General features: G+C 38.5%; 1 protein-coding gene across 2 annotated transcripts; it reads left to right on the forward strand.

Annotated features, from left to right (window-relative positions):
- The first annotated feature begins 6,413 nt into the window (after nucleotides 1-6,413).
- Nucleotides 6,414-33,093, forward strand: NUCKS1 (nuclear casein kinase and cyclin dependent kinase substrate 1). 2 transcript variants are annotated; one of them, XM_015817786.1, is made up of 8 exons: nucleotides 6,414-6,691; nucleotides 20,044-20,093; nucleotides 21,439-21,544; nucleotides 24,697-24,749; nucleotides 25,068-25,217; nucleotides 26,060-26,212; nucleotides 27,319-27,468; nucleotides 28,442-33,093. In XM_015817786.1, exons 1-8 carry the CDS (start codon nucleotides 6,675-6,677, stop codon nucleotides 28,639-28,641), a joined length of 879 nt encoding a protein of 292 aa, XP_015673272.1. In that variant the 5' UTR covers nucleotides 6,414-6,674; the 3' UTR covers nucleotides 28,642-33,093. The 2 variants fall into 2 exon arrangements, with proteins under 2 accessions (XP_015673272.1, XP_015673273.1); XM_015817787.1 differs by lacking the exon at nucleotides 27,319-27,468 and having other exon boundaries at nucleotides 6,416-6,691.
- Nucleotides 33,094-67,270: the final 34,177 nt, after the last annotated feature.

The following is a 67,270-nucleotide window of genomic DNA, read 5'->3' on the forward strand; positions in this document are numbered from 1 at the left end:
AAAAAGAAAAAAATAACCTCCCATTTCATCCCAACAAGCCCACACAATTTAAGTAAATGTATTGCCATCTCTTCAGTTACAACATATTGTCTCTTCACCCCATATCTCATCTCTTAGCTAAAAACATAATACCATATCCTTTTCATTTATTCCTTAACAACCAAAGTCCAATAAATGTCAGATATATCTATCTTAACCTTGATCAAATACGCCAACCTTGTATTCGTTTCCTATATTTTTAATGATGTTAATTAACCATTCCAACTTGATTTTTGTCATCGGTCTTTATACTTCACCAAAAATTATTTCAGGATTTTAGCAAGTCTTTTTTGTACATCCAGTAAAAAGAATTCTTCAAATTATTTCACAGTTATTTTTGTACATCCAGTAAAAAAAAAAAATCCATCTCTTATTTGGTTTGTTAGTTGTGTATCTCTTTTAGACATCTTCCAGTTTCACTTGAAAGTCCAGCACATCCTTTTCTACATCCTTCTCATTACTTGCCATATTTATTTCCACATTCAAGTTAATTTCAAACATATCCAGAGGATCTTGTTCTTCTTCCATTGAGTTTTAACTGTCCATGTATTATTGTTTCCCACACTATTTGTCATAAATTGTCATATTTTTTTTCATAGTTTCCCATGAAAAAAGGTAATTGTTAGAATAGTTCCTTCAATTCTTTTGTTATCCTCTAGTTCCCCCTGGCGTCCATCATTTAAAGTCTCATTATCTTGTTTTGACTGCTGAGAGGGTAAACTACTGGTATGACATTTTCTCATGGAAAGAATTCTTCCAAAAGTTTAAAATTATAATTCCAGGACCATTTGAGCCCTTAATCCATTGTTAAATTTTCTAAAATTCATATTCTAAGCCCCCTTTTGCTGTTTAATCCAGAAAATATTTTTCAAAATCTTTTAAAATCATATTTAAAATTTTTTCTCTATGAAGACAATTCACCTAGCAAATGAAGATTAACTTGCTGTTCCAAAAGGTCTTAATCCTTCTAAAGCAGCAACAAAACACAAATCCAAAGTAATTAAGAAGTGAAGCTCAGTCAAGCGTGATGTCTTTTTAAAAGGCTGCATTGATGACAGTGAGCAAAGGTGGTCCCCTCCCTCAACTCCCATCCACTTAACCCATAAGCCAGGCATGCTGGCTAAGGAATTCTGGGAGATGAAGTCCACAATTCATAAAAGGGCCAAGTTTGAAGATCCCTGCCATAAGCAACCTGTGAAACAGCAATTCTTGGGGTTTAGTCACAAGGAGCAGCTGTGTAAAGTCATGTGGGCTCTCTCAAGATCTCCCTTTACTCTAGGGCAGGGGTAGGCAACCTCGGCTCTTTTATGACTCATGGACTTCAACTCCCAGAATTCCAGAGTCAGCTATGCTGACTCAGGAATTCTGGGAGTTGAAGTCCATGAGTCATAAAAGAGCCGAGGTTGCCTACCCCTGCTCTAGGGAGATATCAATAGTCCAGATCGTGCATTCAGGTGCTGACTCTGTCATAATGTCATCCTGTTACTAAAAAGGGATGTTTAGCTCATCATGCTCTCAACCATAAGTCCAGTATATTGGGGAAAAATTCACTAAGCAGAAAGTTTTCTTAATGTGAGATTCCACATTCCATTTATTGGAAATCATACCTTAGCTTCAGAATTCATCTTAGTACTAAACAGGAAGAATGAAGGGCACAATGTATTGATATGGTAATTTACCCAAATTTTGTGACATATTCTACTGTACAGTCTTAGTAATTAATCCAGAAATTATTCTTTTTGGCAGGAGAGATTATTGGGCTTTGGAGAAGTTGGATTTAAAAGTACAATGTGTTTTTTTTTAATGCTGCACAAAATAAGTCTGCCCAACTGAAAAGCCCTTTTCTACAAAAATAAATATCAGCAGATGAAAACAAAGAAAAAGAAAAGACAACTCTATACATACTCAACATTTCCTTCACATAGGCATATTTTAGCAAGGTAGGCTACAATGAAATATAGAACAGTAAAAGAAATTTGGATGCCTGAAATACTTTTTTTTTCTTTTGTCTATTTCCCATTACCACCGAGGCAAATTCTTACAAAGAAATAGAAAGGTGCAACTCAGAATTCTAAACTTTATTCATTTTTTCTTTCACTGTTCTCTTAGCTCATGTTGTTAAGGTAAAGCAAGGGAAAGAGTGGGCAAGACATAGGTAATAGAATAAGATATAAAGTGAGCCAGTTTGGCCTAGTGGTTAAGGCACCAGGATAGAAACAAGAACCTGTGAGTTCTAATCCCACCTTAGGCATGAAAGCTGGCTAGGTGACTTTGGGTCACTCACTGGGTCTCAACTGACCTCACCAAGTTGTTGTTATGGGGAAAAGAGGAGGGAGAGGAATATTGGTACATTTGCCGCCTTGAGATATTTATATAAAAAAAAGTGGAATAAAAATAAATAATTAAAAACTACTCTCTATTGCACCTTTTCCCATATTGATTTATAAAGAAAATAGCTACAAACTAAATGAAAAGATTAAAGTTGGAATTTTAAAAACAACGTACATCCACTTCCCCCAAAGGTTCAGTCATACTTTGGGGAAGGAAAGGTAAATCTCATTCTTAAGTACTATTTCTTTCTAAGGAAGCTAGTAATCTGTGCATTTTTAATTGAAATGAAAGTTCTGTGATGCTTAGAATGATTTTTGAATTATCTGCATGTAGGAGTGGGCTGTATGTGTTTTAAGTTATGATCGATTATGATCAAGGCTTCAATTTGCTAGATATGAATCTAGTAAGGCTGTATGATTTGCAGATGTTGCAAGGGTTAACAACCCAGTAGTTAGGTTTCTACAATTAAAGGCAGCCTGCTTGGGAAGCTTTGCAGTTGGGAAACTCTGCTTTGTAATCCTAGGATTTGCTTAATGATTTCCAGGTGGTTACTCAAGAATGTGGGAAAACTTTTTGCACATAGTCAAGATGTGAGACTGGATTGTATTTTTCATATGTTTGATATTTTTAAATATCAACACTATCCTTTATAAATTGCTGGGGGCTCACAATTAAATGGTAATATATTTATTGACAACAAATATATGAAACTCAAATCACCAGTAGAAGCACAATGCAAAGTATGTTCTTTATTTTCTTAGAGATAACAAACTAAAATTGTGTGTATGTGTGTTTCTGCTGTCTTCTCACATTGCATCTATATTTGTGCATACACACGGGGAAGCGCTGAGTGGGATGCATAAGCTCTATGCTGCATTTACAACAAGGAGGGAAGCTTAGACCAGAGGAATCAACAACAGTTCAAGTTGCTACCCAACTGCATCTCCCATAGAGATGCATTGTGGCATTTTCCTCCCTGGAGTGTCTTTCCTATAACTCATGGCTAGATCTGACTAATTTTTAACGTTTTATTTTGTTTACCATACCATATTTAGTCCAGTTTTGATCTGCTTGTGTAGAATTATCCCTCTAATTAGCAGATGGACAGAATCCAACATTCTGTTGAACTGGAAGGAATAACAAATTAGGAAGGCATGGAGAGCATAGCTTCTGAACTCTTTGCAACTTCTTAATAGTCCCTGTGGGTCACTTGATTGGAAAGAGAAAAGGGGGCTTAGAATGGTGGAGCCAGTATTCTTCTAAGCTGCTGCCCAAGTGCTATAGCAGTGATGGCGAACCTTTTAGAGACCGAGTGCCCAAACTTCAACCCAAAACCCACTTATGTATTGCCGGGTGCCGGGTGGGTGTGGCCCGCTGGGTGGCCGTGGCTACAGTGGTCATGGTAGACAGGTGGGCATGGCCATCTTGATGTTGCTCCTGGGGAGGGACGCCTGTGGAGCCGGGCAGGGTTGGGGGAGATCCAGGGGTCTCTGGCAGGTGGGGCGGTGGGCACGAGGCTGGTTCTGCGGGGTGAGGCGAGGCAGGGTGGGGGTGCCATGTCGCAGGGCAAGGCGAGGCAGGGGCCAGGGCAGCTGCTGCCTGACACCATCGGCCTCCGCACACAAAGGCCAGCAAGCACATAGGTGATGGGATGCATCCGGCCATGTGGGACCTCGGCAAGTTAGCAGGCGGCTGGTTGAAGAGGACGGTTGCCATCTCCGGGACATGGCGCACGTGCCCATAGAGAGGGCTCCGAGTGCCGCCTCTGGCACGCGTGCCATAGGTTCGTCACCACTGTCCTATAGGCTCCCTTGAAGTTCCAGAAAAATCTGACCTATTTTGAAACACACTATTTCTTTTGCTGGCCTTTCTCAGTCCATCAAATTTGTTCTGTGCCATTTTCAGAGAATTAAGAATGCTGTCATCCAGATGAACAGAGTTACAGGTCTCCTGACATAATTTTTTCCATCATCTAAGGATTTGAAAGAATACGTTACTTCATCTACATATATTTACAGCCTGAGAAATATGCCACTGGATATTTCTATCTTGGGTGCCATACTAACTTGGCTGGCTTTAGATAGTTGGCTTGTGGGGGGATAATTTGTTGCTTTACCTTAGGCAATAAATCAATCTATTGATAATCTGGTCAGAGAAGGTAAAAGTGTATGAGCAAAGTTGGAGACTGCTCCTCCAAGGAGCAACTGTCTTGCCCTTGCTACCTTTGGATGCCCAGATAGAATATGTAAGCAAGTATACTTCTGCAAAGAGAGAATCTAGGTGAGAATTTGGAAGAGGCAGTAATGTCCATCTAATTCTTATTGCCAAGAAAATAAAAGACAACTAAAATTTCCATTTCACTTGAATTCATCTTGAATTATACCTTGCACTGTTCAACTCTATTTTTATGGCTTCCTCTTGATTTTTTCTGTCTCAGAAAAGTATCATTCTGGTAATAAGACAAGAAATATTGAAAAGAGAAAAGGTAATTCTCTTTCAGTGAAGCAGCACACTTGATTAGGCACATGGGCCTCAGTATTATAAAATATAGCAACAAGCACCTCATTCACTTACTTGTTCATTTAAATTCTGATAGTATATTTACTCAGTGAACCAAATCCTCTATTTATGCAATCCAGAGGGAGAAAGAAGGTGCTTTAGTCAGCACTGTATAGATTGGTCACTATTTGTGGTTACAACTTTGTTTTCTCCTTCTACAATGTAGTTTTCTGATTCTGATTGGGAATAAAATTAAGCCAAGTTTTATATAATAAATAATTGACCCAAATATTAAATTGGTGCCACTGTAAGTTTAGCACGATACATTAATCTAGTAGTCCCTCTTTTTGCTTAGGTGACCTAATCAAGAAACAAAAAGGCCTGTTCTCATTCATTTGGTAATGGAATAGAGGACTGTTCCCTTACAAAAACAGGTTACTTATTCCACCTCTTTCCTCAGCCGCTATTACCCTGGCTTACAGGTAGGAGAAAGAATGAGGTGGCTGCTCCTTTACCAATGCTGTACAGTTATTACTCAAAGAAGCTGGAAAAATTTCTTTCTAAGAGCCAGCCAGTTACTTTAAAGTACCATCCATCAGTCCTTCAGCCAACATAGTGCTTACTACCCAGATACCAAACCTTCTTCTGTCTCAGTAAAGAGACCAGCGAGCAGGGCAAACTAAATCCAAGCAATTGGGTTTTAGTTGTTTTACTATTGTTTGCCTACAGAAAAAGAGACATCAATTGCTCTTAGTGCGTGGTAGGGCTGATGTTTTGAACAGAGGACAAGAATGGAAGAGACAAGAATAACCCTACCCTACTGCATTTGTTAGCATATTTCCCTGTCTCTCCCCAGAACAGCAATAATCCGAGAAGATTCTGCCCTGGCACGGAGAGGTTTCCGGGGAGCTAATAGTATCTTCACTTTAATTTTACAGCCTGTTGTTTGTCATCCCCTAGTAAGTAATAAGAAGCCGAGGATGTGAAGAGGATACTTTAAAGTGGCCCTCTGGGGAATAATAATAACCTACCAAATAACCATTTAACTAATTTACCAATCAAGAAACGTAAGCATAAAGTGCGTGCCTGGTACTGCCCTAGCGTTGCATATGTCTGAGAGCTGATTGAATCTCACTTTCCTTTCCCTCCAAAATCCTTGCCCAGTTTTGCTATCGAATCTGCTGATAGGCTTCGAGATTAAGATCTCGTTTAGTAAATACCTATTAAAACAAATTATCTCGCCTGCAAAGGGGACTGAGCCTTTTGAACTCTCGGAGGGGAATTCAAGAGGGCTCTTGGCGAATCTGTCAACGTCGTAGCCCGCCAGTTTTTTTTTTTTTTTTTTTTTTGTAGCTGTTGTTGGCTTCTCAGAGCTACTCAGCTCTCATATTAGCTTTAGCGAGGGGGGGGGTACTCTCCAGCTTCTTCACTCCTCCCGCTCTCAAAAAAGGGGAGGGCCGTCGCGTCCATGATCGTTCGAATGAGCCAATAGGTCCCAGCGAGTCCGTGAAGCGACCAATGAAAAAATTAGGGAGGAGATGCAAGCGGTGTAGGTTGCGCCGTCCTCTCAGCTCGGCGCATCCCCTCTGCTGGACGAAGTGCGACCATTTTGCAGGGGGGGAGCTGCGAGTGGTGGCCATTGACGGTGCGAGAGAGGCAGGTTTGGGGCGCGGGACGGCGGCCTGAGTCGCTGGACCCGGGGATTAACGCCCCCTCCCCGGGAAGGCCAGTGCCAACGCTTCTCGGTTATTTTGTCGTCTCCGTCGCCAGTGCCCGCCTCCCGAGCTTCGATTTAACCAGCCAAGATGTCTAGGCCTGTCAGGTGAGTCCTTTGCAAATGGAGAAAGGGCCTTGAGGGCTGTTTTCGGTTTTCCCCGTCGGAGGCCATCCTTGGACCTGAAACGGAGGCACGAGCAGAGCTGGCCAGGAAGTCTCACGCGAGGGAGGGAAGGCGGCCCGGACCGAGGAGGTATGGCGGGAGAGCAGAGGGGAGGGGCGTGTGCAGGCATGCAGCGTGCTGCTGCTGCTGCTGCTCCTCGATAGTTGGGGGGACTACAGTACAGTATGGCACGCCGCTGCTGCCGCCGCCGCCGCCCTGCAGGTCCCTCCTTACCGGATGCAATGCTGCCCCTTAAGGTTAGCGCAAGCAAAGTCCATGCTTCGACTTGGGAAGCGTCGGCGGCGTCTCTCGTTCTTTCAGTGCGCATCGCCAGCGAAGAGTGAACGCAGACCAGTCCGGCATAGCTCGGTCTCGGAAGGTTTGTATGCGGTTTCACCCCGGGAAAAGCCAGGCGCCTAGATAATGCCGAAGTACACCACAGTCAACGTGTGTCTCTTGAAGCCTTTTTTGTATAGCTTTGCTCTGGTACATACGTGTCGGGGCGCAAGCTTCTTGGCAAGAGTGAGCATCTCATAGGGAAAGGATTTCCTGGGGGGGGGAGGGTGGTAGATTATTTTAACGGGCAGATTTAGAAGCAAGGATTTTTTTTTCTTTCTTCGTATCAAATGGTGCAGTTTCTTCAGACGGTGTAGCAAAGCCAGACAGTCTTACATTTCACTGTGTGTATTATATTTAAATCTTGATATTTTTTTCAAAGGAATTTGACGTGTTGGCTCTGTTTAAAATGAGATTTTTCCAACAATCCTATGGACTGAAGATGAGCTTTCTAAATCAGCCTTGTGGCTTGATTGAAAGTTTGAATTTACTTTTTCTTCGTGGTGAAAGAAGTATGGAATTTTTGTCTGCCTTTGATAATAAACCCTTTGTATATAGTATGTTAACTTGTTTCCCTGTCAGTTTTGCCAGGATGCTTTGGTCATCCTTTTCACTGTTATTCTAGGCTTATTGAGCATGTCAGGATACTCTCTTTTCAAGGGATTTTCTGACAGCTTTTCAGTTCAATCAGGCAGCTTCAATCAGGTATGCTTTCCACCTCCATTTCCTGTAGGATATATATAAAAGACTGTCTAGTAAGCAGAGGAGAAGAGAGAAATTTTCAATTTTTCTAATTTGGCTGTTAAAGTCAGTCACAAAATAGAAACCTAACATTCTATTTCTAACTCATTTGTTGTGGTAGGACTAAAAAGTGACTTGTCTCAAATTCTTCTGCTAAATCTGTGGATCAACAAAAGTTAAATACAGATTGCTCCAATCAAAATTTACTCTTTGGTACACTGTGGTAGCTTTTATGTAAACTTTAAAACACATTCACTGGGTTACAACTTACTGTAATGTAATTCTCAGCAAACTGTACCATAACCATGATGTGTGAGAATTATGGAACATATAATTAGATAAGAAAGCTGGTATATGTAATTTTGAAATTGCTGTAAGTCAGCATTTTTTGTTTTTAGTTTTATGCCCTGCTCCTACAGAAATGCATTCATGTTTAATTTCTTATGCTAGTTGTTACCTCTGCAGATTCTAAAATAGGGTTGTTTAAAATTAACTAGCAAATGTTTAGTTAAAAAGTAGAATTATCAAATCTTACAATTTTTCTATTTAAGGATAAGTAAACATTAAACATAAAGCCTTTATATTTCAAAGTAACTTCTAAAAACTATGTAACAGGAAGACTTATGTAAGAATATTTATATCAGATTTGGCACATTATCATGTATAATGATGTCCATGAGGCATCACTAACTTAAACCTTATGAGGGTGCCAAATCTCATTAATCTTTTATATAAATATATATAAACAATTCTTATAGAAAAAGTATCACCTGTTACACCATGCCAAATTAATGATGCTGATATCTTTTAAAGGATGTTGACCCCTCTTGTGCTGTACAATTTTTAAATATGAAGATAGGAATGTCTTTTTTTCCTGCAGAGGGCACTGTCATTAATTTCACAAGAGAAGAACTCTATTCTCCTTTGTTCATGGGCTTGCTTACTCTTCTTCAGTATTAATTTGGTGATCATCTGTTTTTCTCTCGATTAAAACTCAAAGCATTAAGAATGATTAAAACTTATAATAGCCACATATATGCATAGTGCTAAAAAGTAGGGCAGATGTTTTCTTTTTTTTTTTCTTTTGTTTGAAACAAAACTTGGAAAATCCTTCATTGCTTCAGCATTTCCAGAATCTTTAAATTTCTGATCACACACAACATGAGGTAATAAGCACTGTGCTAAAGTAAATTGTGAAATTTTAATCCAAAGCCAAAATGAGATTTTAGGCCCACTTTAAATGATAATAATAGGATCTGTCGGCTGCTGGAAGAAATAAACTCCATATTCCTTTACTTTCTTTTACTTATGAAATGAATTAATTCTATTGAAAATTCACACAGTTAAAAACAAGCAAGCAGAAGAGTAAACCAGTTTAAGATTTCAGTTTATGACAGTAGGATTAAAAATGTGATTGTTCAAAGATTTGTTTTCTTTAGAAAAATAATTTGGGTAGTACTGTGTAAAGACATACAGATTTCTAGTAAATTTAATCAATTTTAAGTCCATTTTATGAACGTTTACCAAATCATTCATTTTCAATTCTTTCATGTTTTTCCTACCTACAGGACTAAGATATATATATGTAACTTTAACTGTACCATTATTAATATTTGTAACTATAAGGTATTTACATTTTTAAATGTCATAGCACTACCAATAGAACAATTAGTGTTAAGTTATATACAATGTACTACTATGTTTCCCCGAAAATAAGACCTAGCTTGATTTTTGGGGTTAGGCCTAATATAAGCCCTACCCCGAAAATAAGCCCTACTTAAGGCCCCACCCACTCTGTCTCACCATAGCTTTTTGGGCAGGCCAGATCGTGTCCCCGTCCCGTCCCCCCCCCCCGCCTTGGCTGCTGCCGGTGCTGCCGCTGCAAGTTGCCTCTATTCCTGCCCTGGATTGGAGAATCCAGCAGGCAGGCAGGGGTGGGGTCTGGCCGGAGCCTCAACCATCAGCTTCTCTCACGCTCACCCCAAAGCAGCCTCCAGAGAGGACCTGCACTGCCCCGTGGGCTTTGCCGGCTTTCTCTTCCTCTGGAAGGACAGGAAAGAAAGCTGGGCATCCCGAGATGTCCCACTCTGGGAGGTGACTCAGGTTTCCCTCAGTGTGGGGAGGAAGGCTTTGGAAACTGCCTTTTCATTTACATTCATCATCAATATTGTAATCCATCCCTTTATTTTTTTAAAAAAAATATTTGTATTTACCACAATTAGCCTCCATGAACGCCAATGGGACAAGCCTCTCGTGACGGCCAAACGGACCCTGGGTAAGCCGGATTGTTTACAGGGAGAGGCTGCGCGTTGCAGGAGGACCATTGCAAACGGCGTGTGCGGATCCCTGCAGCTCCTGGAAGCTCTGAGCACTGCTTTTAGTGCCGCTATTTTTGGTGCCATGTCTGTGCGCGTCTGCCTTTCTGTTTTCGGCAACACTTCGGTGCCTAGCCACCGCGTCACATCAGCTGCAGCGCACCGTGGAGAGGATGGAAGAGGTTTGGGGGGATGGTCTATTCCCATTCATAGCGTCGCCACCATCCAATCACTGCGCTGCCTCTTGGGAGGGCAGCTTCAGCTGCCAATACAGCGGCGGTGAAGGCAGAAGGCAATCCTGCCCACCAGATGGAATGGGAAATAGAGTGGCGCCAAAACCAGCGCTCAGAGTCTCCAGGAGCTGCAGGGATCCGCATGCACCCTTTGTAGTCATCCTCCTGCAATGCGCAGCCTCTCCCTGTAAGCAATCCGGTTCACCCAGGGTCAGGTTGGCTGTCACAGGCGGTTCGTTCCGCATGTGCAGCGGAGCTGGAGGACAGGGGTGGGGCGAGTCGGATTGCTTCAGTTGTGAGGAGCTGGCCTAAGGTTTTCATCGCCTAGGCTTCACACCACACCTTCCCATTAGCTTTCAAGGAGGCTAATCATGGTAAATACAAATCATTTTTTGAAAAATAAAGGGTCGGTTTACAATATTGATGATGAATGTAAATGAAAAGGCAGTTTCCAAAGCCTTCGTCCCCCACTGAGAGAAACTTGAGTTGCTTGGGTGGGGACACCGGTCGGGCTGGGCCTTGTGATGAAAAAAATAAGACATCCCCTGAAAATAAGCCATAATGGGTCTTTTGGACCAAAAATAAATATAAGACCCAGGCTTATTTTCGGGGAAACATGGTATTCTTAAAGAATAATTAGAATGAAATATGTTTAATTATTCATTTAACCAAATGAATTCATTTCACCATAAAAATCTTTTTTCCTTCTAATCCATAATTTCTGGATATGATACAGCTCTTGAATGAATTTGGAGGGCACTTTGTCAGTGCTGAATGAATTCTTTGGGAATTAAATTTTAATGAAAAGATGAAAGAACATTCACTAAGCTTCTTTCTGTCCATCTTCAATAGAATATTTATGTGAGTTAGAAAGAAGAAATATATCTGTAAATGGTTAGATGTTTTCTAAAATAAAAATAAGGAACTTAGAAAATGCAAATCTTTTAAGATGGTGATTTATTGATGTGCTTGAGAAAAATGTGAAGTATGCTGGTAAGGATTATATGGTCATATTCTCCTAATTCAGCTAGAATTAAATATACTGTACTTTTAAATGACAAATTTGTCAATTACACAGATTCAAATTTGTTAGCAAGAAAATAAGTTCTGAGGATAAGTGAAGAATTAGTACAATTTGACTTGTTATTTAAAGATTTTTAATTTGCATTATCAGCTTAAATTGAGATAAGAAAAGATTGAGAACTTAAATTGCCTGATATATGTATTTTATATTAGATTAAATCATCATTTTAAGTCTAAATTAACTGTATTCATTGTAATGATTTTAATCACAAATGGAAGGAATAAACGCTGTTTAGCAATGTCATTACATAATGCCTGAAATATTTTTGTTAAAAAAATTAAGTATTTTGTTTAAGGTGCTGTGTAATTCAGTTGTTAAAATTTATTTGTGTATTTTTCTACACTAGACAACAACTCTATAGCTTATTTTCCAACATCTGGCATAGGTTGGATTTGTTACTGCTTTACTGTGATTTGTCAACATTAGGAAAATCTTACTGTGTTTTGGTTAATCAAATACAAAGCAAAGTTTAGAATGAAAAGAACAGTATTAAAATGTTTTCAAATTATATAAAAATTCTTTGCAGAAAAAAATAGATGTAAAAGGCTTTTTTAAGAAAGCTTTTAATACAATTTGGATGTTAAATTGCTACATCTTTTATCACGTCTTTTTTCCAAAAGATTGCAAGGCATTATAAATCATGCTAATCCAAGTAAATTTGATTAATTAAAATAAAGTAACCTGATGTATATTTTTATAATTTATAGAAGACCTTTACAGGTAATCCTCAATTTGCAATCACAGTCTGGTCATAAGTTGTTGAGATCATATGTTCAGGTACCCACATAACCAGACCCGTTTTTCTGACATTTTTCACAGTAATTGATAAACAGTGTGGTTGTTAAGCAAGCACATTTCTTCCGAAAGGGTGTCTTTTCACTTAAAATGAACAAAAAAAATATTGCAAATTGTGATTATCCTCAATCAGTTATTTTCTTTTCAGTGTTTATTTTACTTGACAGAAATCAAGTATAACAACACATAAAATGCATGTGATTGACAGAGTGAAAATAAAATAGAGAATAGTGTCCACTAATTCAATGTGTTTGGTAGGTAAATTGGATCATTTAATTTCTTCTCCAAAGCAAATGCTAGTTTTACAAGAAAGACATCCCTTTATATCTTGTGAGAAAAGAAATTATTTTAATTCCCTGCATTTTTATTAGCTTCTTTGTGCAACTTGTTTTTTCAAACAGTATTTCATGTCAAGTGCAAAAAAATGTGTACAGGTAGTCCTTGAGTTATGATAGTAATTGGGACTGGAATTTCCGTTACTTCGTAAAACATGAGTGCATTGCTTAACAATACCAATCCCATAATTTCTCATTGCCATTGTTAACTAAATCTGTCCAGTTGTTAGGTGAGGACACACACCAATCCAGCCATTCCTGGGTTGGGCCCTCCCAAGGTTTGGCAAGGTAAGGGACTGCTTCCTCTGCCTCTTTTTCAATTCCCCCCACCTATCTCCCTCCACCCTGTACTGTAGCACTCAGTCACAGCATCTTTGGGCCTTTACTTCAGCCCCACCACCACTGAGGAGTGGCCCTATGTAAGTGTGGGTGGCGTACCTAGTGCTCAAATTTTAATCATATGGTAATTGGGGTGCTGCAACAAACATCAGGGATTGGGCATAAAATGCCATTTATTCAGTGCCATGTAATTTCAAACAGTCGCTGAACAAATGATTGTTAAGTGTTACCTGTAGAGATATATCAGTAATTATTCATGAGGGTAGCATTTGATCAAATGGGTTTTTTGTTTCACAGAAGAACTAAAATAAATACTTCTAAAGCAGATGGGACACTAGCATGCTTACAATATAGGAGGCTGGGGAAGTATTATACAGGAAGTTGCTATAGAATCTGCAAAAAAATCAAAATAGCTGGGGAAAATATTAACTCTAAGCTCTAAGGCAGGGGTGTCAAACTGCCGGCCCACGGGCCGGACGCGTCATCCGGAAGCGCGTCCACCCCATTGCATGCAATGGCAAAACCGACCCAATATGTTGCGTGACGTCACGTGATGTCGCGAGTTTGACATGTCTGCTCTAAGGAGTAAAATAAACTCTAACTCTAATATTTACTCTAAGGGGTAAAGGGATTGAGTGCATTTTTTCTACCTAGATAGGTTGCAACCAAGAATTGGTCTAACTTATGGTAGAAGCATATTTCATAAATATCCACATTTCAAGATGCAGTGTTAAATGAGTTTGAATTGCAATGATAATAAAAGTTTCCAAGGAAGAGAACAAGGTGGAAGAACCTTCTAGGATTTGTTTATAGGAGGTAAACTTCAACCAAGGCCAGAGAGAAGGCATATTTGTTATTGTTCAGTTGCTAAGTTGTGTCCAACTTTTTACGACGCCATAGACCATACACACCAGGCTCACCTGTCCTCCACTGTCAGAGTTTTCCCAAATTCATGTTTATCGCATCAATGGCATATCTAACCATCTCATCCTCTGCTGTCCCCTTTTTATTTTGCCTTCAGTCTTTCCCAACATCCAGATCTTTTCTAGTGAATCCTTCTCACTAGGTGACCAAAGTATTTGAGCTTCAGTTGCAGTATCTGTTCTCCCAAAGAACAGTCAAGGTTGATTTCCTTTAGAATTGACTGATTTGATCTCCTTGCAGTCCAAGGAACTCTCAAGAATCTTCTCCAGCACCGCAATTTGAAAGCATCAATTCTTCGGCATTCTGCCTTCTTTATGGTCCAGCTCTCACAGCCATAAATTACTATTGGGAAAACCAAAGCTTTGACTATAAAGAACTTTGTCGGCAAGGTGATATCTCTGCTTTTTTGTATGCTGTCTAGGTTTGCCATAGCTTTCCCCCTCAAGGAGCAAGTGTCTTTTAATTTCATGGCTCCAGTCACCATCTGCAGTGATCTTGGCGTCAAAGAAAATAAAATCTTTCACTGCTTCCATTTAATGTTGAGTTTCAAGCCAACTTTTGTACTCTTTCACCCTCATCAAGAGACTCTTTACTTCCACTTCACTTTCGGCTATTAGAGTGGTATCATCTGCATATCTGAGATGGTTGGTATTTCTCCCAGCAGTCTTAATTTCAGCTTCTGATTCATCCAGTCCGGCATTTTGCATGATGTGCTCTGCATATAAGTTAAATAAGCATGGGGACAATATACAACCTTGTTGTATTCCTTTCCCTATTTTGAACCCATCACTTTTTCTATGTCCAGTTCTAATTGTTGCTTCTTGACCCATATAGAGGTTTCTTAGAAGACAGGGTGGTCTGGTATTCACATTTCTTTAAGAGCTTGCCATAGTTTGTTGTGAGTCACACAATCAAAGGCTTTAGCATAGTCAGTGGAACAGAAGTAGATGTTTTTCTGGAACTCTCTTGATAGAATGTTGGCAGTTTGATCTCCAGTTCCTCTACCTCTTCGAAAACCATCTTGTACTTATGGTAATATCAGGTTCACAGATTGCAGCCTGGTTTGTAGGATTTTGAGCATGACCTTGCTAGCATGTGAAATGAGTGCAGTTGTACCGTAGTTCGAATATTGTTTGACATCACCTCCGCTAGCTTTGTTGTTGGTAATGCTTCCTAAGGCCCACTTGACTTCACACTCCAGGATGTCTAGTTCAAGGTCAGCAATCACACCAACTATGGTTATCAGGGATATTAAGATCTTGTATAGTTTTTCTGAGTATTCTTGCCATCTCTTCTTAATCTCTTCTACTTTTGGTAGGTCTCTACCATTTTGGTCCTTTATCATGTCCATCTTTGAACCAAATGTTCACTTGATATCTCCAATTTTCTTCCAAAGCTAGCTGAAGAAAAGATAAAGCCCTTAGCCAGCAACAGTCAAGCTTAAATCTATGAATTTGAATAGCAGGCTAAAACTGATGGAATTAGCTACAAAGTAAATTATTTCATACTAGCTGTACCCGGCCACGCGTTGCTGTGGCTCAGTCTGGTTAAATGGAAAAGAAAAGAGAAAGCGCACGTTTGTAATATGTTTAATTTCACAATGCTAGCGTGTGTTGCTTTTACGTCCAACAGATGGCGCTGTTTTTCAAAAAAAACATGTTTTTACCTATCACAGGTGTGACATCTATACATCTATATAATAGTAGGTATATAAAAACACGCGCGTATTCGAATGCAACGTTGTGTCAAAATTTCAAAGCAATCGGTGAAGAACTTTCGGAGATTTAAGATTTTAAACAAACGAACATTTACATTTTTATTTATATAGTTTATGGACTGAGGTCTAGGCTGTATGAATTTGTTCTGGTGTGTGAGATTGGGGACTGAAGAACAACTAATCCCCATGGTGATAAGCAGTTGTTCACTCCTTATCTCTTTAACTTTCTTCTGGATATCCAAATTAATATTTAAAGTGAATCAAATAATGTTCAGTCTAGGAAAGAGATCTAACTTTTACCATATATTTCCCACCAGATGAGAGTGGCCACTGGCCTCCTCCCTACTACAGGTAGTTCTCGACTTACTACCACAATTGAGCCCAAGATTCCTGTTGCTAAGTGAGACAGTTGTTAAGTGAGTTTTGCCCCATTTTATGACTTTTCTTGCCATAGTTGTTAAGTGAATCACTGTAGTTGTTAGTAACAATGTAGTTAAGGGACTCTGGCTTTCCAGAAGACTGCTTGTCGGAAAGTTGCAAAAGTGATCACATGACTTCCAGGACATTGCAACCATCATAAATATCAAATCAATTACCAAGTGTCCGAATTTTGATCATGTCACCATGGGGCTGCTGCAACAGTCATAAGTGTGAAAAACAGTCATAAGTCACTTTTTCCAGTGCCGTTGTAAGCTTGATCACTAAGTGAACTTTTGTAAGTTGAGGACTAACTGTATCCCAGAGAAAACAGGTTTGCTTTGAAATGGTTGGTAATAACAAACTGGGCTTCTCCCAGAAGTTTTGAGAGAAAAAGGAATCAGAAGATAGCAGAGTCGTGAAAGGTGTGCACAGCTCATACATCATTTATTGGCTTCTGAAGCAGCATCGATGGAAAGTCAACATTATGTAGAAAAAAGACAAAAGAAGCTTAGAAGTAGAAATGTTATATACCCACACATTGTGCTAAATGCAGATTTTTAAAAAAGTTGATATTTGATTATTAGCTTTTCACTGTCTTATCCAAATTATACTAGATTTATGAACCATATATTGTATACATACATTTATATGTATATGAGTATGTGGTACATATTGTATTAAAACCTATTTTTAATTTGCCAGCTCTTGATGCTGGAGAAACCATGATCATGAAATTGTCATGTTCCATCATAATTTTATAGTAAGCTTATATAAAAAACCTATCAAATGATTATGATTTTTACATAACATAATTCTTAATACATTTTAAGCACATCAAAATCATAAAGATAGTTTGAACTAGAAGATGCAAATCTTCAACATGAATAATTCTAATAAAAATGTTTAAAAATTATATCTGAGGAGTCAACTACAAATTATGCTGCATTTGAAATTATTTTTATCTTTAAAATTGAGTTATTTTACTATCAGTAGACCACCAATTGCTCTTGTATTTTCCAGGTTCTTTGCTCAAAACTCCACCATGTCTATTACATATGAATAGAAATTTAGAAAGAATTGAACATTCTGACACTAAAGAATGGTGGGTGTGAAGAAGACAAACAGTATTTAGACTGAAAATCCCTTATATACACAATTCTATAAGTTCTGACTCTGTAAAATCAAGTGATTTATAATCACTCAGTGAATTGAAGAGCTTAAAATAAGCTTAATGCAGTTTAACAAAGCAAGATCATTCACAACCTCAAAAGAAAGTCATGGCTGTGAACATTTGAGTGAGATGACTCTGACCTAATTGCCTCATTCATTGTACCCAAACACTATCCTTTGAAAAATAATTCCTATCCCTAGTTTGTACCATCGTGTATAGGTAGTCCTTGATTTAAAACCATTTGTTCAACAACCATTCAAAATTACAACAGTATTGAAAATAGATTTATATCTTGTGCCCAAATTACAGTTGTTGCTACATTCCATGGTCATGTGATCAAAATTCAAATGGCAGCCAGCCTGCACTTAGACTGCAGGGGCACTGAAACGCCCCACATCCCCTATCTCCCTCCTCCCCCAGCTATGCACTTTTGGTCACCCCTGAACAGTGGCCCTTGGCGACCACCCCAGGGTTGAGACTGAAAAGGGGCTTGGGGCCTTCAGCAGTCCTAATCAGCTGCCTCCCTGCAGCCAGCCATGTCAGCCCCATTGTCCAAAGCTTATTCTCCAAATAGCCTGGGAAAGACCAAAAAGTTTCTGAAGAATTGTGAGAATAGGATTGTGCAATTTACACAAGGAAGAAGGCCTGATTCCCCTTGCTATCATGAGTATACCTCATGATAGCAAGGGGAAAAACTGGCAAAGGTCATCTGGGTGCAGGAGAATCTGGAGCACAGAGAGGCTGTGTGCAGCAACTGTGGCTTTGCACAGAGATGCTGGCGTGGCTTAAAGCAATATTTCTCAGTAGCAGTGCTGGGGCTGAAGTGAAGACTGGCGGCTGTCTGAGACTGCTGAAAGTCCAGGTTGCCAAGTGCCATAGAGGGCAGTCAAAAAGCATGGATTCTCTCCCCCCCCCAGGCATTCCATGCTCCTATTTAAGACTCACTCAGTGATTCTTAATTAACCACAACAGTCAGGAGTGCTGAGATTATAATCACTAAGTGATGTGGTCATGTGACTCCTTTATAACAGCATTATTTAGCAACAGAAATTCCAGTCACAATTGTTGTAAATTGAGAACTACTTTTATGTATCGAAAATATATATCTGGATGGACAAATGATGCTGAACCTCTTATGTTGACTAAAGTAGAAACTAGCCGGGGCTTTCATGGAAGTGGTTAGAACAGGGGTGTCAAATTCGCAATGTCGCGTGACGCGTACTGCGACTTTTTTGCCATTGCTGGCAACGGGGTGGGCACGCTTTCGTTATGATGCATCCGGCCCATAGGCCAGCAGTTTGGTACCCCTTGGTTAGAAGGTATATTCAGGAAAGAATGAAAATATTTCTGATGATAGATGAATTCTGTATCTAGCCTTTTGTATCTAGTCCAGAATCTAGTCCAGTGGTGGCGAACTTATGGCACGGGTGCCAGAGGCGGCACTCTGAGCCCTCTCTATGGGCACACATGCCGTTGCCCCAGCCTTGCTTCCCCCCATGACCCCCTCCTCACCAGCAGCCCTCCTGGAGAAGAGTTGCCCCCGAGTGTGGCCCACGTGGAGCAATGCAGCCAAGGACATGGCAGCCAGGCAGCGTAGACAAGACTGCCCTCACACCCCATCGCGCACAGTTGATGCTGCGGGGCACGGGCAGAGAGCGTGGCTGCTGGGCGATCTGCGGCGGGCCCTGGAGAAAGTGAGGCCCTGCAAGCAGGCGGGGTGGGGCGGGGCAGGAGGTAGAGCGGGGCGGGGCCAGTTTTTGGGCACTCGGTCTCTAAAAGGTTTGCCATCACAGATCTAGTCTTTTGTGGGAAATTACATGTTCTTTCATTCAAGATGCATTCATATAACTTGTACCAAAATACATTCCAGTGTTTTGCCTAAAATTGGATTGTAATTTGATTATACTTAACTTGTTTTTAATGAGAATTATGTATATAATAAGACAGTGAAATACAGTTACTTGATAAAGTGTCAGATTTGTTTTTTAAATATCACTGGAAATAATGTTACCTGAATTTTGAATATCTGAACTTTGGCCATAGTTCAGGAATATGTATAAAGTATATGAAATTATTTTTGCCACCTATTACAAATTATAATTCCTTTTACAATGGGTGCATTTATACATCAAAGCAAATCATGTTTTGTTTTGTTTTAGGTCACATTTTTTTTAGAAAAAATATTCAAGTGTTTAATATGTGATTTTCACTTCCAACCATATTTGTTTTGAAGATATAATTGTGATATGAAGTTTGTTGGAATTTTGATATGCAGTAGTTCATTCCCTAGCTATATGAAATTATATATATATATATATATATATATAATAGTATTTCTGCTTTCTTCTGTTGTTATTTGATTGTCATATTGTTAAGACTATGTATAAATATTTTCAAATATTTACTAATCCAGGAATCTTGCTTATGTAAATCGCATGTTTTTTTTAATGTTATAACAATGTTGCTAACTGGACCTATAGCATCAGTCAGAGGCAAGCCTTAGCTGCATTATAAACTGTTTCTGTTGATCAACTGCTGGAACTTTAGCCATTTCTGAATATGAAGAGTAATGATAAATGCCATATCACATATTTACTTCCTGCAGGAACTAGGGAATACTCCCTTTATGTCATCTGAATTTCCTGCAAGTCTTCTAGCTGGATGAATTTATGAAGGAAAAAAACTATTAAAATATCCCAAAATGTATGTTTATCTTTATTGACCAAAACTTTTTTTTAATTAGTCAAAATCTCAGATGATGGAATTACTGAGTCATGGCAACTGTAATTATGTTTATGTGCAAAGTTTTATTTGTATTAAAAATCAGTTCTATATGGTGAAATTTTTCAGTGTTCCAAAATCAATACTTTTTTCTTCTCTTCCAGGAACAGAAAAGTAGTAGACTACTCACAGTTTCAGGAATCAGATGATGCAGGCAAGTATAAATTCTTAAGCAAAAATGTGGAAACTTTTTTGCAATTATGAAAAATGATGGGCAACAAATGTTTGAAAAATTGTATATTTTACTAGAAGGCTGTGCTGAAGTGATTCTTTGAGTTGTTTGCCAAGATCTTTTTAGATAAAGCTTCTTAGTTTCTATGATTCTAGAAAGTTTATTCTATTTCCTCAGAAATGGCAATCCATTAACATTTCTGGAACCTATACAATTCATTTCCTTTTTTGGATAGAAAGATGGCATGCTCCACTTCATAATGACTAGAATTGTTATTGTCTTTATTAGCAAGGGCAAAACATGGTAAAATTCCATATTATTATCATCCTTTCAATTATAAATTTTATTAGATTTTTATAAAATAAATAATAAAACAATAATAAAACAAAATATATGTAGCTCAGTGTTGAACTATGGAATCCATGATGCTCTCTTATTTTAATTCTCCAATTTATTGTAAGGGTAATTACAACAGAGATTTGCATGCAAGTATTATAATTTTGGCATATATTTTAAATTATTTTCCTAATGATATTCAACATGGGATTTTTTTTCACATTTGCCCATATTGGGTCAATATTGTTATATATCATAATTTTAATACACTTTTCATTCAGTCAGTCTGCTCAATCTCAAACTGCCAATTTAAGTATGTTTAAGGTTTTGTTTTGCAGGGTTTTGTCTTGTTTTTTTTTATTGAATTTGTGGTTTTTGTGTGTATGTGGTTTTTTTCTTTGGTTTTAGTCTCAGCATTCTTCACTTTGCCTCTCCTTGCATATGTTATTTTTATCCTTATTTACTTTTGAATATCTTTGTTTAAATTTGAATTCTCTTTAAATAATATAATCTCATAAAAAACCTTGGTCACCTTATTGATGCCGCTGGGTTAAATTTGTGAGATACAATTCTCTAATAGTTCCTTCCAGTTATCTGGATTTCTTCTTCCAGAATTCACAGCAAATTGTGGCTGGAGAATTCATACATCTCAAGTGTATTTGCATTATTGAAGGCTGTTGTGAGGTTTTATCTCTCAATGCAATTGGATTGAGTTTTGTTTTCTTGAAGAATTAAGAATTTGCAGTATTCTGTCCAACTCATTCACTCACCCACCCACTTATAAATGCAAGAAAATATAGCAAATTTAAAATTACACAAAATAAATAACAGTAGAGACTACAAAATGCTATTTTAAAAAACAGCAACCCTGGATTTTCAGTACCTCTGATCACAATGTAATCATTTGTTTTTATTAGAATATTATATTTAATGGTGACAGACTTGGAAATCACTTATTTATCAATTCTGCTTAATCCTGTTTACTGTGTAGATGAAGAATATGGTAGGGATTCGGCCCCTCCAGCAAAGAAAATACGTTCATCACCAAGAGATGCAAAAAATAAGAGGAGGTCTGGAAAAAATTCTCAGGAGGACAGGTAAGCTGGAGATAGTTTTCTAATAGTTAGATTTGGTGTGTGTCATTTGTCTGTGTGCTTGCGTATCTATCTAAAGGTAATACTGTTAGCTTACCTTAAAGACAGTAATTAGAAAGTATGAATTCTATAACAATATTCACTGACCTACAAATTGTGTCCAATTAGAAAGTTTTGGTCTTTAAAGCTCTATAACATTGAACATGGAAGGATAGCATGTTCTAGTTGTTGCTAAACCACAGCTGCTAGCTTTGCTATTGACGATTCTAACAGGTTGCTGGGGGCAAAGTTTAGCAACATCTAGAGAGCATATCATTCTAACCCATGCTTTGTTTTCATGATATCAAAGACCTGCAAAACCATAATACTTTCAGCATATTTTAATATATTATATTAATCTTTTATTTTGGTCTGGATGTAGCTTTAGGGTATTTACTTCTGCACAATTGGATTATTGGATTATTTACACTGTTTTAGAATTGGTGTGTGTACACATAAAAATATAGAAAATTGATGGCAGAAAAAGACCTAGTGGTCCATTGAGTCTGTCCTTTGAAGTTCTTTGTTTTCTTTTTAATTAATTCATTAATTATTTACACACACACACACACAAACACACACACTGCTTTTTTTTGTAAGAAAAAAGGTGCCGGAACTCACATCTTGTTAATCTTTTATTTAAAAAATTATATATTCAGTTCTTTACATAAATTTAATTTATTGTATTTAAGGCAAATGTTCATAGTAAATTTTACACTAAAAAGTAAAAAAAGATTTTAAATTCACTAACGATTTTTTAAAATAAAGAAATTATTTACCTTTCGCAAGTAGTCAATCACGGTACACACACCCACACACATCAGTTGTGTAACAAAACGTAACGGTCGCTGCTTGCAGTAAGCACTCAGCATGTGACCACATGACCAATCACAAGCCAAGCAGTGCCACAAGCCGAGCAGCACTATCACAACCAGCATGGATGAAATACGCATTTTTGTTCGATGGACATGTCTTTATCTTTCTATGAAGTAAGACTTTCAAACATTATTTTTTTAACTTCCCTCCTGTCAGTTTGAGGTTATGCCCTGTGTTCTTGATGTTTGCTTATATAGAAAATGCAACCTTCTAGAAGCTTATTCAGAACCTTAACATATTTTAGAATTTCAGTTATGTCTCCACTTCTGTCCTCCAGACTGTACATATTCAATTCCTCTAATCCAGTGTTTCTCAACCTTGGCAACTTTGGCTGGGGAATTCTGGGAGTTGAAGTACACACCTCATAAAGTTGTCAAGGTTGAGAAACACTGCTCTAATCTCTCCTGATATGTTTTGTCCCTCAGACCATGCACCATTTTGTTACCTATCTCTGGAGTTACTCAATCTTATCAATACTTTTTTAAATGAGGTATCCAGAACTGGACACGGTATTCCAAATGGGGACTGACTAAAGCCCTATGTAGCATGATTAGGATCTAATATAATATACATATAATATAATTATATATTTTAATTAGATTGTGAAACTAGGCAATTAAAATTTCAATAGATGGAGTGATTGCCTAGATGTACATTCAGAGAATAAACACTAAAGAGGAAGTATAGCAGACAAGAATTTTCTATGTATTTAAGGAAGGAAATAATATTCACCTATTGAATTATAGTACCACCTAAAATAAACGTAATATTTCCACCTGGTTTACCAAGCACAACATTTTAAGAGGTATTAAAGATAACACACGTTGTTATTCTCTTGTAACTCATCCTCTTTTCCCACCACTCTTCTGCATATTGTCTTTTTGAAATAATCATTTTAAGGATGAAAATACAGTAGTTGGACAATGTATTTGGATACTTCTAGAATTATTCATTCTGTTCTATTTTTCTTACTATAAGCAGAAGAGCTGGCAGTCCAAAATCATTTGGCACCACTTAAATATGAAAATAATCCAAAAGAAAATCACTTAGCAACAGAAATTTGGGGTTCAATTGTGGTTGTAAGTCAGAAATTACCTGTACTGATAAATAGAAATATATTTAATGGGCTTACAACAATGGAAGGAACTGATGCTGTGTATTGCCAGCTTTCTCCATACTCAGTGCAAGGTTTTAAGCTTAACTTTTTCCATTCCACATCACAGTATATAAATACAAGATCTAAGAACCATAATGTATATGAAAATTTTGTATAAAGTTTATAATGCTTGCCCAAACAAAATTTTATTAAAGTATGTTCCTTCCACTTCCATCAGGGAAGATGAAGGAGGAAACACTTATAATATTCAAATGTGTAAATAGTTGAGAAAGCAGAGAAGTCATGGTGAAGTTGAGGAAGAAAAATTGACTGAAACTAGGATGATTGCAGACAGCTCAGATTTGTGGACTGACAGTTTTCCAGTCTTGGTGTAACCATGAAAGGGATGTGAAGAGTCATTGGCATGTTGGCATGGCATTTTACTGAACCATCTTAACAGAATAGTTTATACCAAGATCATGTGTTCTTTTTCTGATTTTAAGTCATGGGAAAAGTGAATGTTAAGCACTTCCTTTCTTTTGTTGTCCTAAATTTAAAAAATGTAAAACTGGTAGTGCGCCTAAGATTCACACTTGGAACTTCTTGAATAAGACAGTGAGTATAATTAACCAGTGGAACAGCTTACCCCCAGAAATTGTGGGCACTCCATCACTGGAGATTTTTAAGAAGAGACTAGACATTCACCTGGTTCTCCTGCTTGAGCAGAAGGCTGGACTAGAAGACCTCCAAGGTCCCTTCCAGTTCTATTCTATTCTAAGATCTGAATAGCTGCAGTTTAATGTTTGACTGGCATTCCTAAATTGATTTTTTCAAAAGTTATTAAAACTTTTGCTTTCTCTGTAAATCAGACTTTATTGAGAAAGCTGTGACATTGATGAACTTCAGAGAAATACATCGTTAGTACTGAGATTTCACAGTTAAGCTGCAAGTTCCCTTCATTATCCTATTTTGCATCCTAAAAGTGATAGAATTGAAAACTAGCTTACTATTGATTAATCAGTAAATTAATAAAATAATAACATTCTGTACTATGGACATTAGCCAATTTAGTTGCTTCTCTGGGATGTAATAACAGCATAGTAATCTTTCTGGAAATAATTTAAAATTGTTTTCCTTTTTATAGTGAAGATTCAGAAAAAGACATGAAGACAAAGAGAGATGATTCACACTCGGCAGGTAATTACACCATTTTTGTAAATTGATGGCAATTTGATCAATATATGTAATCAATGATTTCACTGTTACTGTTGCCTGAAACTTTTAATGCTTTCTAGTTTAAATCATCTACTCATTGCTGATATGTGGAATTAATATTTTAATAGTGCCATATGATTTGTTTCCATATAGCAGAGAGGTGCTGCATTCTTCAACGCTGAGCATAGCCATCCTATTTAGGGATGTTTGGGAATAATCACAGCTTTCCCATGGCTGCTACAGCCAATTTCTAAGAATATTTCCATTATTATTATTATTCTATCATTTTTTTTCTCTCAGATGAAGATTTTGGCAGTGAGGATGATATAGGAGCAGATGATGGTAAAGCTGACAGTGACTATGAAAGTTCTCAAAAGAACAAAAAAGGAAAAAAAGTGAAGCCTGAGAAGAACAAAAGAGCTGCTTCCAGATCTAGAAAAAGGGCTGCAGGTAATGTCTTCTGATGATGTATTTAAAAAATAAAAATCATTTAATACCTATGTAATACGTGATTGACTGACAGACAACTTCAGGTAATGTTTCATTAAATCTTAATTAAATCTTAAATAAATTGGAATTTAAATAACAAATTTGTAATATTGTAATTTAAATAACTAATTTGAAGTACAGTGACCATTTATAGGTATGAAAGCTGGTAAAATCAGAACTGAATCAAGTTGTTTCTTGGTCTGAGGCATGTTGAAGGTAAACAAAAATATTTTCATAACATACAGATAAATATAATAAAATTTAGTCTATATGTTGCCTGTTTTGTTTATTTTGAAGTCTCCCCCCCACTGTTTTGGTTCTGATTTACGTATCTTAATTCTTACTTGTTCATATTTTCCTATAAAGCTTTGTTTAGTTCAAAAAGCCAATTGAAGGAAATGAAAGTGGATCAAGAGTAACAATTATCTTCCGCTTTTGATTTATAGCAGGGGTAGTCAACCTTGGCTCTTTTATGACTCGTGGACTTCAACTCCCAGAATTCCTGAGCCAGCTAAGCTCAGGAATTCTGGGAATTGAAGTCCACAAGTCATAAAAGAGCCAAGGTTGACTACCCCTGATTTATAGTATAATGTGGATGACAATAGATGCTGTATGTTACTAGGAATATTTTGCATCAAAATCTATTCAGAATAATTATAAATTGCAAGCTATTAGATACAGGTAGCATTCAACTCTACTCCATTGTGGAAAGATGGACTTTTGTTTCTACCTATATATTTCTGCCTAAGTTGGAAATGTATACAGAACAATCAATATTTAGTGATTTTCTGATTTTATAACAGAGGATAGTGAGGATGAGAAAGAAGATCACAAAAATGTGCGTCAGCAGCGGCAAGCAGCATCCAAAGCCGCGTCCAAGCAGAGAGAAATGCTAATGGATGATGTGGGCAGTGAGGAGGAAGAACAGGAAGAGGAAGAGGCAACATTTCAGGAAAGTAAGTGACATTCAGAGGTGCATATATAGATACATGAAAAGTAGGAATGAATTGTCAGTCTGCAGCCATGTCTGATGTGTCCACATTAATTGTTCAGACAACCAAACTTGATATTTCATCTTCTTAAATATGACATTCATTTCATTGTTGATATACTCCCATGTCCACATGTTTATTGGCAGCAAAGAAGATTAAAAATATGCTATCCCTAAAATTCGGGACATAAAAACTTTTCAGACCATGGCAACTTTTTAGGTAATATTCTGCTAGAAAAATGCAAAGAATATAAAAATGCCACTCATCACTGTTTTACCTTCAGCACTGGGCAATAGTCTGAACAGTCTTAATTTTATTACAAGTACCATCTTATCTGGCTTCATGATACAGTGAAGGGCTTCAAGTCTTTTATCTTCACAGTTAGAATAAACCATAAGTTTAAAAATGAATTTGTGTTAAAATATCTGCAGTACAGCTTTCTAACTTGTCTGTTGTATAAATTGACAGACGCTTGCTCTAAATGGTGAAAGGTGGGGAGCCATGAGAAATTTGCAGTGAATGTATCAAACAGAAACCCAGTGAATCTGTGAACTGATGAACTAGAATCATGGAAACCTGGATTCAAAACCTGGAAGTCTGTTTTAGGAAGAGTAAGATGCTCTGTTTCATATATAATAAGTTACTGCTATTGACTGCAAAGGGCACTTCTACAACTTGCTACAAGATGGAAGACCGTATTGAACAAGAAAGGATTCATGACAGGCTGGGAAGGGCTTTGATGTAGGATCTACAACAGCTGGTATAAAATTGGTCAGGCTTTGAGCCTTAATTGCTTTTGAGGGAAGGAGAAATTTGCCTATGCAACTGCTGTTTTAAATAATAATTCTACTTATCACAAGCTCTAAAGCAGATTTACATGAGGAAATACTGAGGCACAGAAGTCGTGATTTCTCCAAGTTCTAGCAAGTGTGTTACAGGATATAGAAGCCAAGAATACTGACTCCTATCTCTTGATCAACCTACCAGACTCTCTCCCTCATTCTGTCTCTCTTCCAAGTGAACAAGAACAGCTCTTCTTAGAGACATTTCATTCCTCTCTCTCTGCACAGAAGATTCTGGCAGCGATGAAGACTTCCTTGTGGAAGATGATGATGATAGTGACTATGGCAGTTCTAAAAAGAAGAATAAAAAAGTGGCTAAGAAATCCAAACCAGAAAGGAAAGAAAAGAAAATGCCTAAACCAAGACTAAAGGCTACAGGTGAGCTTAGCTTGCTTCCAAAGTTCTTATTTTACATCCATTTAGAATAACAGAATGAAATGTATTGTTTGCAACTACTTATATTTTCTCAGCTCTTCCTCTTGTGTGTGCTTAGAAGGATGTGAATCAGATTCTCAATGTTAAATCCAGATTTGTGGGTGGTATAATCAAATAGGCTACTAAAAGTTCATTTGTGGATTATTCCTTTTTCAAAGAATCAGAATTCTGATTGAATTTGGATGGGATTCTTCTGATGTTATCATTGTTAGTATTATGTTCAGACCACTTGCCAGTGCTGATTAAAACAAGTGATATTAGTGTTTTTTAGACCCAACAAGTAGTAGTATTTCATTCTATTTGAAGAGAACAGTATTGTTTATTTTGACATGTACAGACACCTACAGAACTACATATATCTTCAAATATACAATACTTATTTGGTTACATGTTGCTTATTAGAAATTGCATTCCAGCTTGGGTGAAAAAATGTATAGGAGAATTGTATTTTACTTCCTACCCACATATCTATTTAACCTCAAAAATGGCTGTTGCCTTCTGTATTTACAGTAGAAAGACCTATTGTAGCAAAACTGCTTTCATTACTATCCTTTTGCTACTAATGGTTATAGAGAATTGGAAGGCAAACATTGTCAACTGATACTTAGTGTCAAAAATTTACTCACAGGCTGCCTGTACTTTACTATTAAAATATAGATAATAAGAGCTCAAATTGATTCTTTGCTAAATATGCATGTTTTCATAATAGTACTGGCTATGTTCAAGAGTTAATGTGTTTTATCGGATTAGAAAGCAGTATTTAGAGTTGCTTTGGATAGCGAGATGGGCAGCATTATAAATTTAATAAATGAATAAATTTAATAAATAAAAATCCCTTTGATTTGGGGTATGGGTCTCTTAAAACATGTGATGTAATAATAAAATATTTTACTATTGTTTTGATGCTTTTCTTCAGTTACACCTAGTCCAGTAAAGGGCAAAGGAAAGGGAGGTCGTTCCACAGCTTCAAAGACATCAAAAGAAAAAACCCCGTCCCCCAAAGATGATGATGATGAACCTGAAAGTCCTCCACAAAAGAAGAAATCAATTAGTCCACCTCCAGACAAATCTGGGGATGAAGGGTCTGAAGATGAAGTCCCGTCTGGTGAAGATTAAACAGTGGTGTGGGAGAGAAACTTTTTTGAGAGAGAGTAAGGAAAAGAGGATATACTTAGGGGTAGAACATGGTTTTGGTTGTGGCTTAACTATTGGGCTGTGAATGCCACTTTTATTTTAGTTGTTTTAATAGTACAATCCTTATGTTTTGTTTTTTAAAGAAAACCTTTATGTTTTGATGTCACAGTCTCTATTGGCCATTCCGTTCTCCCCAACAAATCTGAAAGCCATTTAGATTTAAATTAACAGCTAACTAAAGATATATTTTTGAAAGCTTACTACAGCTGTTAAGCAATAAAATTGAAGCTGACATTTGGAGATCGTTGTTAACAAATAGATTTTCCAAAGCTGAGAAGGCAATTTGCTTAATTGAATCTAAAACCAATAGATTATTGCATATAGCATTTTTGTTGGCATAAACCCATCCTTTATACCTGAATTATTTTGAATTCTATTAAGCATTGCAAGTTCTAGCATTCTGAATCTTTTAACTTCCACAGTTTAACTTAGTGGCCAAGGTTATTTTAGTAACAATTTAGTCTGATCTGTTCCAAGCTTTGAGAAGATCATACCTGTTCATACCATTTATATTCTTTATTAGGATAACATTTCCATTGGCCAAATGTATTAATATTCTTCCAGCTTATTCTGAAATTTCTGTGCTTTTTCTGCTTTCTTTCCATAAAGTTTGATTTCATTGAGAAATTCTGGAAGCTGGAATAACTGCTTTAAAATTTCTGAGCAATGCACTGAATGAGTGATTACACAGTATCCTTTTCAACCACTGGGTATTGATTTAAATATATTTCCCTTCATATTTCACAAAGTTAGAATACTCTGCTTCTACAACATAATTTGTTTTTTACCATACCCTTCACTGTTTACTTCCCTTTCTGGAGAGTGAGTGTTGGCTCACAACCAGGCCTTGTGTTTGGTTAGCAGAAGCCGGATACCCAGGCTAAAGAAGAAACAGGGTGTAAACTGGAAGACATGATTGATATAACAAAAACAATCCTGCCAGAATTAACATTTTAGTATCTCTGCTTATATACTGTAATATTTCAGCTTATATATTGTAAATTTCTAAAAAGCCAAGTGGATAGCAACCCCAAAAATATTCTCTTCGTAGACTAGGTCTACCTAATAAATATGACAAAGCCAAAGTGAAAGTGAAGCATAATTCTGGTTTTTTCTTTTTCACATGCCCATACGTACAAACCCAACAAAGTATAATTTGCCTTTCAAAAATACTTTTTTCTTTTAATTTAAAACACATAGACTTATGTCTATGATTGTTTCACATATATAACTGGGTTGTTTGGCAAAATAATACACTCATCCTGGCTTGTAGTGATAGCTTTGATCTAGATATTGGCTTAATAATTTTTGAAGAATATCTAGAAAGTGAAAAGGCTTTGAGTTTCTCCTTGGACAGAAGCTAATCCGGGTGGAGTAATTTTTGCCAATTTAATTAAGATTTAAATGTTGAATGGTTATAGCTAAGTATTATGTCTGAATTCTGGGTTCAAAACAGACTTATCCCATCCTACAAATTAAATACTTGGTGACCTAGTATTTAGCTCATCCAAATGTACAGGTATTTAGAGTTATTACCTTTTAATTATTATGGTCAGCCAGCAAGATATTTCAATCAATATATTTTCACTGCTGATTCAGATTTTTTTTATACAATATTCATTTTTTTCTTTCTGTGCTTTTGCTAACAGATACAACCATGCGTAATAAGAATTGGGTTGCCATTTGGGTTCTTCCTCTGTTTTTCTTACAGATAAATGATGGCAATTGGATTTCTTAAGCCTAAATCAAATGCCATTCTTTCACTGATCCTTGCATTTAACTCCTGGCCAAAAATATTTTCAAGATTCCTGAAATCTCTTAGACAGTAGTTGTTTGGCCTTTTTCCATTTGATAAACAATCCAGAGACTGAATATTAATTTTTCCCCTACTGTTCACATAACAGCGGCAAAGTAATATTTTAAATATTTCATTCTATTTTGCAATTTTCTGTCTCTCTGTGCATATTGCTTTTATGTGAGGTATTCTAGGGATTCAATAGCTATATCAGTTTATTACTTTGTTCCATAGAACAAGTGTTGCCAGATAAACAAATAGGTATATTCCACGATGCGCTAATCACACTATATTGGTTGCATTCTGGGAATGGCAGGTTTTTTGTCGTAGTTTAATTAAGTATTTCTTGCATTTGCTGAAAAACCAAAAGCAAATATGTTTAGTGTATCTAAGTTATTGCTTCATATATAAATGTGATTGCAACAGGGGTATAAATAAAATTTCAGTAAAGTTTTTAGAGGTGTGTGTTTACACCTTACCTTTGAAGCCTGAGCAGGTAATGGTGGCTATAATACTGAAGAAATAACTTGCACACCGTAAAAGGATAATATTTAGATACACTGTTTGTGATGACTTCTTTTCGGTATAATAATCTAGCACAGATCAAACAAAATGCAGGGGCATAATGACTGGTTTGATCTGATATTAAAAAAATCATGTTGAAATATATTGGGGGGAAAGAAAGAAATGTATATGCATTTGGGTGGTTGATGTGATATAAATGTTGATTATACTCAATTGTAATTGCCTGCACCAAATACTGAAACTGTTAATACTTTTAGACTGATTTTTAAAGTATTACCCAAGTATATGAGACAGCTTAACTAGAGCTAAGGAAGAAAAAATGCTATAACATGCTGGAAATTTATGAGCTGTAGAAATTGGTGCTTTTGCTTTATGTAATTTTTCTGTGGAGTGTTTATTTTTTATAACAAATCATAATGTTGACACATGATTTTATAAAATAAAAGGAAATCGATTCCCATGATTTTAGGTATTTGGTAAATCATGTTAGTATTTGGGGGGGAGAGATTTAACTCTTTCCCCCTTTCAATTAACTTCATTAAATGACTGCATCTGAATGGCTCGGCCTCAACCTTGGTCATCCTGTTACTGAAACTCTCCTTTCCACCATCACTACCCCCATCCCCTCAATTTCAGTTGGAATCTGGAATTAACTCCTCTTGTGTGAAATGCACAGTGTAAAAGCTAGGTATGGGTATACTTGTAATGATTTTCAGGGCCCAGGATTTATAAACAAAACTAAGCTGACATTGGCTTGAGTATCTCTTCCCACTTTCTTACTTCAGTTTACTGCTTCGCTGAAGAACTTACACTTCATTATTTTCTGTTAAAATCTCTTCTAACTTTTAAAACAAGTGCGTCTCTATTTTGAGTCTATTAAAGCATTCACTACATTTTGATTTGATGTATTAACCTTTTTAAAAAAAGATCTATTGACCCACATGTGCTGTTCAAAACAGTAGAAAATGGAATGGTTCCATCAGTTAAAGCATGTCTGGTATGATTGTGAAATACCATTGTGCATACATTTTATATACCTGGATAGGGATTTTTTAATTGAGAATACAGAACATAAACTTGCTATAGCTATAGTCTGGATAAAAACCCTTCAAGTATCTTGTATGAGTGGAAATGAAAGCGCATGTGTGTACGCATGCATGGGTGTCAGTCTGACAACTTAATGTGTGTTAGAAATTTGTGGTTTATTGCTGAAGAAGCAATTATTACAGAAATTGTATATAAGAGTTTTACATAATTTGTTTATCAGGAACATGGCACAGTCAAACTCTAACAGTTCCCACGTTTTAGAAAGAGACAAATGAGCAAGTGCTCTTTGTATCAGATAGAAATTGATGGAATTAAATACAGTGGATATTTGTCTTGGAATTAACTATTTTGATGGGTTCTAAGTCTGTCTGGATTATTGGAAAGCATACATTCAAATGCGGTACCAAGGCCACCAGTCATGATAAATAACCAATAAAGTTGTCAGTCTGTTGACAATGAAATCTGCAGCATGGTACTAAGGGTCAGTTGAATGTAACAGTAATGCTTTATATAAAAATGAATTTTAAAAGGGAGGGGGGTTTGAAGTGAACATGATATTGTTAACCATGTTCGTGAATTATAGATGCAACATGCATTGGTAGAATTGTGTGACAGTCTTTCGTGCTACTTAATTTTACATATTCCAGTCTCTGTATGTACTTGCAATTTAAAAAAAAAAAACAGTTCCTGCCTTGCTTTTTATTGAAGGGTTCCCAGGACTGCATATCAGTTATTGAGCTCTGTTTTAAATATGTGTACCCTTGGCTTGTATTTTGTATTAAAAGAGAACATGGAAAAGAACCCTTTATTGTTCAGCATGTTGGAATTGTGTCCCCCTTATTTTCTCTCTCCTCTCTCTCTCTCACTCTCTTTCCCTTTTTTGTTTTGTTTTTGTTTGTTTTGTTTTTTGAATATATTCAGCAACTTATTCTTCTGTATGTTTTTTTCTTTTGTAAACTTTTTGGTTTTGTTTAAAAATGGCTTTATAAAAGGGCTTTTATAACCCATACCAATGCCTTCTGTGTTTCTTCCGCTCTTTACTGTATATGCCAGCCTACCCCAATTTGGCACTCTCTATGCAAACTGTATTTCAGTTACTATAATTCCCAATATGTGGTCATGTCGAGTAAGGAATTATGAAACTGGTAGTCTAATACATTTGGAGGACACCATTTTGGGGAGGGCTAGTATATGCCAAGTATCAATTTGTTTCTCAAAATCAGTAACATTCTACAAGTTGTGTATTAACACTTATTTTTGTTTAAGGCTTTTTGATAATTCACTTGAACTATTGAATTCAAAACTTGGGAAACCAATTGACTATAACTATTTATAAAATTATAAATTTGCCCATGGGATCACATGATCCTAATCAGAAAAAGTGTATCAAACTGAAATTGCAGTAAAGCATTAACTGACACAGTGGCATATTGACCAGACTTGGGGATTAACACTATTAAAAATATATATTTCAATAAATATGTAGAAAATGTAAAATAATAGAATTCCCCAAATATTTTACTAGCTTTTTTTCATTGATGTTTTGAATAGATGGAATTTAAATTGTCCAAAGGGAAAACTAAATAACTATTATGGGATGCAAAGCAACCCACTGCAAATGGAAAACATTAAATTCTTGTTAAAAGTCACAAAATGGTTTTTGACATAGAAACTACAAGATTTATGATCTGAGAACACTTGCTTATAATTTATATTATTCAAATGTTTCAATTTTTTGAACTTTAAAATGAAAAGTTCTGACTCAATAACAGGTTTGGCTTTCAATAATACTCTTTTAGTTCTTTCAGTAACATTTGGATACAAGCCATTTGTTTTTAACAATTTCTTTTACAATCATACTGCTGTTTCTTAACAGAATTATCTTGAAGAGTAGATCTCAAAATGCTCTACAAGTATTTTGTATCATTTAAGCATAATCAGTCATGTCTTTGTGTGTTACATGCAAGCCATAGAGGCTAAGGGTTGTCACAACATGATGTTATCAGAATGGAAAGATGGCTATTTTATTTTTTGAAGTAACACAATTAGTTTACAGAAGCACCAGTTAAGGGAGTATTTTGCTTCTTAAAACTCTATCCCAAAACACGAAAATCTGCTCCCTTTGGAAGTACATTTTTGTGGATACAGTGGATAACCTTAACTCTGTATTTTTTGTGCATTTTTATTTTATTTTAGCACATAATTAAAAGTGCAACCAAGCAAAAAATAAAAGAATGTTAAGATTTACAAGTGGTCTAAAACAGCAAGATTTTTCAATCATTAGATTAGTAGTATATATAAGATAATATTGCTATATAATCAGTTTTAATTGTTTTTAAAGGAAGATCAATAATACTTAGCAAAGACAACTTACGTGATAAAAACCCTCAATTAGAATAAGCAATAGGAGTTTCTGTCAAGTTTAGTCTTATAATGAATCAGGCAAAATCTAATATTTTAAATCCCTACGTTAAGGAAAATCCAAATTTAGGACGTTGTACAAGTCCATTTGTGGAATTATACATAAAAGTAATTTCTAGATTAAATTCTTCATGAGGCTTGTTTGTTAAAGATGAAGTTATTTTTGTCATTGATCCATACTTCCACAGCTTACTCTGCTAATCTAAAGGAGGAATTATATGTAACTTTAAAAGCACACAGTATCCTGGCAGTTGTTGTCATATTCATAGCTAAATGTGTATACTTTGTGGAAATATAAGGCTTTGTTAAGTCTAGCAGAAAAATGGCAAGGAAGAACAATTAATATTTGCTTTATACAGAGCTGAATTGTCTTTCAAAATTGTTGAGATCTATGAGATTGCTGCCAAGTATGAAAAACTGATCCAACCTGATTTATTGCATTTTCAGATTTTTTTATATGAGTTATTTATTCTGGTAATAAATATTTGAGTAATTTATCAACCAAAGAAAGTAAATAATTTTAGCAACTATATTCATTTATGCACAGTAAATTAGATGCTTATCTTACATTTGCATTGTTGCATATCATTTGTTCTTTTTACATTGTATTTCCATAAGAACTTACAAATTAGCTGCAATAGATGTTTTGAATTTTGGGTTACAAATATAAATAGTCACAGGTTATGACAGCAATTGGGATACGATATGAATTTCTGTCTCTAAGCAATGTGGCCAAAGTACAATGTCATGTAATCACATTGTTTAGTGATGGCAATTCCATGGTCCTGATTGCTATCGTAATCCAAGGACTATGGGTCATTGAGCAGGAAGATGTGGAAGTCCCAGGCAAGCAGGCCAGTGGGTGAGAGTTGTGGGCAGGGAGAGTGCTAGGGGTGGGCATTATGGAATGTGGTTGGGTGAAAAAGCATCAAGTGTGGCTTACTGCTGGTTTTCCCATTGACTTTGTGGAAAGTTGGCAGGGAGCGTCAGCTCACAGTGACATAAACACAAGCTGCGCACTTGAGTAGGCAGATCATGATCACATGACTATAGTGAGACTGATGGCCAGTACTCTGAGGAATGGTGATAAGTCCTCCTTTAGAGACATTGCAACTGAACAGTCACTGAACCAGTGGTCATAACCCAAGAACTGCCTGTAATCAAATCTGTGAGGATTCCACAACTGTGGCAAGAAAGCTCATAAAATTAGGCAAAACTCACTTAACAAATGTCTCACTTAGCAACAGAAATTTGGAGTTCAAATGTGATTGTAAGTCAAGAACTACCTATATACAAATTATTTCTCTGGTGATCTTTTTTTTTTTAGATTAGCCTTCATGAAAATAAATACTAGTTAGCATTAAAACAAGGGCAATAAGTCTGGACTTATTCCTGTATATCTATCGCATATTTTTAGTGTAGCGGGGCTGGCTGAAAGGCTTTGCGAGAGCCTGGTCAGAGAGGGAAGTGGGAAGCTCGGACAGCTGCTGCTGGTTTGGGCACGGCGGGCATGGATCGGGCGGAAGGAAAGAAAAGGGGAAGGAGAACGGAGGTGGTGTGGTTGTTGCTGGAGGGGGGAGAGACCAGGTGAAGCTGAAGAGTTTGGGGTTTTATGTGATTCTTTTCCTCTGAAATAGAGAGAAGGAAAGAGAGAAAGCAGAGTTTAATTGCTTTCTTTCGCAGGGGGATATCCCGAGTGAAGGGAAGAGTGAGAAGAGGGAAAACTTGCTGGGGTTTTAAATTCAGGTTTTAACTAGAAAGGAAGGGGGGGATTTGGCATAGAGAGACCTGGGACTACGAGTGCCGACAGAAGAGAAGGAGAGGCTGGTCGCTACTGCTTCGGAGACCAGCAGCCATCTGAACTTTGATCACTATCACCTGTGCAAGCTGTAGACATTCTGGGGAACTGCCCTCACGGGGCGAGCTGTCACTGCAGAGCGCTGACTATTTTTGCGCTAGTGCTTTCTGTTGCTTCCTGGAGCCAGAGGGCCTCCCCCCCTATTTTTACAATGCTACAAGCCATTGACTATTGTCACGACTGCCAGGGGGTTGATAAACACTGTCACACACTACTGCTGTGACTAGGGGCTGGTCATCTTTGTTCCTGTAAACCCCTTTGACGACGAGAACCTGCCACACCTTCACTCTGCATGAGTTCACGCTAAAAAGGACATTTTATCAATGGCTTGAGAGTGCGGCTGCTAAGCGAAATTGAAGGGGAGGGCCTGGGCTTCAGCGGCCTCGGGATTACGCTACACGTGGGGACTTGTTCAGGATACCTTGCCTGGACCCTCTCAGCAAGGGAGGGTTGGTCTCACATAGAGATATGAGCCAGGTGAACAAAATGGACCCTAACGCAGTTATTAGGTGGTACGAAGAACAGAATAGTGAAGTAAGGATGAGTGTAGTAATTGATGTTCCTGGCAATGTTTGGTCAGAAGAGCGAATTTTACAGGTATTGAGGGTCCTTGTTCCGGATCAGAGGGTGTACGTGATAGATATGAGGGCGGATCAGCATTCCCTCCATTTTTATGTACTGTTGGAATGGAAGAAGAGTATTCCGGAGTGCTTTCAGGTTGAAAATCTGCAACTGACAGAAGATATTAGAGCAGGGGTGATCTTTCCGACTGTATGGGGTACACCCTCGACCAAGCCATTAGGCCAGAAGAAAGAAACGTGGTCCCTTATCCCCGGGGACAACAGAAGTAGGATTCACACAGGCTGGGAGAAGTTTGACTTCCATCCAAAACCTGACGGGCTATTGCATACGGGCTGGATATAGGAAATTATGTACTTTCTTGGGGATGCAAACAACCAGAAGGGGAAGAGGAGTATGAAGCGTGGATGGAGCAGGCAATACAAGCAGTTGAGGAATGGGATATACTGGACACCCAAAAAAGGCAACGAGTTAGAGAAAGTTTAAAGGGCCCTGCTGCAGAAGCCATTAGAAATCTAACATTGAGTCGGGGACACTTTACTGTGCGTACTGCATGATGAATTTGAATCTGCTGAGACTCTAGTTTATTGTTTTGGTTGGAACACATGTATCAGAAGAGGGGTGAGAAGCTGTCTGAATATATACAGCACCTGAATAGATTTTTATATCAGGTTGTAGAAAGGGGGGGATTAGACCCAACCGAGGTGGAACAAGCCAGGATAGAACCAAATAAAGGTCGAAGCTAGAGGGAGTGTTTGGGGGTATCACAAGCTTATAAGGAGAGTTCGGGAAACTGAGGTAGTAGAGGCGGCTAAGGAGGCGACAGCCGAGTTGCCAGTGGGATGGCCCTTAGGCCCAGGAGTGGGAAAGGTTAGGGAGGATGACGATTGGTTAACAACGATGCAAGCTAAGATACTGGACTTAACTAAGATAATGGCTTCCTGGATAGTAATGGGTGGCTCACCCCTGAACGGAGGTCGTGTTGGGCCAACTGATGGGGGGATGGGCCCATCTGCTCTAGCTAATAGTTCAATGAGACCAGTGGTTTTTTATAATTGTGGGGGTGTGGGGCATTATAGGTGTGTGTGTATGAAACTACAGAAGACCAGGGAACCCAGTTGGGAAACTGTCAAGGGCCCCAGTGAGGGAACTAGCTAGGTGCCCGTTGATATCAGTCACCCCTGACAAGAGGGGATTCCCTTGGAAACCCTCACTGAAGATGGGAGTGAGAGGAGTACTCCCGTTAGTGAGAAATCTCCATCCCTTTGAAGTGCCAGAAACTAGAGCAACAGGGCTTCAGCGACAGTCTTTGGGGAATCAGTTGCGGGTCGTTAAACCAGACACTGAGTTTCCCACTATTGGGGTTCCCTAGCAGTTGGTGGGCCCTTCTCCAATGGTGTCAGTGCAAGTGGAAGGTATTTACACTAAGGTCCTTTTGGATTCAGGTGTGCAAGTTATATTACTATATAGGGATTTTTATGATAGATAATAGTATCTGACGTATATGCCTATACAGGAATTAGGTGACCTGAAGATCTGTGGTATTGGGACTGAAAAATTCCCTTATGATGGATATTTGCCCATACTGTTGATGTTTGGGCCTTCTATTGCTGGGTATACGGAGACTTTTCATACTCTGGCTATTATGTGCGCCCGCCCCTTGGGAGCTAGTCAGGGTTCGTTGATTGTGGTGACAAAAACAAGCTTGGTTAGGAGTTTCCTCATCCCAGTTGTCCCCTTGGGGGATGACCCGATCACAAGGGATGTTCACTCTGCGCTGCAGATAGTATGTCAGCATCTGGCGCGAGAGCATCAGGCCCCAACAAAGGGGGTGGGGCGATTATGAAAGTTGGACAGAGGAAAGAGGACAATACAACCAGGGGAAGTGGTGTGTTTGAGGGCTTCTGTTAGATTAGATTGGGAACAGCCTGGCCCGTATCTTATTCTTGAACCCGGCCCCAAGGGGCGGAGTGGTGGAGTGGAATTAATTCCAGAGGTAGTCTCCACGCGGATTTTATGGCAGGCAAAAGGGCGAATCTTGGTTGGAGTCTGGAATATCACTAGCCTCCCTGTACAGCTGAGGGATCGGATGTTGTTGGGGCAAGTGAGCCCAGCTACCCCGATTGGGTCTCTGGATGATAGGGGAAAGACTGTGGGGGAGTTTTCGATAGATCAGTTGTATCCCAAGAATACACAGCTTTCTCCTGAGTGATGGGAGAGGGCGAGAGATCAGCTTTGGAAGTGGAAATGTCTATTTTCGAGAGATGAGTTTGATGTGGGCTGTGCTAGGAGTGTCCAGCATGTAATCCAACTGAAGGAGGATAAGCCCTTCAGGGAGAGATCTTGGCGGATTCCCTTAAGCGATCTGGATGATTTTAGAGAGCATCTAGCAGAACTGAAAAAGACTGGGGTTATTAGGGAATCCCGAAGTCCTTATGCTTCCCCTATAGTGGTGGTCCGGAAGAAGAATGGGTCCCTGAGAATGTGTATAGACTACCGCACTCTTAACCAGAGGACTATCCCCGATCAGTATACAACTCCTCGGATAGAGGATGCTCTGCAGTGTTTGTCAGGGGCGAAGTGGTTTAGTGTACTGGATTTAAGGAATGTCTACCACCAGATCCCCATGCACCCAGAGGATAGGGAGAAAACTGCTTTGGAGTTTTATAAGTTTAACCGAATGCCTCAAGGATTTTCAGGGCTCCGGCGATTTTTCAAAGGCTCATGGAACGGACAGTGGGGGACATGATATTATTGTCTTTAGTGACACCCTTGAACAGCATGAGGAATGTTTGAAGAAGCTATTGACAAGGCTCCACGAGGAAGGGTTGATATTGTCATTGGAGAAATGCCAATTTTACCAACTATCTGTCATTTAGGTCATGTTGTCTTGGCCGAGGGGGTGGCAACGGACCCCGCCAAGCTTGAGGCAGTTGTTTCTTGGCCCAGGCCCCAAAATGTAGCTGAGTTGCGATCGTTTTGGGGATTTTGTTCATATTATTGGAGGTTTGTGGAAGGATAGCGCACCCGCTCAATGAATTGTTAAAGAATGAAGAAGTAGAGGAAGTGGTGGGTTGTTTGAATCCGGTCCATCAAACTAAAGGATCCAGAAAGTCTCAGGAGTCTATTCAGGCAGAATAGACTGAATGGTGTGAGCAAGCTTTTGACCAGTTGAACTAGAGGCTTACGAACACTCCAGTCCTGGGTTATGCAGACCCTAATTGACTGTATGAATTACATGTGGACACTAGTCGGGATGGCCTTGAGAGGGTGTTATATCAGGAACATGATCAACAGCTGAAGCCCATTGCATACATCATCAGGGGCTTAACTCCAGCAGAAAAGAATTATCCCACTCATAAGTTGGAATTTTTGGCACTCAAGTGGGTGGTTGTGGATAAGTTGAAGGATTATCTGTATGGGGCAGAGTTTGAGGTTAAGACAGATAATAATCCACTCACGTACTTGCTCACAACCGCTAAACTTGATGCTATGGGGCATCGATGGTTGGCTGCCCTTTCTGGATTTAGGTTCAGTTTCAAATACTGCCCGGGTGTGAGGAACATGGATGCAAATGCTTTGTCAAGGAGCCCCATGATTCAGGGGCATATGTCGGAGAGTGGACACAATTGACCCTTGATGGCATCCAAGTGCTGTACTGAGGGGTTGAGCACCGAGCTAGGGGAGCAATTGGGGCTGAATCGGTGGGGGTTACTATGGCAGGTGTTCCCAAATTATATTGTAATCTTCTTTAGGTCAGAAGGGAGGGTAGATTTGTTCTGACTAAGAAAGATCTGAGGAGGGACCAGGTGGAAGATCCCCTCTGTGGCCTGGTTGAATGAGCTCTGAGAAATGGCCAGTGGGAGGTTTTACTTGCCAATTTGTCAAGAGGAGCCCGAGTGTTGTACAAGGAGTGGGATCGCTTACAGCTTCACGATGGAGAGGTTTATCGGATGGGCCTGAAGAAAGGTGGCAACTTTTGCTTCCAGAGAAACACAGAGAAGCAGTGTTGATTGCGCTACACGACAAGCATGGGCATCTGGGGCCAAAAAAAACTTTTAAGTTCGTAATGGATCAATTCTATTGGCCCTGTATGAAGACAGAAGTCAGGGATTATTGTAGATCCTGTCTGCATTGCGTTCAGAGGAAAACCCTACCTTCAAGGACTGCACCAATGGGCCATTTGCAAAGTTATGGATTTAGTTTGCATTGACTTTGTCTGGAACCAGATGTAAGTGGGTGAGGAAATGTATTTGTCATGACTTATCATTTTACCCATTATGCTCAGGCTTTCCTGACAAAAGATCAGCACGCTGTTACAGTAGCCAAAGTACTGGTGGAGACGTTCTTTGTACATTATGGCTACCTCAGCACATACACTCTGACCAAGGGAGAGACTTTGAAAGTAGGCTTGTTAAGCAACTATTGGGCTTACTGGGCATTCGGAAGTCACATACCACCCCTTATCATCCACAAGGAGATCCGCAGCCTGAGATGTTTAATCGCACTCTTTTGGATATGTTGGGGACACTCATTGAAGGAAAGAAACAACATTGGACGCAACATATTTCTACAGTCGTGTATGTGTATAATAGCATGAGGAATGATGCCACTGGGTGTTCCCTGTATCGGTTGATGTTTGGTAGGAAAGCCTGCCTGTAGACATAGTCTTTAGCACTTTGATGGATGAAACCTCAGGTCACATCATAATTATGCAGATAGATTGAGGAAGAATCTGAAGGGGGCTTATGAAAAGGCCTCAGTGGCCGCAGGGGTTCGAGAACGGCGGAATAAGAGGAACTATGATTTGAAAGTGAGAGTTCAGGATTTGCAGCCTGGTGATCGAGTGCTATTAAGGAATTTGGGTTCCTCTGGGAAGCACAAACTGGCAAATCGGTGGGGTTCCCAGTTGTATGTTTTTAATGAGAAACTGCCGGGATTACCAGTGTATCGTATACAACCAGAGGGAAGTTCAGGGCCTTTGAAAATATGGCATCGAAACCATTTATTACCCTTGAATGAGGCAATACGAGTCACCCAACCAGCCATCGCAACTGAGCCCCGCACAGCAGGAAGAAGGTTAAGAACTAGGATGAAACCCGATCTGTCTGCAGGAAGAGAAACAGAAGACTCTGAAGAAGAAGAGAGTTGTATAGGTTGGTTGTGGTCATCGGGGGATAATGGGATCAGACACCCCACTGTGGGTATTGAGGTAGAATCAGAACAGTCTGGGCCCGATATTTCTGAACCCATACTTAAAGTTTGCGAATGGGAGAGGATCCCTCAAGAACCTGAGGTAGTGAATCAGTCTAGGGGACTGTTGGGACAGGAGGGGTTGTTGATCCCAGAGATCATAGAGTTAGAGGAGCTGTTATAGATGGATATGGTCACTTTACATGACCCACGATTACCAGAATTAGAGGAGGAGCCGTCAGTCCCGGGTGCCTCTGGGGGTGGAGAGTTACGAGAGGATGGCTCCCGCGATATTGCCAAGCCTAAAGTACAGAGGCCAAGGTGGGTGATACATCCAGTGAAGAGATTAACATACGATGCCCCGGGTCATAGCACAGAGAGAGTAATGCCTACTGTGAAATGAAGGTTGATTTGCTCCCGGATAATATAGATGCTTAGCAGAAAATTTGCTATTCTTTGGGGGACCAAAGAAACTTCTTAGATGGGGGAGTGTGTAGCGGGGCTGGCTGAAAGGCTTTGCGGGAGCCTGGCCAGAGAGAGAAGTGGGATGCTTGGACAGCTGCTGCCGGTTTGGGCACGGCGATTGTGGATTGGGCGAAGGAAAGAAAAGGGGAAAGAGAAAGGGGGGTGGTGTGGTTGTCAGGGGGAGAGACCAGGTGAAGCCGAAGAGAGAAGGAGAGAGAGCGGAGTTATATTGCTTTCTTTCGCAGGGGGATATCCCGAGCGAAGGGGAGAGTGAGAAGAGGGAAAGCTTGCTGGGGTTTTAAATTCAGGTTTTAACTAGAAAGGAAGGGGGGGATTTGGCATAGAAAGGCCTGGGACTACGAGTGCCGACAGAGAGGAGAGACTGGTCACTACTGCTTCGGAGACCAGCGGCCATCCGAATTTTGATCATTATCACCTGTGCAAGCTGTAGACATTGTAGGAAGCTGCCCTCGCGAGATGAGCTGTCGCTGCAGAATGCTGACTATCTTCGCTCGTGCTTTCTGTTGCTTCCTGGAGCCAGAGGGCCTCCCCCCCCCGTTTTTACAAGCGGCTGCTACAAGCCAAGCCATTGACTATTATTGTCACGACTACCAGGGGGTTGATAAATACTGTCACACACTGACTGCCGTGGCTAGGGCTTGGTCATCTTTGTCCCTGTAAACCCCTTTGACAACGAGAACCTGCCACCCCTTCACTCCGCGTGAGTTCCTGCTAAAAAGGACATTCTTATCAACGCCTTGAGACCGTGGCTGCTGAGCGAAACTGAAAGGGGCTAGGAGGGCCTGGGCTTCGGTGGTCTCTGAGGGGGTTATGCTACATTAGTATACTGTTTATGATCAAGTAATAGTTGATAAACAGGACACTTCTGCTTGCATCTGACAAAAGATATTTTTGCAAGCTTCTAGGGAGCCCCATTCCTCTGTGGAGGTAACCCAGTAGTATGGGGATATGATTAAGTCTGTAATTCAAGTGAAAAAACTGGCTTAATAAAATAGTTTGAGATTTGATGTAGCTAATATACCACATTTGTTTGTGTCTTCAAAGTTCTAAATTTAATGGAGAGGACAGTTAAAAATAATTATGTATCTGTATATTAAGTCCTTAGTTTATTAGATTTATATCTTACTTTTATTTTGTATAACTCAAAATGGAGTGGAATAGATTCCTGCTTCCCATTTTTATCCCAACAACACTGTGTAGTGGGTTAGACTGACTTTAATGCCTGTTTCCAAGACATCTGTCATTATGCTCTGCAAGTGTTAAACTGCCCTCTCACCCCAAAATTTGGGATNGGATAAAGTTTTTAAATATGGTTTTATCCATTCTGGGAATTGCAGAAGAGATCACCCAACATGTAGACTGCTGTTTCTTTTCATTTCCATAGATTTAAGGTCCCTTCCAATTCTATGATTCTAAATTTTCATTATAAATTTTTCTGAAACTAAGTCAGAATAAAGTGTATGTACGTGCTTTAGTTATGCAACTGTTCCTTTGTATTAAAACATAGTTTTTGTTCTTTGATCTGATAAAATGAGACAGCATTTTAAGCTGTCATATGATATTCTAATCAACTGTCAGATTATGATTAAGCAGTTCATTTACAATTTGAAGTGAAAATTATTTGCATATATTAATATGGCTGCTATAACTAACGTACAAAATTGAAGCAAATCTGGGAAATTTGCTTCAATGGTCCCACTTTCATTATAAAAAAATACTATAGCTGTGAATTGTGTACATTAATAGCAAGGTACCACTTTTATATTAAATTGATTTGTTTTCTTTTCACCCCATTCTTTCTTTGAAAAAAAATCATACAGTTCTTAGAAAAAATGTTAATTGCTGAAAAATGATAAATTGTATGATTTTTTTCCTGTCCTAAACACCCTTACTCATTTACCAAAAAGTCTCTCCAAATGGTCATGATTTGTTTCTGGGCAGTGTGTGGGAATTCTCTGAAGTTGGGTAAATGCATTTCAGAGAAATCTCCACCAATTTTTGGACAATTCTTTTTTCCCCATTACATCTGTATAACCCATGCTTTTCAGAAGCCCCCTCATATGATTCTGCAGCTAAAAAACAAGGGCCTCTCTTCTCCCATTGAATAGTTTGGCATTCATTAAATATAAATGGAAACTATAAATTTAACTTATTCTATTACAAACTTTGAATGCTTGCATAATGGAATAATGCAGAAAGTAAATATCTCCATGAAATACCATGTTGGAGTTGAAAATGAGATTACCATTTACTGTTGACATTCAGTTATTACGGTGAGTTCATAAATTGCCAAAAAAGTATTGCCAGAGGTTTTACTGAAAATCCTTCCCCTCAAGGAAAAACAGGTAAGTGAAGCCACAGATATTTCAATGAGGACCAGTCATAACTGTTCATGAGGGTGGGGATGAGGGGGTGGAACTGGAAGGCAAAAGAGATGAAGTGGACATGGGAATGAAAAAAAAAAGTCCATTATTTCAAATTTCATTTATGGGAGATTTTTGGCTTATCGATTTTATTTCTACAAAACAATTGATAACTCTGAAAAAAGTAGAATTTGATCCAATCAATTAAAATTTAATTCTAAATTTTCCTTTTGGTAATAGGAAGATACTAAGTTGTGTGCAGATCAAGCAGTAGAGGGCATACTTCTACCTCACAACATCATCATACTCTAGAAAGCCTCAAGAACCGTAGTTCAGATTTCTAATATATTTGTGTGTGCACGTGCTTGTATTTCTCGTGTTCAGCCAATTTGTAAATATTCCAGCTTCTTGCATCTGCTTTTCAGCTTGTGTTTGATCATATGAATCCTTTCATGTTTGATAATACTGTAGGCATATAGCGTCACTAGACTAAATTTTGCATGCAGTAATGGATTGCTCAAACATTGAAATGGAAAGGAAAATATGCCCTGATAATGTCAGGCAAAGTCCACAGAGGAATAAAGCTTGCATTTTATTGGGCTTGAAAATAGATTTTTAGAGCTGATCCAAGAGCTGATTTTTTTTGTGAGTAAGTTATAATTGCCTTTGATGGATAACTTTGATAAACCAAGTGAAAATAGATTAAAGATTACAGTTAAAACATAGCCAGAATTAAAACATAGCCAGAAATGTGTACCCTGTACTTCATAACAATTCAGAAGCTGAAGTACTTAATCCATAAATATGTATTCTTGATTTGTTTTTCCTTGTCATGTTTCAAGTAGAAATCTTGCTCAGCCCCTTCTAGTATCAGTTTCATCTCACACCACTAACATTTTAAAAACTTTTTTTATAATCACAAAGTTGACAATTTATATTTAAAAACAAAGTGCATTTGGATATTTTCTCTAAATGTATGCCTATTTTTAATGTGCCTGATATAATTACAGATTGTATATAACTGAAAGTTTATATTGTGATCCAACGCGTTTCTTTTCCTTATCCTAATTTGCTAACGGTAATGGTTTTAGTTAATTACTTGTGCACTTAATTTCTTCAATCTACTGCATGGATATTTTCTTCCTTCCCTAACTTGTTCATTGTTTCAATCTGCCTTGCTGTTACACAACCTCTACTAGAAATAATTTTAAGCATGTAGCATTGTTTAGATGATGGGTGTGCTTACTTGCATAAGTAGATGCCTATAACTAAGAGCAGACTTCCCCAAACTTTCAGGATTGGTGGCCCAGGGAGGGGGGAAAGAAGGGATGGTTTTGTGAAAGGGGTAAACGCATGCACATGTGTGCACGAATATCCATTGCTCATGTGAGGGGGGCTGTAAATGCCCACAATGCTCACGCAAGTGGGACTGGGCACACATGAGCACCGGCCAGTCACATGGCCTGATGGCCAATAGACCGCGGCCCACAGATTGGGGACCCCTGACTAAGAGCATGCAGTCACTTGCTGTTGGAGCTATTGTATTAAAATGATTGGTGTAATATCTTATGTAAATAATAAATAAATAAAATAAATAAAAAATGTCAATTTTTGGTTTTATAGGAGAATAGTTCTTTAGACGATAGAGTGTTTCTGAATGTTGTATATGTATCCGGTCTTTTGAGTACAAATCTGAAAAAGATCATTTGCTTTGGGAACAATTTCATGCAGATCCAGAAGAAACACTGGGATTGTAAAGATACATGTGAAATTTGGGCAGGAGTTGAAGTCCACAAGTCATAAAAGAGCCAAGGTTGACTACCCCTGGTTTAGACTGAATTGTTTACCCATAACATGCAAGATACATTTGAGAAAAAGGGTGAAGTATTTGAAGAAAAAAAATACCTTGACAACTTTTAAGCATGGGCTTTAGGGATTGTTTGGCAGACAATGGCACAGGAAATATTGTGTAAATGGAAGGAAAAATGGATTCAACAAATATCAATATTTCCTAAAAGCTAGTGCTTCACATTACATAGTCAACAAACATTAGCCTATTCTGACTCATTATTTAAATCTATTTTTAAGCAGCATTCACTGAAAATGTGTTCTGTGGGGCTTTTATGTACTTTATTTTCCCAAGAGACCAGCTAAAAATTTTATAATGTCCTTTTTTCCTCGTGAATTTTCATTACTGGTGTAGGGCTGCATTGGTGTAGGGTATGCACTATGTATACTATGTGTCCCTATGCATGATCTTCACAGGCATTAATATTTTCACAATCATCTCTCATGGCACTTGTTAAGCTCATTGTCAAGTAACCATTTTTAATATATATGGGAATCTTATCTTTATTTACAATGATGTTTTTAAGCCAAAGGTATGTTCCATAGGCATTTTGGAGAATAAAATGGCAATGTGCTCTTCAAATACAATGCAGGCAGTGCCAGGTTAAATTCTTAAGCCTGTCTTTAATTGGAATTTGTATGTAAGTCAGAACTTATACTTATGAACTATTAAAAGTGACAGGCAGTGTTCTCCTTCCTCAAGCCTATGAACTGCTGAAGCTACACAATGTTTTCATGAACGGTTATATATTAAAAATGTATGGCTTCAGTGGTTCTTGAAAGACAATAGCTTCAGCAGTCTGTCAGCTCAAGGAAGGAGAGCACTATTGTTTTTAGCAGTAAGCAGTCTGTAAGTATGAATTGCTCATAAGTCAAACGTTCTTAACCAGAAGACTGCCTATATTAAACGATGTTCTTTCAAACAACCTCACCAGACTGTCTTGCAATGGTTTGTGATACCATTAACCATTATTTACTTCAAGACTTTTCTTCCTAGAGTGGTAGAATTGGCTTGGCCAATTGAGGCATTGAAATTTCCTGCTTATTGCAGGAATCCAGTATTCACTGATGTCTGCCTAGCTTCTGCTTGAATCCATCATAGTCAACATCTCACTCCAGAAGCCCTTTTTTATCATTTTCAAGCCAGTTGTGTATCTATTTGTCATGCCATCTAGCCCACTCTTAATTGGTTTGCTAATCAGGCTGTAGTGGAATATTTTGTCAAATGCTTTGCTGAAGTCAGGACAGAGTACTTGCTATATTTACAGTATTGTGCAAAAGTGTTAGGCAGTTGTCCAAAAATGTTGTAAATTAACAATGCTTTCAGAAATAGATGTGTTAATAGCTTATTTTTATCAATTCACAAAATGGAAAGTAAATAAACAGAAGAGAAATCCAAATCAAGTCAAGTTTTGGTATGATGACCCTTTGCCTTCAAAACAGTATCAATTAGGTACACTTGCACACAGTTTTTGAAGGAACTCACCATACTATCAATCCCCAAAAGATTTCTGGAAGAGCCAAATCTTAGCAACTTTCCACCTCTCAGTCTACAAGAATTTCTACACACAGTCAATTCACTTTTTCTCTCTTCTAGTGTCACCTCAGGTGTTTCTTTAGATACTTCATCTTATCTTCCATTTATTAAGAAGCAACCCTGGATCAACAAACAAGAAGAAACTACTCAAGTACAACCCTGTCCAAGTCCCAGTGAGTGATGAATGTCTAAACAGAATTGCCTTACCAGGTTATAGGAGGAACCTAAAGTGTCCTTTGGAAACTAAGTGGATCCATTACATACTTGGGATAGACCAATCAAATAGGTCCTCTCTCCCCACTCACAGAGATGGGAAGAATTAATCAAGTCCATAGCAATGCAAAAGTGATTTAACATTACATTCCTGGTATTTTACCAGTAAATTTAGATAACACAGCTTGGAAACGGCAGTACCATCGTAAGCATAACCCTGAGCCCTGAATTCATTGGTAATCTCCATTTTGTTGTCCGAATTCATGGAGACCTAAACCTCACCTTAAGTGGGTTTTTCCCCAATGCGATTTTTCCATGTATTGTATCAGCAAATGAAGTTAAGACAGGATCAAAAAGTAAGTACTCTCCAAAGCATTCCCCAGGATCCCAAATTCATTGGTGATGTCCATTTTGCTGTCCAAATTCATGGAGACCTAACCCTAACCCTAAGTGGGTTTTTCTCTAATGGGATTTTCCCATGTATTTTACCAGGAAATGTAGTTACAACAGGATCAAAAAGTAAGTACCCAACAGCATTCCCCACCAACCCGAATTCATTGGTGATGTCCATTTTGCTATCAGAATTCATGAAGATCAAACCCTAACCCTAAGTGGGTTTTTCCCCTATGGGATTTTTCCATGTATTTTACTAAGAAATGTAGATAAGGTAGGGAGAAAAAGTAAGTACCCTCCTTAGCATTCCCTTGTGCCCTGAATTCATTGGTGATGTCCATTTTGCAGTCTGAATTCATAGGGACCTAACCCTAACCCTACGTGGGTTTTTCCCCTATGGGATTTTCCCATGTATTTTACCAGGAAATGTAGTTAAGACAGGATCAAAAAGTAAGTACCCTCCTAAGCATTCCCCAGGATCCCAAATTCATCGGCGATGTCCATTTTGCAGTCCAAATTCATGGAGACCTAACCCTGAGTGGGTTTTTCCTCAATGGGATTTTCCCATGTATTTTACCAAGAAATGTAGTTACGACAGGATCAAAAAGTGAGTACTCTCCTAAGCATTCCCCAGCAAACTGAATTCATTGGTTATGTCTATTTTTCAGTCCAAATTCATAGAGACCTAACCCTAACGTTACGTGGGTTTTTCCCCAATGGGATTTTCCTATGTATTTTATCAGCAAATTTAGTTAAGACAGGATCAAAAAGTAAGTGCCCTCCTAAGCATTCCCCAGGATCCCAAATTCATTGGTGATATCCATCTTGCTGTCCAAATTCATGGAGACCTAACCGTAATCCTAAGTGGGTTTTTCCCCAATGGGATTTTCCCATGTATTTTACCAGGAAATGTAGTTACGACAGGATATAAAAGTAAGTACCCCCCTAAGCATTCCCCAGTGTTCTGAATTCATTGGTGATGTCCATTTTGCTGTCCATATTCATGGAGACCTAATCCTAGGTGGGTTTTTGCGCAATGGGATTTTCCCATGTATTTTACCAGGAAATATAGTTAAGATAGGATCAAAAAGTAAGTACCCTCCTAAGCATTCCCCTGCACCTCAAATTCATTGGTGATGTCCATTTTGCAGTCCGAATTCATGGAGGTCTAACACTAACTCTAAGTGGGTTTTTCCCCAATTGGATTTTCCCATGTATTTTACCAGGAAATATAGTTAATTCAGGATCAAAGCGTCAGTACCCTCCTAAGCATTCCCCAGCAACCCGAATTCATTGGTGATGTCCATTTTGCAGTCCGAATTCATGGAGACCTAACCCTAAGTGGGTTTTTCCCCAATGGGATTTTCCCATGTATTTTACCAGGAAATGTAGTTAAGACAGTATCAAAAAGTAAGTACCCCCTAAGCATTCCCCAGCAAACCAAATTCATTGGCAATGTCCATTTTGCAGTCCGAATTCATGAGATCTAACCCTAACCCTGAGTGGGTTTTTCCTCAATGGGATTTTCCCATGTATTTTACCAAGAAATGTAGTTACGACAGGATCAAAAAGTGAGTACTCTCCTAAGCATTCCCCAGCAAACCAAATTCATTGGTTATGTCCATTTTGCAGTCCGAATTCATGGAGACCTAACCCTAACCTTACGTGGGTTTTTCCCCAATGGGATTTTCCTATGTATTTTATCAGCAAATTTAGTTAAGACAGGATCAAAAAGTAAGTGCCCTCCTAAGCATTCCCCAGGATCCCAAATTCATCGGCGATGTCTATTTTGCTGTCCGAATTCATGGACATCTAACCCTAACCCACAGTGGGTTTTTCCCCAATGGGACTTTCCCATGTATTTTACCAGGAAATGTAGTTAAGAGAGGATCAAAAAATAAGTACCCTCCTAAGCATTCCCCAGCGTCTGAAATTCATTGGTGATGTCGATTTTGCAGTCTGAATTCATGGGGGCCTAACCCTAAGTGGGTTTTCCCCCGATGGGATTTTACCGAAGCAAAAATTGAGTTTAAAATGTGACAGGCCAATAATGACCTGAGAAAGACTGTCATGGTGATATGATTGCTGAAACCCCCATCAAATTCGGGAAGATAAACTGATGTTCCCCCCAGACATGTCAATACTAAAATGGAGCCTGAGATTCAAGAACTAAGGAAGCAACCCTGGTGTTTAGAACTGATAAAGATACAGAAAGAATAGCAGTTGTACTTAACTGCAAATACAAAGTCTCATGGCCAGTTACCCACAGAATCCCGCTTCTGGCTGCCGACACTTATGCATTAAAAACTTTAATCCTCTTCCTCCTGGTGCCAAACCCAAAATCCAGAAGTGCACATTTCTGAGAGGTGAACACCCTTCTATTAAGGGCAGGTTTATTGCAGATGTATTACAAGCATTCATAAGGAGTGGCCAAAAACCAAATATTTGCTGTTGACAAATCCATACTGACTTCTCATAATTATCAGGTTGTTATCAAAGTGCTTAGAGATCAATCTCTGTGATACGTTCTAAAATCCTCTTAGATGTTTGTGGTTTTCTGGATCTTTCATTTTCTCTTCTCTGGGGGATAGAAATATTTGCTCTTCTCTTTCACTCAACACTACAACAGTTCTTCAGGAGTTCTCAAAAATAATATATAAGAATTTGTCCAGATCATCAGCTAATCCCTAGGATGCAGTATGTCTAATCTTGGGAAAACAAATCTTGAGAACTGCTGCTGGAACTTTCATACCAGAGCTAGGTTTATGAAACTGCAAATCTGATGTTCGAAAGCTACATCTGACTGAATCACTCTCTGTTTTACATCTGACAATGAACTTTCTATTCATTGTTTAAAACATTCTCTTACATATTTGATAGCCTCTGAGCTAAGAAAGAGGTGACTAAATGCCTTGGCACACCATGATGCTTTGTGGGTATGTTGTAATATTTGCTTTAAAATCTTTGTATGCCCATACTATATTTAAATGAATATCAAGGAATCAAATACTAATTTATAGAAATCCCTTGGAATCAAGTGATTGGGATTTCAGGAATGCATATAGAAAAACAAAATGTCCTGTAGATTAAACAGCAAGTGCTCCTTGTTGAACTGTTTTGGAAACTATCCACTACACATAGAGCACTTTATATGGACAGTACTCCAAACTTTTTTTCAATTTAATTTTGGATTTGAAGGCCATCCAACTCTCTGATGACTCTAAGTAGCTCACATCCACAGATAGAAAATGAATAGGAAAAAATGTTTAGAAAAGAATAAAATGACAACAACCAAAACAAATATGACAAAATAACCATTGGGGGCTCAGCAGCCACCCTAGCCCCTTCGTTTGATAGAAATTTGAGAGCTTCAAAACTTCTAAAACAACCAAAGGATGAGAACCATCTGGACCTCTTGTGGGGGGGATGCGGTTTCAGAGAGGAGATGATGCAGCAGGGAACACACACTTCTTGGGTCCCAATGGATGACATTGTTTAATTGAGGGGATTTGGAGCTTGCCCACAACTAACAGATCATAGTGGATGGGCAGAACCTTTGGAAAGGTGCAATGCTTCACTATATGTGTTGCATTTTTTTTTGCTTTTTCATCATACTAACCTTTCCCTTGCTTGACAGTTACCTTTGCACAAGGAAACAGATCTAGTTGAAAAATGCCCTGACCACATGTTAGTTTGATTACAATGGTTAACAGAAGCTACAATTTCTCTCAAGCCAAAAGCCATGCTTGATGTTTGGGTAACATGCTGGAGCTACAAAAATTAAAAATTGGATCAGGACAAACTGATGTAGTTTAGTTGTATAATTATTTACTTAACTAAATATCACATGATTATTCCTCATCTATTTAGTAATTGTTCATTTCTGTCACTTAAAAGGTACAATTTAGTGGGAGAGACCCTGGGAATTGCATTCAAATCTTTGGGAACTACACACAGTCCTGAGATCTTTGCTCTGCTGTAGCCTTTATTACCCTTCCATTTTCCAAAGGTATTGAGCAGTGGGCTGGTTAGGATGTTCATTGCTAAAGTGACTGAGTGGATTTAATGAGAATTGTTTAATGCAACATGAGACTGCCAGTTTGAAAAAGAATTCACATCAAGGAGTCAGCTGATATAACATTTGGGTTATTTGCAACCTAGTTATATGTATGGATGTAAATTATACTAAATGAAGCATATTGAGTAAGCCAGAAATAATGAGAAAAATGGAGATGTCTTCCAAAAATATAATAATAATAATAATAATAATAATAATAATAATAATAATAATAATAATAATAATAATAATAATAATAATAATAATAATAATAATAATAATATAAAGTTGGAAGGGACCTTGGAGATCATCTAGTCCAGTGGTGGCAAACCTATGGCACGGGTGCCAGAGGCGGCACTCAGAGCCCTCTCTGTGAGCACGCGCGCCGTCGCCCCAGTCCTAGGCCTTCAGCTGGGTTTTATAAAACCTTTTCGTTTTAGGCCTTCACCGCCGTGTGCAAAAAACAAAACAAAACGTTCAATCAGTCAGTTTCAACTTCTTGGGGAAAAAAAAATCTTGTAAAGTTGGAATTGATTGATTGAACTTTTTAATCCCACCCAGTCTGCCGTTACCACCACAGCCACACCCAGCCAATGGGCCACACCCAGCCAATGAGCCATGCCCAGCCAATGGGCCATGCCCACCCGGCACCCGACGATGCATAAATGGGTTTGGGGTTGCAGTTTGGGCACTCGGTTTCTAAAAGGTTCGCCATCACTGATCTAGTCCAACCCCCTGCTCAGGCAGGAAACTCTATACCATTTCAGACAAATGACTGTCCAATGTCTCCTTAAAAACTTCCAGTGTTGGAGCATTCACAGCTTCTGGATGCAAGTTGTTCCACTGATTAATTGTTCTGTCAGGAAATTTCTTCTTAGTTCTAGATCACTTCTCTCTTTGATTAGTTTCCATCTATTACTTCTTGTCTTGCTTCAGGTACTTTGGACTCCCTCTTCTTTGTGGCAACCCCTGAGATATTGGAACACTGCTATCATGTCACCCCTCGTCCTTCTCTTCATTAAACTAGACATACCCAATTCCAGAAACCGTTCCTTATATGTTTTAGCCTCCAGTCCCTTAATCATCTTTGTTGCTCTTCTCTGTACTCTGTACTTCTCTGTACTCTTTCTAGAGTCTCAACATCGTGGTGACCAAAACTGGATGCAGTATTACAAGTGTGGCCTTACAAAGGCATTGTAAAGTGGTATTAACCACTTCATGTGATCTTGATTTTATCCCTCTGTTAATGCAGCCTAGCACTGTGTTGGCTTTTTTGGCAGCTGCAGCACACAGCTGGCTCATATTTAAGCGATTGTCCACTAAGACTTTGAGATCTTTCTCACAGTTATTACTATTGAGCAAGGTACCACCTATATTATACCTATGTATTTGGTTTTTCTTGCCTAAATGTAGAACCTTACATTTTTCACCATTGAATTTCATTTTGTTAGATAGCGCCCAATGTTCAAGTCTGTCAAGATCCTTCTGTATCTTAAGCCTATCTTCCGGAATGTTGGCTATTCCTATCAGCTTGGTGTCATATGCAAGTTTGATGAGTTCCCCATCTATCCCCTCATCGAAATCATTGATGAAGATGTTAAAGAGCACTGGGCCCAGAACAGAGCCCTGGGGCACCCCACTACTTCCCTCCATATAGATGCAGAAAAGTTGGTGCAGGTTACCTCTACTATGTAGACCAGACTAAGAAGCTTTTTTAAATTCCAGAGTAGGATAATATTTGAAGGTGGCATAGAGTAGGCAGATGTCTCCCTAATTTGCTGAAGTTGAAGGAAGGGGAGATACAGCATAATTGCAAGATTCTATCATTATAGTCAATCTCAAAAAATCATTTCAGTCTTCCTAGTCTGGTCAACCTAGTGAAGCTTGACACATAAGGCTGAGAGAGTCAAGTTTCAGACAAATGTATGAAGTATTCATTCTAATGTTCTTTACGTATTATTTAAAACAATTCTTGATATTTTTCATAACAAAGGTAGATGCTATGCAACACAGAACAGTCTTTAGAGTTGAAGGGGGTAGGAATGCTTTCCTATCCCTATGTTTCTTGTAGGCAATTGATATGAAAATGGCAGTTGCTTTAATTAGGACACTTGCATAGATTCAAATAATTTCTGGGGGAAATGAAATATTCAACCAGGTCAAGAATAGTATGTTTTCCCTTCCTCCTTGTTAGTGAATGTATTTTTGTATGGAAATATCAGAAGTCAGACTTGTCATTAGGAAGTTGTTGCTTTCCCTTAGCATTTTTCCATGGTGTCAGGGTCTATTTTTTTTTTTGCCCCTACTTGCTTTTGTTTAGTTCTTTCAATGAAACTATCAATGCATTATGTAAGGAGGGTGCTTGTTTATCAACCATGTTGCAGAGCCCAAGAGGGAGCGATTGGCCCTTAAGACTCCCAACTTTTGTGCCTAAGGAAGGGCTGGAACCCGACTTGTTCCACACCACTTAACTACTACATTAGGTTGGTTGTTTACATGTAAGAGATAAAGAAATGTGTAAAAATCATAAATGTGGATGATGGGACAAGAAACAGTACAATAAAGGAGAAACCGTTTTGGGTGGGGTTGTTTTTGTTTTTTATTTGTTCAAAACCACAGAAATTGCAACAGACACTTTAAAAACCTTTTAAACTAGAGATTAAAGGGATAAAATCCAGGACTTTCTCCAAAAAAAATATGTGCTTTATGAACCTGAGCTCAGGGTATTCTCTAAAGTAATAAATCACTGGACTTTTTAAAGGCTTAATTTATATAGTTTTTGCCATTATATCTCCAGTTCATTTAGTTAAATGTAGTCATTGTCTGAAATTTTCTTAGAGGATTCAGTGTTCCACTTGCAAGGACTGTGTACAATAACTGCCCTGGGAAAGTTCTGTGAGCAAGTCAAATCCATTTCACTAACTAGTCAAGCAGGCAGACCAGTCCTTTATTCTGCCAGGACTGTCACAATTTGCAGACTCCAAGTGTACAAATCCACTCATTTTTCCTCTTCCACCCCAGCAAAATCTTTAATTTATTTCTAAACTCAATAACCTGAGATGATAGTTTGCTTACTATTGTATAACACAAAAGGTTATTGAAAACTTGATAGCTTAGATATTTAAGATCTTACAAATTGATATAACAAAAGGCATTATATCAGTGGTGGGATTCAGCCAGTTTGCACCAGTTCAGCAGAACCAGTAGCTAATTTTTTGTTGCCCAGGCCCAGAATGGACTTCCGGAAGCAGCATCCATACAGAGAACCGGTTGTTCACATATTTGAATCCCACCACTGCATTACACGTATATCACTTTTTATATGATCTCTTTATGCCTATTGCAGTTTTCACTGTAATTATAGAAATTTTGCATAAAAATCATATCAAAGATTTAACATAATTGGATCCAAATAACATGTTGATAATTATCATGTGCTGCCTATTTTTTTTTTTTGCTATCATTTCCTACTTATGTGGTCAAAGGTTTTTGGGTAAACATACTATGAAATGTTTGCACTGAATCAAGTAAACAGGGTGATAATATTTACATGAAGCAAACTTTATACTTGTATCCAGTATTTGTAGAGTATATAAAGGTTAATGAAATAGGAAGGCCAGAATTAGAAGCAAGAATACAGATCACTTTGTGTTTTTTTCCCATTGCAGTTTCCATTTTTTAAAATAATATTTTATTAATTTTCCAATTTTACATTTAAGTATTTAAAAAGCAACATGGTGACTGGGTTAATCAATAGTTCGATAACAAAATCTTTAGTACAAATCTCAAGTTACAACATCAGATATTTCTTCTCTTTTTCCCTTAACATTTACTGTCTCGTATTCACGCTAGTATGGTTCTTATTATATCAATTCAGTAAAAACATCATTATTACATTTATCAATAAAATTTTAGCTTATACATATCTTAATTACATTCAATCTTCATAAACAATCCATATCCTGTTATTCATTTTTACCCAATTTTTAGTTTTTCATCAATATTCCAATTTAACCTTTGATATTTATAATTTTCAGGCTTTTGGTAACCAAGGTTTCCCTTGTCTCAATTCATAACAAAATATAATATCCAAAATACACATTTTATCTATTTGAATGTAATCTTGTTCTATTTCCTAAGAGTTATCTATTTCCCACCATATTAAATCATCTACTTAATAATACAATATCCCCTTTAATAAATCAAAACTATTATGTATATTACTTGGGTTAATCAATAAATCAAACATATTCATAATAATAATTCCTTTTAGGTCTAATTTTTAAATATTAAACAAATAAAGTCCTTATTTTCAACTAATTCCCAAGTATTTTAAATCTAATGACCAGAATTCCCCTTATCTCAACTTCCCCCTTTAGCTCTCTAATTAATAATATGAAATCTCCTCTAATAAGTCAAAACCCCAATTTTCTTCAACCTTATTCTGGCTTTCTTCCTTTGCCAACTAGGCTTCCATATCAGTGCTTTTAGATCGTCAAATAGATCTCCCTCTATTATTATATATGTTGTTTGAAATAAAGGAGACAATTTAATTGCCATTTTTTTGGAAGGACTAGCCCATTTGTATTTGTTAAGTTGTCTCCCTGTTATTCCAATTCCCCATGTTTGACCTGATATGTTTGTCTTCCATTCAATCTGTTCTTCTTCTTTTTCAAATTTCTTCTGATTTATATAGAAAGTCATTTCCATTTTCAGTGTTGTCACTTCCTTTTCTGGATTTTCTATCAGCTGTATTTGTTGGTCAATTGAGTCCTCTGTCTTAATACTTGATTGTCCCACTTCTTCTGTTATCTTCTGCATTGTTGGTTCTTTGGTTGTAGTCAAAGTTTGGGTTTGTGTATCTAAACTGGCGTCTTGATCTTTTATGTTAGGTCTTATTTTATCACAAGCTGAAAGAATAGTTTCATGTATTGCTCTCAACATAGAAAGGATATTTTCCTGGTCTTCATCCATCTCTTTCACGAGTTTATAAATAGTCTTTCTAGTAGGAGTCGTTTGTCAAGCAAGACTTTATAGTCCAAGGTATTTCAACATCTCATATAGTGACCAATATTCCTCAAATAAAGAGATAGGAAAGCAATTGCCCACATATAAGTCTGAGAGTCAGTAAAGGTTTACATTCACAGTTCAAGTAGGCCAGTTATGCCGCCCAGCTGTTTTCTTACAGCTAAGTCTCACAGGTGGTGCCAAGGTCAGAAAAGTCTTATCTAAGGTCTGTGCTTCAAGCCAAGTCTCTTTTAGGAAATAACAAGTTGTAATACCAAGCTTCATCACAAGATGTCACCGATGCCATTTAAGGTTTTTTAAGTCCAAAATTTTTATAATCCTTTTTCCAATTTTATTTCTTTTTTGTAGATAAAAACAAGAGTCTCCAATAAAAATAGGAAAATTTTTGGTCCCCAAGTTTCAGGAACATATAAATCCAATTAGATTAAAGTTGTTCTTTTAATGCTTTAATTCCCCTGGGTAGTCAGATGCCGCTATTCTTCCCTCTCTCCTCACAGGGGAAAGATACTTCAGGCAGCTTTTACAGAAAGAGAAAGTACTTAGGGTAAAGAAAAGATCAGATCTCACCCAGTTTCATCCGCGTTGCTTTCGAAGTGCTTGGTGGTGAGTTTGACTTTGGCTGTCTGCAGCCTAGTGATGGGCCATATTACTATGGCCGGTCTTTCCTCCACCAGTTTGGAGGGCTGCCCTGGATCGAGCGGGAGGGCTGCTGCCTTCCTGCAATCAAGCGGGGGTCCCCTCCTTGCTTGTTGCCCCTACAGGGCGACTTTTGACCCTTTTCAGGGTCCCCCAGTGGAACGAAATTGGACATGGAAGACGGAGCTTGCCTTCCAGCGTCCGTGGCGTCTGCAGTGGCCGTGATGGCAATCCGGAAGTCTGCAGTTTCCATTTTTTTAAGTACTGGATTTATACTACTGATATATTCTTTTTTTGCTGATTCTCATGATGCTTCTTGTTTTGAATTATGTAAACATGTTATTAATGGACAACTAAATAGGATATGATCCTGGATATGTTTTACTGATACAGATCATGAATAAATAGTTGGAATATAGCAGGGCTTTTCAACCTTTTCACAGATTGTACCACTTTTAGGACATGACAATATTTGAGTACCACCAATGCTTAGCAAGGTGTCAAAAACTTGATGACTGAAAAAAAGGGGTGGGATTTTGGGTTTTACTGGTTAGATTCATTTGTTATAAAAATGGCTAGTTTATACTATTATGGAAAAGTAAAAAGTTGAGGTTCGATGTTAATGCTTCATTCTACTGCAACAGAGGAAGTCGGAAGTCAATGTCTTTTCTTTTCCCCTTCTCCCCCACTTTTTTTCCCTTCTTCCTCCCCACTGTGTCCTTCTATTTGCTTTTGTATTTTTGTATTTTATTCCATAGTCTAATAAAATGTTACAAAACATAAAAAAAGTACCATTTTAATTTCTTCAGTGGCGGTTCCTTTGCTCTCAGGCCATGCGGAGGACCTCCGGCGGTGCAGGCTGCCCAGAGCCCTGGCAGTGGAGGGCAAGCACCCAGCTCAGCCCAGCCTTCCCCGAGGGGCTGCTGCTGCTTGGCTCACTCTCCTTGGCCAGGTTGCTCATGGTGTGTGTGTGGGAGGGCAAAATGTGTGGGTCAGAGGGAGGCCCACTCCCTCTCCATGTGAGGAGACCCGGCTTTGTAACCAAAACATCCTCAGCAATAAGATGGGAGACCACCAGGAGAGTCAGGAGGAGAGGACAAGGGGATGGCAAAAGGGCAGCAGGGCTGGTCATGGCCAAGTGCTATGGCAGGAGTTCCCTCAGACCTGCCCTCCCTCTCATTATAACCTTCCTTCTTTCCTTCCTTCCTTCCTCCCCTGCTTCTCTTTCCTTTCTCCGTGCTTATGAAGGGATGACTGGAGAGGGAGAGATTGCCAGAGCTGCTGGTGGCCATGCTGCCACCGGCCGTAGGTATCCCACACAGGCAGGGACAGTCCCGGTGAAAGGGAAACCTGGTGGCTACAAGGCTAGGTCAGCAAGTGGGATGGCACTGATCTACTGGTGGGGGCCATCAAAGCCAGAATGTGCTCAGCCTTAGATCCAAGGGAGAGCCCTGTAGCCAGCGAGGGCCCTCCACCTTCTCTGCCCACCCCTTTGGGGTGCACAGAGAAGGCGGTGAGCACGCGAGCGCTGGCATCTGGGTGAAAGGGAAGTACTTCTCTTGCCTTTTTTCCTTCTCAGTGATCAGCAGGGACAGTCAGCAGGGATGCCGGGCACTCGCCACCTCCTCTTCGCATGCCCAGGGGGTGGGGGGCAGCCCCTTGCTGGCCCTTTCCCGCCAAAACCTCCTTTTATATCCTGTCCTCTCTCCCCCCTCCTTTTCTCTTTAGCTCCTGAAAGCGCCGATCAGCTGGAGCCTGGCACTGATCCTGGCGCTTTTGCCGAGCCCCGACAGCCCTGCAGCTCCAGCTGTCTCTCTCTCTCAGGCTTATGTGGCACTGCTACCGCTTCCGCTCATTTCTCCCCCCCCCCCCCGCTACCACTTCTCTAGGGACAATCGTGTACCACCTGCCAGGTGCCAAAGTACCACTGGTTGAAAAGTCCTAGATTATAGGACCTTTAATGCATAGGTCATTTGTAAACATGACACATTTGTCCGTTCATATCAACCATAATTTATGGGGCTTCTTGTATAATCCTGAACTAAACAGTGTTTATTTTACAAATTTAGATTTTAATTTTGCATGTAAGTCCTTGAGGATCAATTTAATGAAATGCTTTTGCATTTTCTAGGAAAGAATGCTTATATATGCTTAAAAAATGCCTTGTCTGACTCTTGTATTCATGCTTCCAAAAATGTAAACATCAATTATAGTTTTTTCATCATATTTCAGTAAATATAAATTCCATCATATTCAGAAATATAAATAATAAAGAAAGAAAGAAAGAAAGAAAACATACGGTAGCTAATAAAGTCAAATAATTATAATTATGTCCACTCCCTGTTATGTAGAAGGAATCAAGAGTACAGGTGAGAAGAACATAAAGGATTATTTATTTATTTTTAAAAAGGGAAGCTAGCACTTTCAAACTTTCAAGATTGATGTCAGCCTTCCAAGATAAACCAGACAGGAAACACCATTTGAGGAACTAATTGTACTTTATTTTGAGGCTATATTAACAGAGTCTTCTAAGTCTGAATATACCAGAGGTAGGGAATGATGGCCGTTTTATATGACTTGTGGACTTCAACTCCCAGATTTCCTGAGTCAGCCTGCATGGTGATTCAGGAATTCTGGGAGTTGAAGTCCATAAGTCATAAAAGGGCCATCGTTCCCTATCCCAGAAAACACAAATGTCCCGCCACCACTTTAAACTGCTCGATCCATGACTGCAGGCCTTTTTCTGACTGACCATTAAGCCATTGGGGGCTTCCACCTCTCTTGTCTGTTTCCTAGGCAGCATTTCTTCCTCTCATTTCCCAAGGTCATCCACACATTCTATTACATAACCAGGTGGTTTCTAACAGCTATAGTCATTGATATACATTTTGCAACCTTCCTAGAGTAGTTCCTGAAGAAGAGGAGGAGAAGGGTTGATAAGCAAGATATTATATGCTTGTTGCTACAGTGCATCCCTGTACTTTATCCATGCACATCTCAGACTTCATTTCTTATTTTATGACATTTGGAAGCAGACACAGACTACGTATACACCATCTTCAAACCCTGGAGATAAAGGGACAATAATTATTGTCAATCATAATTGACAATATGAGAAGAAAAGGTATCATAAGAAACTGTTGACTAGTTCTTCCTTTTCAGCTACACTTACAAAGAATTTACTGATTAATGGTAAGCTTAGAAAGTACTTCCCTTCAAAACACTGTTCACTATTTGTTCTGCTTTTCTTTTTCTTTTTTAAATTTTTATTTATTTTTTTCACTATACACCAAAAATATATATATGAAAAAATACATTTTTTCCTTTAACAGAACTGTATTATACATCTCATATATATTATTTACAATTTATTTACATCAGTAATCATATCTTTTTCTTTCTCTGTTCTAGCCAGTTATAACATTTGTTCCATAATTCATAAAATTCTGTTGCCTCCTTGTCTTTTAATTTAAGTTTATTCATTTCCGCGCATTCTAGAATTTTGTATATAATCATATCGTTTGTAGGTATGTTTTCACCCTTCCAACACTGGGCATATACTATGCGGGCTGCTGTTAATATATGTATAATGATGTATTGGAGTTGTTTTTCCATCTTTAAATTTATTATACCCAAAAGAAATAGTTCCGGTTTGAGTTCAATTTGCACCTTTTCAAGCCCAACCTGTTAAGAGCTATTCTGGCTCCTAAGAATGGCCATCCATCTTCCCAGCTGCCATTTGCTCAGAATGAGGGACTGGATAACCATCACCAACAGCCATATACAGGATAAACCTGTTTAACAAATCCAATGTTTAAATTACACATAGCTGCTGCACATTTTTTTCCTGTTTTATTAAGAAAGGTGCAGACATTGCTGCAACCAAATTCGACCCATCCATGTAAAGGAAATACTGCTGTTCCCTTTTATCATCTTAATTGTGGCTACAATCAGACCAATGAAAGTCTCTTGGAGCTAAATCAGGCATTGGACTAAAGTCAAGTGATACAAACTAATAAATCTAAAAGGCTACATAAATAAACATAGATGGCTGCATTTTAGAAGTGAGATGCCATGATTGAAAAATATCTCTTTGTTCCACCACCTTCCTTCAAAAAGCAACCTCTCAGCTTGCATTTTCTTCATATCCTTCCCAGATAAGAGCAAAGAGATAGAGAACACTTCTAACTTGGAACATAAAGCAAAATCTCAGCAGTTTTTCTGGTTCTGTTCAGGTGGGCTACTGGAGCTTCCTCAAGATAGGGTTTGAAACAACCATGTTTGGATGGCTGCAACAGCTGACTGATTTGCTATTAATCAGTGTTACTCTATTGCAGTGGTTCTCAACCTTTTTAATGCCACGACCCCCAACCGGTCGTAAGTCGAGGACTAAACTGGTCGTACGTCGAGGACTAAACCAGTTGTAAGTCGAGGACTAAACCGGTCGTAAGTTGAGGACTACCCGACCGGTCGTAAGTCGAGGACGTTCCCTGCCCGGGAGCGCCGCGCATGCATGGTTCCGCCCCCTGCGCTGGCCGAGGCGTAGCTGGCAAGCGGCAGAGACAGAGCAGGCCAACCACCAGCTGGCCCAGCCCAAGGGAGGTAAGGCACCCGCCGGAAAAGGGGGAAAAAAATGGCAGACAGCCTTGCTTGGCGATCCCCGTGAAATGGTCGATCGACCCCAAATGGGGTCGCGACCCATAGGTTGAGAACCGCTGCTCTATTGCCTTTCCTCTTGCATTCAGCCTCTTTTTAGCTATCTATTTCAAAAGAGGCCAAATAAAAGGCCTGGTACAAAGAAAATCACAAGCTGTAATATATGTTTTCTTGGTGGAAACTCCTGTTTTGCCTCCTGCTGTGTGCAGCTGTTATGTGAGAAGGCAAGGAGGAGAAGGAGGAGCCCTGTCCCTGCACAAGTGAGATTGGCTCAAGGCCCAGGCCAGTGCAAGGCAGACCCAGGCCACCTTGACCTTGCTTTGGAGTCTCACAGGAGAATGTACTGTATAGGAAGCAAGTAAACAGGCCTGAAATTGTAAATCTTCTTTTAAAGCAGAGGTATCTGTGTTTCCAACCTTGTTCTTTAGGCTGTGATAGACGCCAGCTGTTTGTTGCTGGGCTAAACAAACATGCTGTTAGATCATTTAAGGCTCAGTTAAGGTCTTTCTTAACTGGAAATGTGTACAGTGTTCCTTCTTATAAATATGTAAAAAGATAACCTTGCTGGGCTTGGAGCCCCACCTGCTTATTTGACTGGGGCTACCCAGATTTCAGATTTCATACCAGATTTGCAAAAATCTGGATGGTTAATTGATTTGCAGAAAAGAGTTAAAAGTGTTCTCTATCTCTTTGCTCTTATCTGGGGAGGATATGGATTTTACTTTGAAAATACAAAGAATTTTACTCAATTATTTTTCATTATTTATAATTCACCCCAAACTCCAAGAACTCTGGGCAGCATACAACATCAAGTGAAAAGGGAAAGAAAGAAATGAAAATGGCCAATGCTGGTTGATAATTCTGGAAGGTGTTACTCACACATTGGGAGGTTGAGATTTGGGGGAAGAACTGGTTATTTTGTTGGTGAATACTTTAAAATGTTATTCTAATGCTTCTAAGCATGTCAAGAGCTTGTCTTTAGTTGGTTCTAAGACACGGGTGTCAAACTTGCGTCATGTGACATGTTACAACATATTGCAACTTTTTTTGCATTGCCAGAGCTGGGGTGGGTGTGGCTTCCGCATGGTGCAACCGGCACGCGGGCCGGCAGTTTGACACCCCTGTTCTAAGAGATTCAGAAGTATAATAATAAAGGAAGAACATGAGTGTTGTAGTAGCCATCACCTAATAATTGTTGTTGTAAGTTGAGGATTACTTTTTGCCCCTGTTGTTAAGTCAGTTGTTAAATGAATCACATGGTTATTAAGTGAATCCAGCTTCCTCCACTGACTTTGCTTATCAGAAGCCGGCTGGGAAGGTAGCAAATGGCAATCTCATGACCCTGGGATACTGCAACCATTGTAAATACCCGCTGGTTGCCAAACACCCAAATTTTGATCATGTGACCATGGGGATGCTGCAACAATTGTGTGAAGACTAGTTGTAAGTCAGTTTTTTCAGTGCCATTGTAACTTTGAACACTTGATCAAAGAATGGTTGTAAACTGAGGATTACCTGTAATCTGTTTTTCCCCAAAGGATACATGGAAAGCTGTGCCTTTCCTTCCAAGTCTAACTTTTTATTTTATTAAGCCACTAAAATATAAAACTAAAAGAACTCTTCAAGAAGGAATGAAAGTGATTCTGTTGCATGCCTAGAGGAGCTGCAAGAAGAAAAGATGCATACACGGCCTTTGCCTTAAATGCAGTCATCAGTATAGCCTGTGATCAATAATGCATCATTAATAAAGAAGAAATTACTTTAAAATGAGATAGTTTTCTTTAAAATGTGTATGTGTTGGTGGGTAGATACTGATTCATATTAGCTAATAATCCCAATTATTTAAATAGAAGTATAGTCCATCTCAATGTAGCTGGCAAAACTATAACCAGTCAAGTATGTGCCTCTTTAGCTGCTCTCTGAATATTGGCTATTGATAGGTAATTTCCTCTCTTCTTTCTTGAAAGTCTTAACTTTCAAGTCAGATGTTGACTAGACATCTCTTCAAGTGGAGAATGGAGCTCTGTGAAAAAGGACATTTGTCCAGCACAGTGACTCTTGTTTTAAATTATTTCCCAATAGCTAATACTACAGGTTTTATTTAGACTTGCTTCATTATAATCCTTTTCTACCAAGGGACAGTACAAGGGGAGCAATTTGCCATGGTTGTAGAACTCTTTTCCCATGCCAGCACAAGCAGACACAAGAGCTTTGTGTTAGCAGGAGAAAATGGCAAATTGTGGCCAGTTGTGAATTGCTGGTTAACCACCTGTTTGGTTGTTATTCCAGTCACCTTTTTGCACTGACCAGCCAACACTTCCTGTTTTGAAGAAAAACAAGCAAGAATATTGGGGATAAACAGACACAGCAATCACAATAGCTTATTTTCATAGTTGCTCTAATCATCTCAGAAGCAGAAATTAACCACAGATTAATGTTTATGTTTGGATTTGGTGTCATACTGGGTGGTAATTTAGGTGACTAAATCCATGACAATGGTTTCCAAACCATTGTTTGGAATTATGGTTAAGATGCTTCTTAAAGAAAATTAAAATCATGATCCAAATCCAGAGGTCATACTAGGTCTGACCACAAGATTAAGTGTCCTTATGTTGGCAAAAACTTAATCCAAATTTGCATAGGACTGATTTTTTTTAAAAAAGCAGCTATCACTTAGGATTTATTTGACTCAAAACTGAATATTTCTAATGAGGTATTTACTCTGTAATCATTTTGTTACATGTGTCATATTTTACAGAGATCCAAATCGTATCAGATTCATGGATAATTCTTCAATGTTTTCCCACAATCAGTTTTGTATTTTGTTTATCTTTGGAAGGAACGTAGTTGGCTGTACTTCTCTGGATTATCTGATATTAGTTCCTCCTAGACTCTCAATATATTATTTGTTTATTAAAATATCTATGTATGATCTTTGATGCAACACAAAGTTCACGTTGCAAAGCACATGCAGATAATAAGCTTCCCAAAACATTGATTCTTTGATGTGTCAATATGTTGCAAAGAGCAGGTGTTCTTTGAATCTTGTTATTTTTGCAAGTAGATGTTATCTTGATTCACGCATTGAAATACTGTCAGCTGTGACAGATGGGTTTATACATGGGTCATAGCATGTAATGCTCTGTTGAAAACAAAATCCTGGAGGTTAAGAATTCAGCTTGCAAAAGCACAAAAGGACAAAATGCAAAAGGTTTGCTCTTCCACAAGGCAAAAATAAATCTTTCAAGTGGTCTTTCATTCTTCAAAAGTCTTTGCAAAAATGCTAGACATCTTTCCACAATTAATAAAAATGCTAGCCAGAGGAGCAGGTTTATTTGGTTAGTTAATAAATCTCATGTATTTCTCTAGTGTTGTGCAATAATATTCTGCTCTTTGGTGTGCGAGTTGCTACACATTCAGGATAGTTTGAATCTATAGGACAAAAAATAGTTTGTCCTGAGAAAGCTGGGCTTGCAACTGATCTTTTGGGACCCCCATGGAGAGGCATAGGACCAATAGACAAGGACTGTTCCTTTGCTGAATGTTCCTTGACCAAACTTCATAATAAGAAAAATACCCTTTAAACAACTCTACTTAGCAGTCTTTGTCTTTGATTAAATGGTTGTGAATTTAGAAGATGATTTTATTAGTATAAAGTTCTGGTGATTCCCTATTCCCCATGCCATTGATATGGTCAGTATCAGAAATCACATCCCCTCCACAATATGTGGAACATGATACATCAAGGGCAGACAATAAGCATGAGATAAAAACAAAGTTTATAGACATTTTAGTATTAATTTAACACTAGAGGCTAAGGTGTCCTCAGGAGAGGACAAAAAACTCAAGATGATGCCCGCAACTAGATAACCTGAGACCCACCCTTTTTCACCTGGCTTGTGACTGCCATCTTGAC

The sequence above is a fragment of the Protobothrops mucrosquamatus genome, unplaced genomic scaffold (genome assembly GCF_001527695.2).
Source record: "Protobothrops mucrosquamatus isolate PMUCROS unplaced genomic scaffold, P.Mucros_1.0 scaffold638, whole genome shotgun sequence".
Lineage (NCBI taxonomy): Eukaryota > Metazoa > Chordata > Lepidosauria > Squamata > Viperidae > Protobothrops > Protobothrops mucrosquamatus.

What these genes read in the sequence shown, in the direction of transcription:
- NUCKS1 (XM_015817786.1), top strand. An exon ending in TCAGGAATCAGATGATGCAG is followed by an intron (nt 20,094 to 21,438) that starts GCAAGTATAAAT and finishes TTTACTGTGTAG; the next exon opens with ATGAAGAATATGGTAGGGAT. An exon ending in ACCAAGACTAAAGGCTACAG is followed by an intron (nt 27,469 to 28,441) that starts GTGAGCTTAGCT and finishes GCTTTTCTTCAG; the next exon opens with TTACACCTAGTCCAGTAAAG.